Raw genomic sequence first — 72,089 nt, 5'->3', positions numbered from 1 at the left:
AATCACTGTGGAAAACAGTGAGGAGTTGCCTCAAAAAATTTAAAGTAGAATTACCTTATGACCCAGCAATTAAATTCCACTTCTGAGCCTACATATGAAGAAATCCAAAACACTAACTTCACTAACTTGAAAATATATATACACCCCTATGTTCATTGCAGCATTTTTACAATAGCCAAGTCATGGAAGCAGCCCAAGTGCCAACAGTAGACAATTGGATAAAGAAGATGTGGTACATATAATAATGGAATATTACTCAGCTATAAAAAATGAATGAAATCTTACTACTGGAGACAGCATGGATGGGCCTAGAGGGCATTATGCTAAGTGAAATAAGCCAGACAGAGAAGACGAATACCATATGGTTCACTTATATTTGGAATCTAAAGAACAAAATAAATGAACAAACAAAAGAAAAAGAGACTCATAGATACAGCAAACTTAACTGAGGCTTGCCAAATGGGGGTGGGTGGGAGGATGGGTGAAAAAGATGGAGGGAATAAGAAGTTAAAAATAGTCTTGGGATGTAAAGTACAACATAGGAAAGAGAGTCAGTGAAATTGTAATAACTATGTATGGTGCCAGGTGGGTACTAGAGTTATCAGGGGGATCCCTTCATAAATTATGTAACCATCTGACCACTATTCTGTACATCTGAAACAAATATAAAATTAAAAAAGAAAAGACTCTATACTTAGTGCAGAAAACTTCCTGATATGGAGAATAGTATCAGCAGAATCCAAACCAACCTCCTTAATATTTACTTGGTGGGGCCCTGGTCAGGGTTGGGGGTAGGAGAAAGAGTTGAAAGTTGAGAATTGAGCTGAGTGTTAGGTTATGCTCTATCACTGAGTCATTGTGTTAGTCTGGATTTACTTCCTAAACTGGGCAAATAGAGTTCCTCCTACCACCCCTAGGGTTTCATCAGACAGAGGCTCTCCCTTTAAATAAAATAAGAGCAAACAAACCAATGTTTTGAATGCTCTCTTGCCTTCTTATCCATATATTCAGCATTTCGTGTCTGTCCATGATTGCTGTACAGCCCAATTGTTGCAAACATTCCTTCCCAATCTCCTGTTGCTATGTTAGCTTATTAGTTCTCAGTGTGCAGACCACGTCCCTAAATACCTAAAATCATTTAGCCAACGTTTTCCCTGCTGAACCTAGAAAGATTATTAAACACAAACAAAACCAAGCAAAACGACATTGCTTTCATGTTGCACAACTTAACTTTGTATTCATGAGGATAGAGTGATCATTTTTATAGCATTCATGTTTATGGAGTCCATGCTATGTATCAGACCATATCCTAATCACTCTATGTGTGCATTTATCCTTAGAATGGACATGTGAGGAAGGCATTCTTTTATCCTTGTTTTATAGATGAACACTATGCTTAGAGAGATTAATAACTTTCCACAATCAAACAGCCCAACAGCTGTGAGCTACCTTTCAAACCAAGAGATCTTTGACGCATGGCATTCTTACTATTTTTTTTTTTTACCTTTTGGTAATATCTTTTTTTTAAATTTATTTATTCATTTTACAGAGGAGAGGGAGAGAGAAAGAGAGAGAGAGAGAGAGAGAGAGAGAGGAGAGACAGAGAGAGAGAAGGGGGAGGAGCTGGAAGCATCAACTCCCATATGTGCCTTGACCAGGCAAGCAGGGTTTCGAACCGGCGACCTCAGCATTTCCAGGTCGACGCTTTATCCACTGCGCCACCACAGGTCAGGCGGCATTCTTACTTTTAACCACTTGCTTTCTGGAAATGCTGGAAATTAAAAAGGCCCATAAAACAACCACCCCCTATCCCCTAAGAATAAAAATAAGATGCAGCCCTGGCCGGTTGGCTCAGCGGTAGAGCGTCGGCCTAGCGTGCAGAGGACCCGGGTTCGATTCCCGGCCAGGGCACATAGGAGAAGTGCCCATTTGCTTCACCACCCCTCCGCAGCGCTTTCCTCTCTGTCTCTCTCTTCCCCTCCCGCAGCCAAGGCTCCATTGGAGCAAAGATGGCCCGGGCGCTGGGAATGGCTCTGTGGCCTCTGCCTCAGACGCTAGAGTGGCTCTGGTCGCAACATGGCGACACCCAGGATGGGCAGAGCATCGCCCCCTGGTGGGCAGAGTGTCACCCCTGGTGGGCGTGCCGGGTGGATCCCGGTCGGGCGCATGCGGGAGTCTGTCTGTCTCTCCCCGTTTCCAGCTTCAGAAAAATATAAAAAAAATACAAAAAAAAAAAAAAAGATGCAGAAGGAGATATATATGATAAGAGCTTACTGATGACTGCAGCGATGGTTTTGGCTGAACATACATAATTACTTTCTTCTCAAATCAATTTAACATCTAAATAATGTAGCACCAGCTAATGGGCTCTCAGCTGGCCAAACATGAAGAGATATATTGCCCCATATACTCATCATAAAGAATAAAGATGAACAACTGGCCTGGTTACATAACATTGTCATACAACATAAATAAAAGATTCTCTCGTTTGGGCAATTGTTCCATCGCATTTTAAGTTTTGCTAAATCAGACTTCCTTCTAACCTAACAGATGCCAGCAGTTTAAAGCAGTTCAGGAATCCTTATTTATATCTGGTGTTCAGCTTGAATTAAATGGGCCAGCGAATGCAAAGGGAGGAGGGGGGGGGGAAGCAGAACTTAAAAATGAAATTTATTTCCAGCCTTCTAAACACAGATTTTCAATAAACATCCACTTAGAGAACCATTTCATTAAGCTAACTGTCGGCAAAAACACGTTCCCCAATGTTTCTTTGAGCATTCTATTTTCTAAAATGAATCATTACTTTCTATGTTTTGGCTTGACGGTCCTTTCCCCCCAATTGTGTAATTTTGCATTTGTCACTCAAATTGTTCGTATTTCCAGAGAATTGTTCCGAGACATGTATGCTTTGGACTGGGACTCCTAATATGGTGGCCTGAGTTTGGAGAAGCCCCCGAGCCACCAAGGCGCATCGCTTTGTTCTTTAGAAAACGGGAGAGGGTCTTGACTGGCTCATTTCAGTTAAAGTTTAGCAGCCCCTGAAGGCTGAGTCCAGGGGTGGCGGAAATAAACTTGTAATAAATAAGATAACTGAGGCTCCCCTGAGATTTGGGGGGAAATCAAAACTCTGGCTATTGACACTGTCTTCCGTCTATGGCCAGGTAAATAACCCAGATATTTGCAAGCCCATTCTTTTATTTTTATTTTTTATAGTAACCAGATTTTTAAAAATATTTTATTTATTCATTTTAGAGAATAGGGGAGAGGGGAGGGGGAGAGAGGGGGGGGGAGAGAGGGGGGAGAGAGAAGGGGGGAGGAGCAGGAAGCATTAACTCCCATATGTGCCTTGACTGGGCAAGCCCAGGGTTTCGCACCGGCGACCTCAGCGTTCCAGGTCGACGCGTTATCCACTGCGCCACCACAGGTCAGGCTGCAAACCCATTCTTAACCATTCCGCTCACAAGTGCTGAGCCTTTTACTCATGGAGAACTAATGAGATATGAAGAAAAATGAAGCAAGGAGTTGGAGGGAATATTTTCAATACACAAACACCACTTATGCAAATGACACATCAAAAATAAACCCTCTCAAAAAGTCAGCTCATCCCAGCAGAATTTGGCTTTGGTGTCTTTGGTTAAACAGTCAAACTGAGAAAAGAGTCTATTCAGTTGACTAAAAGGTGGTTATGTTTCATTCCTGGTAAAAAGCATAGAAATGCACAGTTAAGAAGGGTATTCATGTTTTATCTTATGAAGGAACTCTTAGTGTGGTAGCTACATAGTCATCCTACCATTCAAAAGATCAGAAAAAATAGTAATTATTCAAAGCATTAGAGCCATTTATCTAACATTTATTATATGTCCATAGAGTGCAAAGGTAATAAAAGTAAATTTGATCACTTTGAGTTCATGGCAGCCATAAAAATGAGTATTATTAATAACAGCAATAGCTAACGTTTGTAGACTGCCTTCCACATACAAGAAAATATACTAAATATATTACAAGGTTATATTACTTGATTTTCCCCAGTAGGTACTGTAATTATCCCCAAGTTACAGGTGAGAGAACTGGCAGGTGGAGTCATTTGCTCAAATCTTAAGGCAAGCTGAAATCCGAATTCAGGCATCATCAGCAAACATTTATGCTTTTGACTACTGTGGTTCGTCTCTCCTTCCTCTGTTACTGTTTGTAGATAGAATGACAGGCTTACAGAGGTTGTGTCTCTTAACAAGGACCCATGGTTGTTCAATGACTGAAGTCTTGGGACACAAACACGGGTTCCTGTGGTCTGTAATCCAGGGTCCTAATTAAGGAGGCATGGGATTAGTGAAAGCCCACAATAAAAACAATAGGTTGCAGAAGACAAATGGTTGCCTGACTTCCTGAGGAAGTGCATAAGAACTCTAAACGCTAAAGCACTATGGGAATGTGGGCAGTGGCCCCTTCACTCCATCTCCGTGAGTTCTGCAATGATGCCCAACATTATGGGATTTTACCATTTAAATGGATACTAATGTCTTTTAAATTCTTTCCGTGAGTGAGTGTGGGTCTTTCTTCCTGGTGTGTGTCTTTTCTAAAACCCCAATGTTGTGCTACATTTGCTTAGAGAGAAGTCAGAACAAGTCTATTTTGGGTTTGTTTCAATTCCTTGAACTTTTTTCCTTGCATATCCTTCTTTTTCCCAGAGTTGGTTTTCCAAAATATCAGTTATTTTCTTGGTAGCTGTTTATAGCAATATTAAAAGGCTTTCCTCACTAGCAAGGATAACAGCTACAATTTATTTGGTGCCTATATAACTCTTGCACTTAATTTCTGCTATGCCTACTACTCATTACAAATCTGTAGGTACATATCATTATCTCTATTTTAGAGATGAGAAAACTTAGATTTAGAGATCTGAACAACTTGTCTAACATGATACAGCCAATGAATTTTAAAAACAGCTATTATTTACTAGGCACCTGAGATAGAATTTTAACTCAAGTCTGTAGTTCTAGGTTGAATGCTCATTCTACTATAGCGATGCTTCCTTTACTCCTGGCAGTTAAGAAACTATAATTATTAGGTTACTGGTTTGTCACTGAACGAACACATAAATAAGTCTTTAATCACAACAGCAGGATTGCAGTATCTGCTCATTCTATGTGAGAACATTGTGAAACACGCATGGGTCCCCACAATCGTTTCCTTTGAAGGTCTTGTCATTACTGTCTTATTTCAAGGCAGATACAGTAAAATAGGCTGCCAGGGTTGGCCCAGGCAGGGAATGTGCCTTATCTTCATGCTACAGGGTCAATTATTAAAGCAGTAGGAGTTCCAGCATGCTCTACAGGTGACTAGAGTTTAAATTGGCTCTGGACAGAAGCAAGCATAATAATCATGGAAGGGTAGGGAACATCTCTTTCTCAACATCTCTTTCTCCCTGCCCACTGTACCTCAAAGGAAACTCTCTCTTTCTGTAAGAGATACACCAGATTATAGACCGCATGGGTTTTGGTAGTGGAGGCTGACTTCACTTTCAGGTCCAGGAGGTAAACAGTTGACTCAGTTGTAATGAATAAGATTACCCCATTTCCATGGTTGGTGATTTTTTTTCTAGCTTGTACATTTGGGCCTAGCTGGAGCCCATTAATCTTTGAATTATTGAGAAATGGGAATGCTTTTCCAGCTAAACATGTCAGGCTATTAGGACATAATTCTGACTTGCTGGTCACTGCTTTTGTCACTTCTTGGTGAGAACCTGAGAACAGAGCCAACAAAGAAGAATGCCAAACAGAGAAACAAGGTGAGAATTCTGATTTCATCATCTGAGCCCGTGCATCATGCTGTTCCTAAGAGTGACTACCCCATAGATTTTCCCCATTGTGCTAGCTAATGCATTTCCTCCCCCTCCCACCCCACTCCACCTAAGCCAGTTTTAGTTGGGTTGCTGTCATTTGCGATAAAATTATTCTGTGTGATTCAGCAGATTAGCAAAACAATATAGGACAATATGCCAATCTATTTTTTTTCTCATGAATTAAGCTGCATCTCATTCTTAAGAGGATCTATAAGCAAGCCAAGGTCTAGAAATCCCATCTCTATTCTTTCTTTTTCTATCTAGACAGAAATAACATATTAAAATACAGACACTTCCTGGCTGCCAATACCCACACACACACATGCACATATGTAAATAAACAGTCACATGTTGCTGCATGATCCTTCAGTGAATCCGTGCCATACGTCACCACTATGTTTAAACCTACAATCAGGGGTATATTTCTTTTTAACAACACGAGCAAAGAAATTATTTCCAGTTGCATTTTTACAAGTTACTCTCACTGTGACATTTATTTTCCATCTCAATCAAGTGTAATTTGCCAGAAAGACTGCAGACTGTTTCTGTATTTAAAATGTGTGAGGTTTTCGTCACACCCTCATTCTGCTCTCCCCTGTCAAGTTTCCCTACTAGCTAGGGATGGGACTGACATGGTTCAAGCAAGCCCATCAAGTTATATAATGGCTCCCTGAGCCCCATCTTCAGCAAAAATAAGGCAACTAATCGCTAAAAGCATCACTGGTTCAGCTCACAGTAAATCAATCAAAATAGCTTGAGAGTTTGAGTCCTGGTCTGATTTCCGGTATCTAAATGAAAACTGTGTGTTGATGTAAGACGAGCCAATCATTCATGTAGTGACTGAGAGACTGAGATACAAGAAGGCAGTAACATGAGGTCTATTTCTATGATCTGATGGGACATTGGGCTACTGACCCAGCAGTTGCCAAACCCTGGGCTATGGGCCAATGGAAATCCAGGAAGAAATTTTCACCGTGCTGTGACAGTATTAGAAAAATCAATACTGGAAAGGGAGGTGATATTTTGGTTTGTGTTTTCAAAGCTAAATTCATTCCACTTAAAAAGACTGTCCTTTAATTCAAGATTATGTCTTTCCAATTCTTTGGTTAGAAATGTTTTTTTTATTTGATAAAAAAATGGTGATATTAAGTGATGATTTTGAAAATAAATTTAATTGGAAAAATTAAAAATTGGCAGCTCCATGTTTCTTGAAATGTAATGGGTCTGGCAAGTAATCACTGTTTTTGGCAATAATAGTAATGTTAATGTTAACTGCTGGTATCTGTGAAATGCTCTCATATTTCAAGCACTGTGCTAAATGGTTTGTGTACCGAATCCCAAACTCAGCACCCTGCCTAGGTGCTAGTATTGTCTCGCTTTACAGGGGAGAAAACGGAAACCCATGGAGTTTAAGGAACTCGCCCAAGATCACACAGCACAGTCATAAAGTTGAAGAAGCCAGCTTTTTCTGACCGAAAGATCATGTTCTTTAGAACCTCATCATACCTGTCATTCAGAATCTGCTAGGTCGGGGGGATGATGACATTGATATCTCTTTGAGCCAACTTGGCAAGGGACACCTAAGATACTAAAATGAGAATGGGGAGTGGGTTTCTTATTCTGGAATGCTTCCGGATATGACAGACAGTGCATGTAGACTGAGAATAGTAAGATCTGCAGAAAGCAAAAATTGCTTTTTTATATTATGGCTAATAAAATGTTATCTGAATGACATTCTGAATGTCATTCTGAATGTTAGTATTCTGAATAATTTGAACAGCAGGCTTCCATTGCTATGCATTTTCTTTCCTTTTTTCCTCCCTCCCTCCCTCCCTCCCTCCCTCCCTCCCTCCCTCCCTCCCTCCCTCCCTTCCTCCCCTCCCTCCCTCCCTGCTTTCCTTCCTTCTTTTCTTTTTCTTTCTTTCAAAATTTTATTTATTGATTTTAGAGAAAGGAGAGAGAAAAGGAAGTGGGAAGGAGTGGGAAGCATCAACTCGTACTAGTTGCTTCTTGTATGTGCCCTGACAGGGCAAGCCCAGGGTTTCAAGCCAGTGACCTCAGCATTCCAGGTCAACACTTTATCCACTGTGCCACCAGAGGCCATAGTTCTGTGTGTATTCTGCGACAACGTACCGTTGCATTAGTTTTGTTCAGGATAACAGAGAACAGAGTTGTCTCTGCTCACATTTTCTCTTAGTGCTCAGAAAAGTTATCCCTTAGATAAATTTCAACTCCAGGAGATTTCTCACTCTCTTATTTGCCTTCAAACGCTAGGCCAAATATTCCAGAAAGATAAAAGCCTAACTCATCACAGAGCATCGATTTCTACTATTGAGAGGGTAAGTTATTCTAGCTAGGGAAAAAGAAATAAAATACAGCTTACGGGAAGTAGACAGATTCTAAGTTGGTGGACATGACTTCCCTCCCCGCTGGTCACACTCTTGTGTGAACCCCTCTCCTTGAATGAGGATGGCACCTGTGACTTGCTTCTGAATGTGGCAGGGGTGATGACGGGGGGCCACTGCATAGCACTGTACCACTGGTCTTGCTAGAACTCTGACGGGGCTCCAGCCTGGCCAACACCTGACTGCAGCGTTGCTGAGGATCCAGCTGTGCCACAAAACAGGCACTTTGCGTTTGATGCCTTATCATTTGACCTCCAAAATGTTACAGGATTGCTCACCTTCCACCAAACTCATTGAAGTCTTCAGCCTGGAGCTGCACCGGGCTCTTTCCACTCTGTTCATGCAAATGAGAAGAGGCCTGGTGTGGTTTCTGAGTCAGGGAGGCCCAGGCTCCCTTTCCCTTTTATTTCCTGCTGTACAGCCTCAAATGGCTTTTCTTTACTCCACCAATCTCAGCTCCTGCATGTGTAAAATAGAGAAATACCCATACCCTGCAGAGTTGCTCTAAGGGCTATTTCTGATTCACTAATTCAACAAAAATGTATTGAGTGCTCAAAATATGCCAACCTTGCATTAACTTTTTTCCTGAAAGTTATATTATCACATATTCAAAGCATGAAGTATACCCCTTGTGGGATATTTAGTCCTGTCCAAAACCTCCATGGAGACATTTGGTCCAACCAAGACCATCTCCCTAACCCTATGTGCCGTTACCAGGTAGACTACTGAGGCAAAAGGGGTTATTATAGACAATACAGCCACAATACAATTATTATACCAATAGAACATGATAGTATTTTTATGAATTAATCCTATAAGTCAAAAATATGAATAAACATTCTGGGCTATTTGAACTCAGGGACATTTACTTAAGCATGGTCACTTTTGGTAGGTACAAATTTCAAGGACCTTTTGGCATGGACTGTTTTTGTTGACATTTCGGACAGGACCAAATGTCCAATAATCAGCATACCACACTGCCAAATATGAACAATAATAAACTATTGCAGAAAGAATTTCACGACAAAATCACAATCATTCCCAGGCCAACTTAGATGAGTCAAGCAATCCTTTGTAAACAAGTAAGAATAAGAAATCAAGCTGACATTTTTCAGGAGTTAGAAATTTGATAACACCATTGTCTGTTACAGAAGGTGGGAAAATTCACACCAGGGATAGCATTTTACACAGAGAATCCTGCCGGCCCAGGTGTTTTTAGATTACCAATATGTGAATGATTCTCTGATGGCCTCTTGCTTCATTCATGGACAATTCTTTGCCATCATAGTCTTTCTCAAATCAACTGTGTACACTTAGACCACGTGGGATATCTCCACAGAATACAGACTAGACTGAAAAGAGAAATTTTAACATGTTATGAGGAAAGAGGGGCAATGTTGATGAAACATGATAACAAAAAGATGTGGATGAAAGGTATTTAATCTCTGAGATCACAGCAGCATTTTAACAAATGCACATTTGTTATCTGTGTGCTTCCATCTACTTCTTCAAAGGTCTTTTAAAGAAAAATTGTTTCATAAACAATAATGTTATTTGACAGTGAAAGAGAATCTACTTAATAAATGCTTGCTGAATTGACCATTAAGAGAGAGTTCGAGATAGACCTAGAGGGTATTACGCTAAGTGAAATAAGTTAGAAAGAAAAAGACAAAAACCGTATGATTTCACTTATATGTGGAATCTAAAGAACAATATAAATAAACAAACAAAACAGAAACAGACTCACAGACACAGAGAACAGACTGATGGTTGCCAGCAAGGAGGGATGGGAAAGGATTAGGTGAAAAAGGTGGAGGGGTTGAGAATACAGATTGGTCACAAAATAGTCATGGATATGTAAAGTACAGCATAGGGAATATAGTCAATAATATTGTAATAACTATGTATGGTGTCAGGTGGGTAGTTGAAATATGAGGGGGACCACTTTGTGAAGTGTATGATCATCGAATCACTATGCTATACACCTGAACCTATTGCAGAATAATATTGAATGTCAATTGCAATGGAAAGAACAATTTAAAAATGAAAAAGAAAAGAGTTAGGCTTTTTACCTTTATCCTACTTTCAAGTGACATCTTCCTGTGCCATGTAGATTTTTCTCTCCTGTCCTTCCTCCTAATGAAAAGAATTGACAGTTACTGAATGTTACCACATGCCAGGCACTGCTAGAAGTGCTTTATGTGCATCTGCTCATTTAGCTCTACCTATGCGCTGTGTGCCATGATTAGTCCCAATGCATAGTTGAGGAAACTTATGCACAGAGAGGTTAAGGTACTCACCCAAAGTCACATTGTTGGGAAGTGGCAAAGCCAAGATTGAACCCACATAGTCTGGCCCAGAGCTCTAGTTCTTAACCATTGCACTAAGTAGCCTCTCAAAATTATTAGACAATTGTTCCCTCATTGACCTCTTAATGCACCAATAAAGAGTATTCACACTAGCATGGGCCACTCTGCACACCCTTCCCCTCACCACAGCAATTCTATTTCATTTTCCCAAACAGTGTGATGCACACTGATGGCTCCAGACCCACCTTACACCACTCTCCATTTCCTCCCCTAGTCCTGACTTCACTCCACCCCCAACATACAGGTATCTCTTCTGCCTGTTCTAGGAAGTGTGCTGTTTTATCATTCTTGGGTCCACTGTGTCCCCTTCTTCCTCTGGTTCATGCCTATACCATATTCTGGACTTGGTTTACAGCTTCCTTCTTCCAGACATCTTCCCGCACCCTCCCCCATTTCACATTCTTCTTTGTCGCATTTTGCACTGGTATGATTCACTACTCAATTTTTATTTGTATGTAATCCCATATCCAGTGCCCATCATCCCCATTTGCCTCCAATATTCATGAGGACAGTCCTATGTCTTCCTGTAGCCCCAGTGCCTTGCATAGCATCCTGCACAGAGCAAGTGCTCAGTTGATAATTTTGGCAATCTTATGGACTGAATTGTGTCCCTCTGCCAAATTTGTATTTTGAAGTCCCAAGCCCCAGTACCTCAGAATGTGACTGTATTTTGAAATAGGACATTTAAAAAGGTAAAGTAATATAAAGCCATATGTGTGTAGCCTAATCCAATAGGTTTATTGTCTCTGTAAGAAGAGGAGATTAAGACACAGAAAAACACAGACCAAGGGACAACCATGTGAGCACACAGTGAAAAGGTGGCCATCTGCAAGCCAAAGAGGCAGGCCTCAGAAGAAATGAAGTCTGCTGATATTTTGATCTTGGACTTCCAGCCTCCCAAACTTTGAGAAATTAAATTTCTGTTGTTTAAGCCACCCGGCATGTGGTATTTTGTTATAGTAGTTTAAGACAACTAATACATTGGGTAACTGACTGACACTCTATGTTAGGCATGGCATGTCTTCAACTGAGTTCTACTGTTCTCCATGTAGTTTCCAGCTAAGACTTCTCCTCCATTGCATTCTATTCACTGAGCTCTGTCTTCTGTCTCTCTCTCTCTCCCTTCCTCCTCTTCCTCCTCCTCCTCCTCCTCCTCCTCTTCCTCCTCCTCTTCCTCCTCCTCCTCCTTCTTCTTCTTCCTCTTCTTCTTTTCCAAGTCAAAGGAGTGAAGACAGAGAGACACACTCCTGCATGTACCCCAACCGGATCCACCCAGAAACCCCTGTCTAAAACCAATGCTCTGCCCATCTGGGGCCATGCTTACAATGAGCTATTTTAAGCACCTGAGGTGGAGGCTCCATGAAGCCATCCTCAGTGCCCAGGGCTGATGCACTCAAACCAATCAAACCATGGCTGTAGGAAGAGAGAGAGAGAGAGAGAGAGAGAGAGAAGGGGAAGGGGTAGAGAAGTGGATGGTGGCTTCTCCTGTGTGCCCTAACTGGGAATTAAAACCCAGGACATCCACATGCTGGGCCGATGCTCTACCACTGAGCTAACCTGCCAGGGCCTTTTTCTCTCTTCTTGACTCAAAGTAATTGATAGGCTAGAATTTATATGCAAATGTTTGTATTGTCTTTATTGGTGTTATTTATTACCTCCAGCAGGCTGATTACAGTGATGTAAGCTTCCTTGCTAGGGACCCCCTTTTAACCTCTAGCCTCTGACTATTGCAAACATGTTTCAATCCTTGGCATGGAAGCTCTTGATGAGCAATGGAGAGAACGCCTCCCAGCTGCTGTGGGGTCCATAAATTCAAGTGAGCTCATTATTTTCTTTTCTGATGCATAATGTCGCTCTAGAAAATTATCATTTAATCAGCAGTAATGACTCTCATATTTCTGCTGCACTGCTTATTAATCTTCCTATACAAGATAAAGAGAAAGTCTTTAGCAATGCAAATAAAATTTTAGCACAGAAACCAGGTTAGGGGGAAGGATGGGATCCTGCCCCATTCTTCTGTTGTCATACCTATAGCCTTTGAAACAAGACCATAATTGCACTCTATTGAGTGGTCTAAGATTTTTCACGGATGGTGGTCAAAAATAGAAATTCAATAATATTACAGACTAGCCAAATGCTTGCATCCCTTGGCCTATGTCATATGGTAAACATTTATCAAACCCTGGGATTTTACATCTGGCAAACCCTGACCTCTGCTTCCTTGTTGTGCATCACTGTTCCTCTAGTTCACTGTGCTCTAGTCACTCCAGTATTCTTTTAACCCCTTGAATATCAAGCCCCTTCCAACCTCAGAGCCTTTGTACATGCTTCTGCTCCTTCCTGGGAGCCTTCTTCCATGTTCTTTTCACAATAATGTCAAGTTTTAGGGCTCATTTTGCTGCCACATTTTGGAGGAAGCCTCCCCTGAATTGCCCTAGAAAAAGTATGTCCAATAAAAAGTCCCAAAATAGAGAGAAAGGAAGATGGCAGTAGAGTAAGCAGATGCACAGATGCCCAGCTCTCACCACCAAACTGGAATATAAATCAATTTAGGAAAAATCAGCATGAAAAACCAACTCTGGACTATAAGAACAGCTCTCAAAAACCAAGAAGCGCCCTGGCCGGTTGGCTCAGCAGTAGAGCATCGGCCTGGCGTGCAGGGGACCTGGGTTCGATTCCCGGCCAGGGCACATAGGAGAAGCGCCCATTTGCTTCTCCTCCCCCTCCTTCCTCTCTGTCTCTCTCTTCCCCTCCCGCAGCCAAGGCTCCATTGGAGCAAAGATAGCCCGGGTGCTGGGGATGGCTTCTTGGCCTCTGCCTCAGGCACTAGAGTGGCTCTGGTCATGGCAGAGCGACGCCCCGGAGGGGCAGAGCATCATCCCCTGGTGGGCGTGCCGGGTGGATCCCGGTCGGGCGCATGCGGGAGTCTGTCTGACTGTCTCTCCCCATTTCCAGCTTCAGAAAAAAACCCAAACAAACCAAGAAGCAAAGAAGAAGCCACAACAAACCTGGTAGGGAGTGCCTGAATCTCCCCCGCTTACAGAAATGGAGGGGGGGTGAGGCTGAGAGCCCAGAGGGGATCTCATTCCAGGGAAAAGAGCAGAAAATACTGCTCACAGCCACTTGTCTGGCGACCAGGGAGCGAGGTGTGTTGAAAAGACTGGCTTATCTCCCAAGTGTAAAGGAGAGAGAGAGGGACAGACTGTGAGGGGGAAAGGAATGCAGGAGACGACCTAAAAAGCTGACTCATCCATGCCGGAGGTGGCCATAGCTGGGAGAGGGACTGAACCTTCCACAAAACAGAAGACTGAATTGCTTCCAGATCACAGATCTCCAGACATCTCTCTAGCTCCAATCAGCACAACAAGACACAGCTGAAAACAAGAAGTGGGGAGGAGGGGCAGTAACTCAGGTCTCCATGGAGATCTGAGATACACCTCTCTCAACTAAAGCTGAGAAAACACCCTGCCCCCAAAGAGATTAGGTGGTGGAAGAGGCCTTCAGAGTCTCAGGTTACACCCATCCTATTCCTGGATACAGTTTCAAGGAAGCCCCCTGATGAGATAAGTAAACAAGACTATCACCTGTTAAGAAAACAAACAAATCAAGACTTCAAAGTGGCTCAAATCTGAAAGTAGATTACAAATAATAGCTGATACCAACCCAAGAAGACCTAGAAATAACACAATTGAAAACTGGAGGCAGACAACGCCAAGCCTAGACTCAACCAACTCTACAAACAAAACACCCAATCACAGATAATGAGAAGACAAAGAAGTGCAATCCAAATGAAACCACAAGAGAAACCTTCAGGAGATAACTAAGTGATATGGAAATAATCAAACGTCCAGATGCAGAGTTCAAAATAATGATTGTAAGGATGCTTAGGAATCTTAGAACAACAATGGATGGTCATTATGAACACCTAAATAAAGAAATAGCAAGTATAAAAAAGGATATTGAAATATTAAAAAAGAATCAGTTGGAGATGACAAACACAATATCAGAAATGAAGACCACAATGGAAGGAATTAAAAACAGGATGGATAGAGCTGAGGATTGAATCAGCGAGTTGGAGGACAACTTCAATGAAGGCAAGAAAGCAGAGAAGAAAAAAGAAAAGAGACTCAAAAATCTGAGGAAACTCTTAGACAGCACTGTGACAACATGAAGAGAAAAAACATCCGCATCACAGGGGTTCCTGAAGAAAAGAGAAAGAACAAGGGATAGAGACTTTGTTCAATCATATCATAGCTGAAAACTTCCCTAAATTAATACAGGAGAAACTCTCACAAGATCAAGAAGCACAGAGAACTCCATTAAAGAGAAACCCAAAGAAACCTACACTAAGACACATCATAATTAAAATACCAAAGCTAAATGATAAAGAGAAAATATTAAAAGCTGCTAGAGAAAAGTTATCACCTACAAAGGAGCCCCCATAAGGATGACATCCGACTTCTCAACAGAAACACTTGAGGCCAGAAGGGAATGGCAAGAAATATTCAAAGTAATGCAGAACAAGAACCTGCAACCAAGACTACTTTATCCAGCAAGGCTATCATTTAAAGTCAAAGGAGAAATAAAAGTTTCCCAGACAAAAAACAACTCAAGGAATTCATCACAACCAAACCAATGCTGCAGGAAATGTTAAGGGGCCTGGTGTAAACAGATCAAAGTGGGAAAAGAATATAGCAAAAAAAGAATACAGCTTTAAAGAATAAAATGGCAATAAACAACTACATACCAATAATAACCTTAAATGTAAATGGATTAAATGATCCAATCAAAAGACATAGGGTAGCTGTATGGTTAAGAAAACAGGACCCGTACATATGCTGTCTACAAGAGATACACCTTAGAACAAAAGATACACATAGATCGAAGGTAAAAGGATGGATAAAGACATTTCATGCAAATGGAAATGAGAAAAAAGCTGGGGTAGCAATACTTATAGCAGACAATGTGGACGTTAAAACAAAGGATATAGTAAGAGAAAAAGAAGGCCACTACATAATGATAAAGGAGTAATCCAACAGGAAGATATAACTATTATAAATATCTATGCACCTAATATAGGAGCACCTAAATATATAAAGCAGACTTGATGGATTTAAAAGCCAAAGTCAACAGCAATACTATAATAGTAGGGGATTTCAATACCTCACTAACATCACTAGATAGATCCTCAAGAAAAAAAATTAACAAAGAAACAGCAGACTTAAAGGACGCAGTAGATCAACTGGATTTAATAGATATCTTCAGAACCGTTCACCCTAAAGCAGCAGAATATACATTCTTTTCAAGTGCTCATGGTACATTCTCTAGGATAGACCACATGTTAGGGCACAAAAGTGGTCTCAACAAATTTAAAAAGATTGAAATCATATCAAGCACTTTCTCTGATCACAATAGCATGAAACTAGAAATGAATCACAACAGAAAAGCTCAAAAATTCTCAAACACATGGAAACTACATAGCAGGTTGTTAAATAACAAATGGATTAAGAATGAGATCAAAGAAGAAATAAAAAAATTTCTAGAAACGAATGACAATGAGCATACATCAACTCAAAATTTATGGAACATAGAAAAGCAGTACTGAGAGGGAAGTTCATAGCACTACAGGCACACCTTAAGAAACTAGAAAGAGATCAAATAAACAACTTAACCCTGCATCTAAAAGAACTAGAAAAACAACAGCAAGTAAAGCCCAGAGCTAGTAGAAGGAAGGAAATAATAAAGATCATAGCAGAAATAAATGACATAGAGGCTAAAGAAACAATACAGAGGATCAACAAAACTAGGAGCTGGTTCTTTGAAAAGGTAAACAAGATCAATGAACCTTTAACTAGACTCACCAAGAAAAGGAGAGAGAGGACTCAAATAAATAAAATTAGAAATGAGAGAGGAGAAATAACAACTGACACAACAGAAATACAAAATATTGTAAGAAAATACTATGAAGAACTGTATGCCAAAAAACTAGACAACCTAGATGAAATGGACAAATTCCTTGAAACATACAGTCTTCCAAAAATCAATCTGGAAAAATCAGAAAACCTAAACAGACCGATTATACCAAATGAGATCGAAACAGTTATCAAAAAACTCCCAACAAAGAAAAGTCCGGGGCCAGATGGCTTCACAAGTGAATTCTACCAAATATTCAAAGAAGAACTAACTCCTATTCTTCTCAAGCTATTTCAAGAAATTCAAGAGGAAGGAAGACTTCCAAACTCCTTTTATGAGGTGAGCATAATTCTGATTCCAAAACCAGACAAAGACAACACAAAGAAAGAAAATTATAGGCCAATATCTCTGATGAATATAGATGCTAAAATCCTCAACAAAATATTAGCAAACCGGATCCAACAATATATGGAAAAAATCATACACCATGATCAAGTGGGATTTATTCTGGGGAGGCAAGGCTGGTACAATATTCATAAATCAACCAATGTAATTCATCACATAAACAAAAACAAGGAGAAAAACCACATGATAATTTCAATAGATGCAGAAAAAGCATTTGATAAAATCCAGCACCCATTCATGATCAAAACTCTCAGCAAAGTGGGAATGTAGGGAACATACCTCAACATGATAAAGGCCATCTATGACAAACTCTCAGCCAACATCATACTCAATGGGCAAAAATTAAAAGCAATCCCCCTAAGATCAGGAACAAGGCAGGGGTGCCCCCTTTCACCACTCTTATTTAACATAGTCCTGGAAGTCCTAGCCACAGCAATCAGACAAGAAGAAGAAATAAAAGGCATTCAAGTTGGAAAAGAAGAAGTAAATCTATCATTATTTGCAGAGGATATGATATTGTATATAGAAATCCCTAAAGTCTCAGTCAAAAAACTACTGGACCTGATAAATGAATTCAGCAAAGTGGCAGGATATAAAATTAATACTCAGAAATCAGAGGCATTTTTATATGCCAACAATGAACAGTCAAAAAGAGAAATTAAGGAAACAATCCCCTTCACTATTACAACCAAAAAAATAAAGTACCCAGGAGTAAATTTAACCAAGGAGACTAAAGACTTGTACTCAAAAAATTATAAAGCATTGATAAAAGAAATCAAGGAAGATACAAACAAGTGGAAGCATATTCTGTGCTCATGGTTAGGAAGAATAAACATCATTAAAATGTCTATATTACCCAAAGCAATCTATAAATTCAATGCAATACCAATTAAAATACCAATGACATACTTCAAAGATATAGATCACATATTCCAAAAATTTATATGGAACCAAAAAAGAACACGAATAGCCTCAGCAATCTTAAAAAAGAAGAATAAAGTGGAAGGTATCACACTTCCTGATATCAAGCTATACTACAAGACCATTGTACTCAAAACAGCCTGGTACTGGCATAAGAACAGGCATATAGATCAATGGAACAGAACTGAGAACCCAGAAATAAACCCACAGCTCTATGGACAACTGATATTTGACAAAGGAGGTAAGGAAATACAATGGAGTAAAGACAGCCTCTTTAACAAATGGTTTTGGGAAAATTGTACAGCTACCTGCAAAAAAATGAAACTAGACCACCAGCTTACACCATTCACAAAAAGAAACTCAAAATGGATAAATGACTTAAATGTAAGCCGTGAAACCATAAGCATCTTAGAAGAAAACATAGGCCATAAGCTCTCCGACATCTCTCAGAGCAATATATTTGCTGATTTATCTCCACGGGGAAGTGAAATAAAAGACAGTATAAACAAATGGGACTATATCAAACTAAAAAGCTTTTGCACAGCTAAAGACAATAAGAACGAATAAAAAGACAAACTACACAATGGGAGAACATATTTGACAATACATCTGATAAGGGTTTAATAATCAAAATTTATAAAGAACTTGTAAAACTCAACACCAGAAAGACAAAGAATCCAATCAAAAAATAGGGAAAAGAAATGAATAGACACTTCTCCAAAGAGGACATACAGATGGCCAATAGGCATATGAAAAAATGCTCAACATCACTAATCATTAGAGAAATGCAAATTAAAATCACAATGAGATATCACCTTACACCAGTCAGAATGGCGCTTATCAACAAAACAACACAGAATAAGTGCTGGCGAGGATGTGGAGAAAAGGGAACCCTCCTGCACTGCTGGTGGGAATGCAGACTGGTGCAGCCACTGTGGAAAACAGTATGGAGATTCCTCAAAAAATTGAAAATCGAACTGCCTTTTGACCCAGCTATTCCACTTTTAGGAATATACCCCAAGAACACCATAGAACTGCTCCAAAAGATGAAATGCACCCCCATGTTTGTGGCAGCATTGTTCACAGTAGTGAAGATCTGGAAACAGCCCAAGTGTCCGTCAGAGGACGAGTGGATTAAAAGCTTTGGTACATATATACTATGGAATACTACTCAGCCATAAAAAATGATGACATCGGATCATTTACAATAACATGGATGGACCTTGATAACATTATATGGAGTGAAATAAGTAAATCAGAAAAAACTAAGAACTATATGAATCCATACACAGATGGGACATAAAAATGAGACTCAGAGACATGAACAAGAATGTGATGGTAATTTGGTTGGGGTTGAGGGAAGGGGGGGTGAGGAAGGAGAGAAGGGGTAGGGGAGGGGAGGGGCACAAAGAAAACTAGATAGAAGGTGACGGAAGACAATTTGAGTTTGGGTGAGGGGTATACAGCATAATCAAATGTCAAAATAATCTGGAGATGTTTTCTCTCAACATATGTACCCTGATTTATCAATGTCACTGCATTAAATTTAATAATAATAATAAAAAAGAAACCAACACACATCAGTAAAAAAAAACAAAAAAAAAAACCGGGACTGTAGATTAAAAAATATGCTGCATGGCCCCATGTTTATTGCAGCATTGTTCACAGTGGCCAGGACATGGAAACAACCAAAAAGCCCGTCAATAGATGACTGGATAAAGAAGATGTGGCACATATACACTATGGAATACTACTCAGTCATAAGAAATGATGACATCGGAACATTTACAGCAAAATGGTGGGATCTTGATAACATGATATGAAGCGAAATAAGTAAATCAGAAAAAACCAGGAACTGCATTATTCCATACGTAGGTGGGACATAAAAGTGAAACTAAGAGACATTGATAAGAGTGTGGTGGTTACGGGGGGAGGGGGGAGGGGGAGAGGGAAAGGGGGAGGGGGAGGGGCACAAAGAAAACAAGATAGAAGGTGACAGAGGACAATCTGACTTTGGGTGATGGGTATGCAACATAATTGAATGACAAGATAACGTGGACTTGTTATCTTTGAATATATGTATCCTGATTTATTGATGTCACCCCATTAAAAAAATAAAATTATTATAAAAAAAATATGCTGCATGAATCTGGAAGGTGAAAAAAAAAGTCTCAAAATATGCATGGTAGTTTTTTTTTTCAGAGAACTTAGTCACAATGATATTAAAAATTTATGTTCATAAAAAATAACCTGTTAACTGTGTGCCTAATACTTGGAAGGACAAAAACAGAGGCCATTGCTTTTAGACTATCAATCATCTAGAGAATGTTGCCAAACATCTCTGTCCTATTTCTACCTGCATCAGGCTATATTGCAGTAATTAATTATTTGTTTTTTGTGACCTCGACTTGACCAAATGCCCCAAGACTAAAAATTATTCCTGATTGCATTTTTGTCATGTTAGCACAATCCTGACCACGCAGTAATAGGTTCTGAGATTGTCTTGGGTACAGCTTGTACAAATCTTGGTACTGGCTTCTTTGCCTGATCAAGTTCTTTGACTTCTGTCTTCTCTTTCCAGCTAGGATTGAAATGTGAGTCTTCTCAGTATAATCAAATTTAATCATTGCAGTTATATTTCTGTGCCCAGAGGTGAAAATTTTGCGTTTTCAATAAGTCAAAGTAACAAAGAACATAGTACTGTTAAAAGGTAGGGCATTTGATGCTTATAGAAATAGAAAATGCCCCCATCCTGCTTTCCCAGATTCCAGGATTTTCACACCAAATGGCTTGGAAATTCACAGTGGAAAAGTCCACCAGAGAAACTCAATGTGATCACAGAAATAATCTACGGAGAGTTACTTAGATATGGAATAAACCCTACTACTTGCATATTAAGAGACTCTCAAATTAGCTAATAAGATACTTCAAATAGTCTCAAAATTGGTAAAACTTAATAGCTTAATGAGGTATTTAAGAAGTTGTGTCCATAAGTGTTGGGGATGGATTGGATGTTGGAGAATGAGAGAAATGGCCAGTGTTCTGGCCTTGAATGATTGGAAGGAAGGGCCAATAATCAAGAAAGGATTGGAGGAGGAGAATATCACATATTTCCCCAAACTGGGAGGGAAGGAAAAACAATATAAGAAAAAAGTAATGGTTCTCCTGCTTTTAATACATATTTTTTCATCTGGAAATGACAGAAATACAACTGGAACCAATTTAAACATAAAATAGGACAGTGATGGCTTTAGTAACCACATCTTAATAAGGATAGGTGTTGATTTGGCCTTAGGGACAATTGAAGTGGAAACTCACATACAATTTTAGATGTACTTTGAATATAGTGACATGCCAGGATATCAGTTGTACAGTTCTGATAACACACATGCCCATTAAGAAATTGAACATTACAATAAACCTAGAAAGTTCCTTAGTATCCCTCTTTATGACATATGCTGCTAAAAATCATTTAACAGTATTCACAGCAGCTTTAATAATAATAGCTAAAAACTACTATTCTGATCTCTAAAACTATCCATTTGTTTTGCTGACTCAAGAACTTCATATAAATCAGATTATATAATATGTACTCTGTTGTGTCTGGCCTCTTGCACTGAGCATTTTTTTTTTTTTTTTTTTTTTTTTTTTTTTTTTTTTTTTTTTTTTTTTTTTTTTTTTTTTTTTTTTTTGTGACAGAGACAGAGAGAGGGACAGACAGGAAGAGAGAGTGATGAGAAGCATCAATTCTTCATTGGGGTACCTTAATTGTTTATTGATTGCTTTCTCATATGTGCCTTGACTGGGGGGCGATAACAGACTGAGTGACCCCTTGCTTAAGCAAGTGATCTTGGGCTCAAGCTGGTGAGCCTTGCTCAAACCAGATGAGCCTGTGCTCAAGCTGGTAACTTCAAGGTTTCGAACCTGGGTCCTCTGCATCCCAGTCCAACGTTCTATTCACTGCACCACTGCCTGGTCAGGCATGAGCACATTTTTGAGGTGCATACACATCGTTGTGCTTATAAAATGAGATTTTAAAAAAATTCTCAAGAATTATTTTATTGTATGAATATGGTACAATTTACTTACCCATTCTCATACTGATAGACACTTAGATTCCAGCTTTTAGTATTATGATTAAAGCTGCCATTGATATTTTATAAAATGATTTTGAGGCTTATGTTGTCAATCCTCTTGGATTATTATAAATCCCATTGCTCTTCACAATATATGTTATGTTTACTTTTTACAAGAAACTGGTGAAGAATTTTTTTTTTCTGTATTTTTCTGAAACGGGAAACGGGGAGAGACAGTCAGACAGACTCCCGCATGCGCCCGACCGGGATCCACCCGGCACGCCCACCAGGGGGCGACGCTCTGCCCACCAGAGGGCGATGCTCTGCCCCTCCGGTGTGTCGCTCTGTTGCAACCAGAGCCACTCTAGCGCCTGGGGCAGAGGCCGAGGAGCCATCCCTAGCACCCGGGCCATCTTTGCTCCAGTGGAGCCTCGGCAGCGGGAGGGGAAGAGAGAGACAGAGAGGAAGGAGAGGGGGAGGGGTAGAGAAGCAGATGGGTGCTTCTCCTGTGTGCCCTGGCCGGGAATCGAACCTGGGACTTCTGCACGCCAGGCCGATGCTCTACCACTGAGCCAACCGGCCAGGGCCTGGTGAAGAATTTTTAAAGAGGTCATGTCATTTTACCAACTCTTACCAATATGTATGAGAGATTTCCTTGCTTGTCAACACTTAATGGTATCAGTCTTTTAATTTTAGTCATTCTGGTCCGTGTGTAGTTGTATTTCATTGTGGGTTTTTCTTTTTCTTTTAAAATGCTTTTTATTTTTAAATTAAAGTTGATGTACATTAAGATGTACCACTCTGTGATTACACATTCCTATAACTCAGGAAGAGATTACCCTGATAAGTCGAGTACTCATCTGACATCATACATTGTTAATACAATAGTATTGATTGTATTCCCTGTGCTGTACTTTACATCCCCATGATTATTCTGCAACTACCAGTATGCACTTCCTAATCCCTCCCTTTACCTTTTTCACCCATCCCCCCAAGTCCCTCTCCAATTTACAATCACCAAAATGTTTCTGTATCTATGAGTCTGTTTCTATTCTGCTTGTTTATTTACTTTAATTTTTAGATTCCACATAGAAGTGAAATCATCTAGCATTTGCCTTTATCTGACTGACTTATTTCACTCAGCATAATAGGTCCACCCATGTTGTTGCTGATGCCTGATTTTATTTTAATTTTTCGTGGCTGAGTCATAGTTCATTGCATATATACACCACTTCCTTTTTCATTCATCTGTTGATGGACATTTGGGTTGCTTCCATATCTTGGCTATCACAAATAATGTTGCAATGAACATATGGATGACTTTAAGATTTAGTATTTTGGGTTTCTTTGGATAAATACCCAGAAGTGGAATTGCTGGGTCCATCTTTGTCTCTTGTTATAGGTTCTGTTTTAAAGCCCATTTTATCTGGTATAAGTATGGCTACCCTAGTTTTTTTCTTTGCTTGTTTCCACTTTCATGAAATATCTTTTTCCATTCCTTTACTTTCAGTCTTTGTGTGTCTTTTGATCTGAAGTGAGTCTCTTGTAGACAGCGTATGTAAGGGTCTTATTTTATTATCCATTCAGCCATCGTATGTCTTTTGATTGGAGCATTTAATTCATTTGCATTTAAAATGATTGTTGACAGATATGTATTTATTGCCATTTTTCATAATTTGGGGTTTGGTTTTTTTTCTTAAAGAAGACAGTTTAACATTTCTTATAATACTGGTTTGGTGGTGTTAAACTCATTAGCTTTTTCTTGCCTAGGAAACTCTTTAGATCAGTGGTCCCTACCTTTTTTGAGCCACGGACTGGTTTAATGTCAGAAAATATTTTCACGGACTGGCCTTTAGGGTGGGATGGATAAATGTATCACGTGACTGAGACAAGCATCAAAAGTGAGTCTTAGACAGATGTAACAGAGGGAATTTGGTCATTTTTTAAAAATAAAACATCGTTCAGACTTAAATATAAATAAAACAGAAATAATGTAAGTTATTTATTCTTTCTCTGCAGACCAGTACCAAATGGCCCACGGACCAGTACCGGTCCGTGGCCCAGGGATTAGGGACCACTGCTTTAGATGTTCTCTGATTCTAATGATAATCTTGCTGGGTAGAGTGATCTTTATTGTAGGTCACTGCTTTTCATCATGTTGAATATTTTGTGCCAATTCCTTCTGGCCAGCAAAGATTCTGTTGAGAAATCATCTGACAGTCTTATGGGAGCTCTCTTGTAAATAACTAATTGCTTTTCTCTTGCTGCTTGTAGGAGTATTCCTATCTTTATTTTTTTATTAAAAAAATTTTTTTAAAGACTTTTATTTTTTTTCAGAGAGGAGGGGGAGAAGAGGGAGAGAGAGAGAGAAAGAGAGAGAGAGAGAGAGAGAGAAGAGAAAGGATCAGGAAGCATCAACTCCCATATGTGCCTTGACCAGGCAAGCCCAGGGTTTTGAACCAGCGGCCTCAGTGTTCCAGGTCGATGCTTTATCCCTCTGTGCCACCACAGGTCAGGCGGAGTATTTCTGTCTTTAACCTTTGGCATTTTAATTATGATGTGGGCTTTTTGGGGTTTATCTTGTTTTGGACTCTCTGCACTTCCTGAACTTGTATGTCTATTTCCTTCACCGGGTTAGTAAAGTTTTTCATCATAATTTTTAAAAATAAGTTTGCAATTTCTTGTTCTCTCTCTTCTCCTGATGGAACTTCCATGGTGAATGTTGGTATGCTTGCTGTTGTCCCAGAGGCTCCTTAAACTATCCTCATTTGGATTTTTTTTCTTTTTGCTCACCTGATTGGGTGTTTTCTGCTTTCTTATCTGCCAAATTGCTGATCTGATCCTCTACTTTATCTATTCGACTGTTGATTCTCATAATGTATTCTTCATTTCTGACTGGTTCTTTTTTATGTTCTGTTGTTTCCATTTTTATGTTTTCTATCTCTTTGTTGAACTTTCTCTTATTAAGTTTCTCTACTCTTTCCCTAAGTTCATTAAGCATCCTTATAACCAGTGTTTTAAACTCTGCCTTTGATAAATTGCTTGTTTCTATTTTGTTTAGTTCTTTTTCTGAAGTTTTTTTCCATTCTTTTATTTGGGACATGTTTCTTTGTCTCCTAATTTGGCTGCCTCCCTGTGTTTGTTTCTATGTAGTAGGTCAAGCTGCTTTGCCTTCTTGTCTTGGTAGATTGGCCTTGCATAGTAGATGTCTTGTGGGACCCAGTGGTGCAGCCTCCCTGATCACCCAAGCTGGGCACTTCAGGTGCTCCTCCCTGTGTGGGCTGTGTACACCCTCCTGTTGTAGTTGAGTCTTGATTGCTGTTGGCATGTAAATGGGAAGGATTTACCTGCACAGGCTGATTGGCTTCGAGGTCTGGCTGTAACTACTATGGGAAATCTGCTGTGTAGTGATAAACCCTTGGAGTAGGACTTGCTTCAGTGGGGCTCTGTGGCCTGCTGACACTGACCCTTGAGTGTGTAGCCTGTGGAGGTAGTTGGGTGGTGCTTCAGTGTGGTCTGAAGCTGTCCACAGGGTGTGCCATCTCTAGGGACTACTAGGAACTGCAGGCCAAGGTCAGCCACCAAATGGTCGGGGGCCATCTGGCATGAGCTACAAAGCAATCTGCAGATGGCTGCTACTTGTGCTAGGCTTAGAGGTGCCTGGGAGAGGCCAAGCTTGTGAACAAAGGCTGGCTGCTGCTAGTGCTGGGCTTGGGGCCACTTAACAAGAGGTATGGGACATGCTGAGGCCAATGCTATTGGTTTGAGGTTTGTGGACCTTTGAGGGATTTTAGGAAAGTTGACAGCATGAACCAAGACAGGGTGTTTGTATGGAAATATCAATGGGAGCAACTTGGGTGGGCCTGAAATTTGGATGGGGCAGGGTCTCAGGGAATCACCATGGTGGGGCTAACAATGCCAGCCAGGTTGATGGAGACTCAGATATGGCACCAGCCTGCCTGCTCTCACCTCGATGCCAAATAATTCAGCCCCTCCTCATTTGTCCCTGGCACTTTTTGATCTGCTGCCTCAGTGCTGGAACTCGAAGTGAGCGAGTCTAAGTTCCTGCAGGACCTTTAAGAGGGGGGCCTGGAACCCCAGCAGCCCTCTGTCTCGCTTAGGCACAATCCTCCCTGGTTTTCACAGGTAGACGTCATGGAGACTTTTCTTCCCGGCACTGGGAACCTGGTCTGGAGAGCCTGGGGTGGGGGTGGGATCCCTTGCTTCACAAAAGTGACCTGTGCAGCCAAGATCTCTCTGCCACCTTTTAACTACCACACAGAGGTGTGTGAGCAGCCTGCTCTGTGTCTCTGCCCCTCCTACCAGTCTGGATGTCATTCCTTCTGTCTATCCTTAGTAATAGGACTTCTGTTCAGCTAGTCTTCTGGAAGTTCTCAATGATGTCGTTCTGTAGTTTAGGTGTAATTTTGATGTAGTTATGGGAGGATAGGAGTGTTTCACTTACCTACTGTGTCATCTTGACTAGAAGCACTCATGTGGTTTTAGTTTGCATTTTTAATGATGTTGAACATATTTTATGTGTTTATTTGGCCTCATATTTTTTCCATTAAATATCTGCTCAACTGTTGTATATATGAATTTATAATTCTATATTATATAGAAATATATGTTATATGTAAGATTGGGCATTCTAGTCTTGTTTCTAATGTTAGGGAAAAAGCATAAAATATTTACCGTAAAGTATGATTTAAAGTATGATTTTAGCTATAGATTTTCTACAGGTGTTCTAACCTGAGTTGAGAAAGTCTCCTGATTGCTAATTATTGACTATTTTCATAATAAATACATATTACATTTTATTAGTGTTTTCAGCTCCTGCATTTATAGAAAGTATAGTATCCTTCTTTTCTTTTTTAAAAAATCAGTTAATGCAGTGAGTTAAATCAATCGTTTTTTGAGTCATGATGCCACTTGGTCATTATGTAATACATTTTATATATAATTGTATTTGTTGTGGTGAAGTTTTGTTAAAGATGTTTGAGTCCTATGTTCATAGAGATATTGGCCTGTGCTTTATTTCCTTGTAATACTCTGATATCAGGGTTATGTTGGCTAATAAAATCCACTGGGATGTGTTTTTTCCTTTACTTTCTGAATTTCTTTTTTTAAGTTTTGGTACTTCTTCATTATATGTCTGAGAGAAGTCTCCAGTGAAGCCATCTTGTTCTGGAGTTTTCTTTGCAGAAACTTTGAAAATTGAAAGTGCACGTTCTTTAATAGTTATGAGGCTTCTCAGATTCTTCTATTTCTTATTTTGTGAGTGTTATTGACTGAATTGTGTTACCTCCTGGAAGTTATATGTTGAGGTCTTAACCCTCAAGGTGACTATATTTGGGGATAGGGCCTTCATAGAGGAATTAAGGTTAAATGAGGTCATAAGGGTGGGGCCCTAATCCAGTAAGACTGGTGTCCTTATAAAAGAGAAAGAGATACCAAGGATGCACATACACAGAGAAAAGGCTTCGTGTGGACACAGGAAGAAGGCGGCCATCTGAAAGCAGAGGAGACAGGGCTGGGGAGGAATCAACCCTCCTGATCTTGGCCTTCCATCTTCCAGACTGTGAGAAAATAAATCTCTGTTGATTAAGCCGTCCCATCTGTAGTATTTTATTATGGCAGCACTAATAAACTACAGTCAGTTTTAATAAATTTTGTTTTTTAAGGAACTTATTCATCTAAATTATGAAACATAATTATAACATTTTTGCAATATCCTATCGTTATTTTTTACACTTTGTTCTGTAACGTTGTTTTCTCTTTAATTGCTGATGCTGGTAATTAAGATTTCTCATTTTTCCCCTCCTTGATCTATTCTAAGTTATCAATTTTATTAATAAAAGTTAGTGATTTTATTAATTCATTTGTTCTTATAAGAACAAATCTTTGGCTTTTCATATTCTCTAATTTGTGTGCTTTTTTTTTTTTTTTTTTGTATTTTTCTGAAGCTGGAAACGGGGAGAGACAGTCAGACAGACTCCCGCATGCGCCCGACCAGGATCCACCCGGCACGCCCACCAGGGGCAACGCTCTGCCCACCAGGGGGCGATGCTCTGCCCCTCCGGGGCGTTACTCTGCCACGACCTGAGCCACTCTAGCGCCTTGGGCAGAGGCCAGGGAGCCATCCCCAGAGCCCGGGCCATCTTTGCTCCAATGGAGCCTTGGCTGCGGGAGGGGAAGAGAGAGACAGGGAGGAAGGAGGGGGGGGGTGGAGAAGCAAATGGGCGCTTCTCCTATGTGCCGTGGCCGGGAATCGAACCCGGGTCCCCCGCACGCCAGGCCGACGCTCTACCGCTGAGCCAACCGGCCAGGGCCTAATTTGTGTGCTTTTTAGTTCATTAATTTCTGCTTTCACTTTTTTTATTTGTCTACTAACTGAGTTTAATTGATATTTTTTGAGATTCTTATGGAGAACACATGGATCGCTGATTTTATAAATTTCTTCTTTTTCAGAATATTCATTTAAAACTGTTCATTTTCCTGTGAGAGCTGCTTTACAAATAACCTACAAATATCAATATGTCGTCTTTATTTTCATTCAGTTGAAAATATTTTCTAGTTTCTCTTATGATATATTCTTTGATTCATGGTAAGATACAATTGATTATTTAATTTTTAAATATTTGGAGATTTTAACTATTTGGAGAGATCTCATTGTTACTGATTTCTAACTTAATTCTAATTATGCTTTACATAATTAAAATCCTTTGAAATGTATTTAGACTTTTTATGACTAAAAGTGGTCTGTCTTCAAGAATGTTTCATACGTACTTGGGAATGTCTATTTTACTGTCATTGATGTAATGTTCTTTCTTCCTTTCTTTTATTGATTTTTAGTGAGAGAGAAAGGGAGGGAGAGAGACACAGAGAGACAGGAACATCGATCTGTTCCTGTATATGCCATGATCAGGGATCAAACTGGCAACCTCTGAGCTTTAGAACAATACTCTAACCAACCGAGCTATCTGGTCAGGGCAATGATGTAGTGTTCTTTCAATATCAATTATATCGGTTGGTTGATAATATTGTTCAAGTCTGCTACTATATTTACTTCTTTTTTTGTCTGTTTTATATATTGTTGTGGGAGGGTCATCAGAGTCCCCAGCTTTATGCGTTTGCCCTTATTTTTTTAGTTGTCTCAATTTCTGCTTCATATGTTTGGGAGCCTTTGTTTTAGGTGAATACGAATTTAAGATGGTTTTGTCTTTTTGTCTAATTGATTCCTTTACATTATGAAATGCCTTTGTCTCCGATAATACTCTTAATTTTGAAGTATACGTCTAATGTTAACATGATCAAATCAATTTTCTTATGTTTAAAATTTGCACAGTATACGAGTTATTTTTTTTATACTTTCAAATATTCTGTATTCTTACACATTGTTCAAGTGTATTATTTTAACAACAACATTGTGTTTGTATCCTGACATGCTATGCCTTTCAATTTGATTTTTTATTCCACTTCCAGAATTATTTGTTTGTATGTTTATATCTGTCATCTTATTAAGTTCTGCAAGTCCATTTGTTTTTTGTTTCTTCTTTTATGCACCCTTTTTGGTATGAATTGAGTTGTTTTTTTAGTATTTCTCCTATTTCCTCTTTTGACTTATTTTTCTTTCTTTTTTTTTGGCTGCAGAAAGCTTTATTGTTTCCATTTGGTCCAAGGCATGGGAGAGGGCTCCAGGGTGGTTAAAAGGATGCCTCGTGGTTTCAGGGAGAGGCTCAGGCAGAAGCCAGACTTCAGGGGGATGCAGCGGCGCCACCTCAAGGCCTTTTCAGCTCCAAAGTCTCCTGGTTTTGCTTACAGGTGAGCCTGTGAAGAGATACTCACCAGCCCAACCAGGGAGCCGGCCAGCCTGCGGAGGTCAGCCAGGTGTAGCCCATCTTCTTGATGATTTCTCATCTGTTCATACAGGAAGTGGTTCTCCAGGAAGTCACAGATATAAGGGTCTGTGCGAGCAGAACCCAGGGCCTGCTGATCCAAAAGGGTCTGGTTCAGGTTCTTCTCCACAGCCATGGCAGCTTCCACGGCGTCCTGAGTTTCACCCCACTCATTATGGGAAGGTTTCTGCACGCGCTGGAAGAGGGCCTCGCCACCGCGCTGGGTTTGCACATTCAAGACATACTCCATGGCTGACTCGCGGAAGAAGTGGTCCACGCCCTCTGCAGCTACACCTCGCAGTGGAACTAGAAGCCCCGGGAGAGAGAGGTAGGTGTGGGAGGCCTGCAGATGCATGGTGACCGGGTGGTTGGTGGCAGCCTCCACCTTGGCGGAATAATTTGGGAGCCAATTTGGGAACTCCTGGCAATAAGGAGTTAAGCTCAAACAATGGTGTTGGCTAGTCTCAGAGGCCGAGGATGACTGAGGGGGTTCTGAACTGGAGACACCTCTCCTCGGGTGGGTGGCCTGCAGCTGGGCTGAGACCCTGGGAACGGGCCTGGCTGGCTCCGACCCAAGTCTGACCGCCTCTCCCAGAGGGTCACCTGGGGTGTCAATTTATGGACTTTTAAATTATACTTCCTTTGGCTATTTTAAGTGGTAACTTTATGGCTTACAGTATACATATTTAAATGTTACCATCTACTTTCACAAAATATTCTCCTACTTTTTCAGTTATAAGAATGTTACAGATGTGTGGTCCATTTACTACATGATGACCCATGTAATCTTTTTGTCATAGATTTTTTACTTTTAGAGGTACTGTACCACATATTGCTGTTAAATTACTGTTTTTTAATTGAATTCATTGGGCTGAATCTAGTTAACATCACTGTACAGGTTTCAGAAGCACGGTTCTATCACATATCTCTGTGCTCTGTGTTGTGTGTTCAACCCCGCTCCCCGCCCCCAGTCACCTCTTCATCCACCAGCATTTATCCCCCACACCCTCCACCCCACCCGCAGCAAGACCACACTATTCGTGTCCACGAGTTCTTTTCCTTTTTGCTCAATCCCTATACTGTTAATCATTTTTAAATTAAAGAGTTAATAGTTTTTTTTAATTGACATTATTGGGGTGACATTGGTTAATAAAATGATAAGGTGTACAAGTCTGTAACAAGTATTGTGTGTTCACTGCCCGGAGTCGAGCCTCCTATCACCCTTTGTTCCTCTTTACCCTCCTCTCCCTCCCCCACCCCTCCCCTCGGGCAATCCCCTGACCATTGTCTGTCTATGAGGGGGTTTGGCTTCAGGCTTAATTCCTTTAGTTTATTCACCTGAGTCAATAGCCTTTTAAACAGGTTTAAGAAATTACATATACAGTATATGAAGGATTATTTTTACAAGGTTCTCTTATGTATTCATATACAGTATTTACTCTTTATGCTGGTGTTCATTCCCACATGACCTGACCAGATTTCTATCTGGTATTATTTTCCTTCATCCTCAGAAACTTTATTTTTAATATTTCTTGTGATGCGCGTCTGTTGAACATGATGTCTTCTAGTTGTTTTCTCCGGGAAAAAAAAAAATCTTTATTTCACTTTTAATTTTGAATGGATATAGAGTTCTAGTTTGACTGTTTTTCTTTCAGCACTTCAGAGGTACCTTTTCATTGTCTTCTAGCCTCCACTACTTTTGTTATTAAAAGCCTGCTGCTTTTCTTCCTGGCTGTTTCCACAGGTGTAATGTATCCCCTCGCACCCCCACCCTTTGGCTGCTTTTAAGACTTAAGTCTTGGCATTTCAGTAGCTTGATGCCTAGATATGATTTTCTTTGAATTTGTCCTGCTGGGAGTTTTCTGAGATTTATGGATGTATGAATTGACGTGTGTGGTAAGCAGAATAAGGCTCCCCCAAGATGACTCTATTCTAACCTCTGGAGCCTGGACGCATGTAAGATTATGTGGTGAAAGGTAACTAAGTCTGCAGATGGAATTAAGGTTGTCAATCAGCTGATTTTACACTAGGGTCCACCTGAAGGGAGAGACCAGATTGTCAAGACAAACTCTGGCTATGAACAAAACTAGGGTTGAAAAGCAGAAAAGAGGCCCAACTATCCTGGCAAGGGTGTCCAGGGTTCAAATATTGTACAAAAGACCACGAGGAGTATTAAGCCCAAGTAGAGATGTTGACAGTGGCCTGAGGGAGTGAGTCAAAGCTGCTTGGCCACCCATTCACAGTGGAGGTGCACAGCCCCCTCTCCTGGACGGGATGAAGAAGACCACTGGCCTTGTGTTCTCTTCTAGTATGGTGGTAGCTCCTGTAAATGATTTTAGTGGGGAATCACTCAATAGGCAGAGACCCAGACCCCTGAGAGGTTCTCACCTCAGGGAACAGCTTCAGAAGGTCAAGGTCCAGAGGAATACACCAGCAGCTGCTTGGGAGCTTCAGCCATTTGAAAAAGGTGGTTTGGCCAGTGGAATTAGCCAGTTATCCATGATGCTACTGTGTGTTCTATAAATGCAAAATAAGGGACTTACTGGTTTACAGTGACAATTACGAACATAATTCCCTATCCCTAGCAACATTATTGTCTATATAATCCCCACCTACGGTGTGCCTTCCACTTCTGCTGCTGTGTTAATGGAGACTTGCCTGTACAGTGCTCAAGATCAGAAACTGTTGGGTGGACCAAGAAAATCTCCTTCATTAATTCTTCATAACCCCTTCTCTATCCAGATGTCAGTCTCATTGGGGGAAGAATTATCTATCAGCTATAGAAAGCTGAGCCATCTCTCCCAATAATCCCATTTCAGAAACAGATATGTTTCTAAACACTTACCCCTCCCTCCATTTTTGTTTTCTGATTGCCAAGGCACTAGGTGTTTATCATATTAACTGGATGGAAATTAAAAGTAACCAACTAACCACTTACTTCAGATACAGTGGTGAATAAATATTGTAGCACCCATACTGCTACCTCCCATACATAATCACTGGTAACATTTTTCTATTTTTGTTGCATTTAGTTTAACTTTATCAGGATCATGCTATACATACTGTTTTATAGCTTACTTTTTATTTTTAATTCAGTGAGAGGTGAGGAGGCAGAGATAGACTCCTACATATGACCCTACTGGGATCCACCAGGCAAGCCCACTAGGGGGCGATGCCCTGCCCATCTGGGGCTCTGCTGTGTTTCTCAGCAACTGAACTATTCCTAATACCTGAGGTAGAGGCCATGAAGCCATCCTCAGCACCTGGGGACATCTTGCTCCAATTGATCCCATGGTTGCAGGAGGGAAAGATAGAGAAGCCAGAGGGGGATGGGTAGAGAAGCAGATGGACACTTCTCCTGTGAGCTCTGACTGGGAATCAAACCTGGGATAGCCACATGCCGGGCTGATGTTCTACCACTGAGCAACCAGCCAGGGCTATAGTTTACTTTTTAATTTAACAATGTTCTGTGAAAAATAGCTCTACTTTGTTACCTAATTATCTTGTGACTGCATGGGTTTGTATTCCGTCTTGGAAATCTGAGCCCCTCTCTTCTACTTAGTAACTACTGTCTCTTCATCCTTCTTATTTAGACCATCCACTGAGCCTCTCAGTCCTCTCAGATCAACCCTATAGCCCATAGCCTGTAACTTAAGTCCTTCTCCATCAGTATTCTCTTACCAGTCATTTGATTGCAATTAGGTCAGTCTAGCAGCTTCTTTTTAAGACTATCTCTGATTTTCTCTGAAGCAGAAGGCTTGGTTCAGACATCTGCATTTTGAAGCCTAACTTCACCACCACCACTGGCGCAGAATAAGCTCCCTATAAATATGATTAAGGTAGTTCAGGCTATAAAATACTATTCAAGTCAGATATGTTATTTGAACAAATAATTGTACCTTACAAAACTGATTCTTGCTCCCACATAGTTCATGCGGATGAAGTTTGTGATTATTTGATCATATATTTCAGCTTTGATTACTGTAATCCAACTGTGCAGTTCTTATGGAAAGAATACAAAATCTGATGCAACCTTGCTATTCCAAATTGCATTCTACAAAAGCTACACATTGAAAAGTGCTTGAACTGTTAAAAAAATTAAGGTGTGGATTTTCAATTAAATATTTGTTATTGGCCATGCACTGGAGAGAAAAAGACAGAGAGAGAGAGAGAAAGAGAGAGAGAGAGAGAGAGAGAGAGAGAGAGAGAGAATGAGAAAGAGAGAACAGAAGAGAAGCACCTGTAGCATCATTGACAAAAGATGGTACCCTTACTTGAATCATAGGGCTATTCATTAGGACCAATGCCCCAGGATTTTATTTATTTAACTTGAGGGCAAGAGCCTTGTCTCCTGCCCACAGCCTTCCTCTGGCAAATGAAAAATGCTTGACTGTCCCCAGACCATGAGTTGAATGAATCCCTGTTCACTTCACAGGGCGGCAGGGAAGGAGGATTGTACAACGGTGGCAGCAGAAAGGTTCTAAAGGCATGTGAGGGGTCAGGCTGGAAGCAGCCTGATGAGCTGAGCTAACAGAAGGCCAGGAAACCAACCTGGGGAAATAATGCTCATCCTTCAATCAAAATCAATAAACATATTCCAGCACCTTCTGTGTATAAAGAAAGGCCTCCTGCAGAGTATTAGAGCTGGGAGGGGCCTTAGGGGCCATCTCCACTCCACAGTAAAGACAGAGTCCCTCTGTTAATGGGACCAAGAGCAGTGATGGGAAATCCACGCTTGCCACACAGACATCTTTTTTCCAGGCATTTTTCAGGTCTTTTCATCCAATTGCGAGGTTGAATTTTTTTCATTTTAAATTTTGGGTGAGGAAGCTGAGGCTGGAGTTTCAGGAACTTGTCTAGAATCCCCAGATAACAGTAGTCCCACCAGGGAGGGCTTGCAGGAAGCCAGTTGGTCTCTGCCTCTTAAAGATACAGTCCACACAACAACAAGACAATTGAAGGAGGTGCTATTGAAGGGTGTGGGGCTCTGCCCCTAACTTGACCATCTATTTACAATACTCTAGGACTCTTTTTTTAAAAAAAAAAAATTATTGAAGATATTGGGGTGGCATTGGTTAATAAAAGTATATAGGTTTTCAGGTGTACAAATTATACTTTAGGATTTTAAATTATACTTTCTTTCTGGAAAGAATCATAAGGTTCCTTTAGGCATTCCAAAACAGAACTGAACTTAACAGTGGAAAGTACACCAAAGAAACTGCCTTTCCTGGTGGTTAAATATAGTATTTTTCCTTTAAAATAATGTTGAAGGAAGGTGAACCTTTAAACCTACAGATTTGCAGCTTAACACTGTAATTTATTTCCCCTGGCAACAGTCACAGTGTTCCTAGATTTATGTAGGGAAGAAAAAAATATATAATTCCTCTATCTAAAATGAACAAAACTCTAGAAAGGGGGGGGGGATGAGGATTTTGACCTTTCCTGTTAAAAGAGGGAATATAGACTTTGGGAATGCAACATTCATTGTTGAATCCTCTGAGAATTTTGGAAAGTAATTATTGAAGAGCATTTACACTCAAATTTAAGCATAAGGCTTAGACAGCTCCAGTACTACTGAATTAAAAGAATCTTTTCAACTAATAGTAATGGATGGGTGAAAAGGTTTAGAATTTGAGGAAGCGTGGAAGGGATGGCAGGAAAGTGCTTGTTGACTAGCAAGAACTTGTCAGTTGGGCAGGGGGCGTGTTACTATTAATCAGCTTCATGGCTTTGAGGCTTGCTGCAAAAGCCAGAGCTGGAGACTTTTAAATTTCTCTATTCTTCAACAATAGTGTATCTGTGGCTTGTAATGTGTTTTAAAATGAGGCTCGTGTAACATTTCATATGAGCTGTGGTGATGCTTACTAATATGCAGGAAATATGCTGACAGTCATAGAGGGGAAAAGGGTCCTGAATCTGAACAGACATCAGCATAATAGTCACTGAGCTTATACGCCTAGAGTACATTGTGGCCTGCAGTTATGGGTTGGCGCTGAAGGTTTTCATTGTGGTCTCCAAGAGACATTTCCTTGTTAAATGTAGTTGTTGGCATCTGATTGTTGGCTCTGATGGTTTCAGTCCCCTGGGGTTTAAGATGAAGAGAGAATGCCAGAGAGCAGATCAACTTGTGGGATTTCACAGGGACCAGACAAAGACCAACGGAGAGCAGGGATGCTCCTGACTCCTGGACTCTCTTCCCTTGGCTTCTTAGTCTAGGCCAGTGGTCGGCAAACTCATTAGTCAACAGAGACAAATATCAACAGTACAACGATTGACAGTTCTTCTGAGAGCCAGATTTTTTAAACTTAAACTATATGGGTAGGTACATTGTTATTAACTTAATGAGGGTACTCCTAAGCTGGTGTTTGCTAAACACGTCCTCAACCTTATTGAGCCGCAGGTGGCTTGCGAGCCACGGTTTGCTGATCACTGGTCTATGCAAATATATTAAGCATTTTTAAAGTTTTTATTTATTAATTTATTAGAGAGAGGGGAGAGACAGAAAGGGAGTGGGGAGGAATGGGCAGCATGAACTCATAGTAGTTATTTCTCGTATATACTTTGACCAGGGAAGCCCAGGGTTTTGAACTAGTGACCTCAGTGTTCCAGGTCAATGCTTTATTCCCTGTGCCACCATAGATTAGGCAAGCATTTCTTATAGTGATGATTTTTATTTACTATTTTAATTATTAAAGAAAACATGCTTATTGTACAGAGCCTGAGAAACCATATCTAAGCAAAGAGAGCAACATAAGTGTCTTTTTGAATTATTATTAATGGCTATTTGATATTTTGTTGTCATTTATCAAACTATTTCTTTACTGTTGGAGACAGTTAAACTCTATAACGCACAACAGTCGTGATTTTCTCTGTGGACTCCTGCGACTCTCTTGCTGCTTGCCAAATGTTGATGTTACTTGAAAGTCTATCTTTGGTTCCTCTTCTAGTTTGTCTGTCTCCTTATCGATTTTCTCCATTTTCATTTTTTTTCCAAGCCCCCGCTAGTGAATCCCTATAAGCTCAGACCTCTCTCCTGAGTCGACATGTATTTTTTATTCATTATTACATGCCCGTAGCTTGATAAAAATTATTAAATAAACCAAACAATGACACTGATTCCAAAACTTTCCTTCAAATCCCAAATTTCTGAGGTCCAGGCTCTCAGAAGCTACATACTCAGTTTCACCCTCAGGGGCATGGGTATTATTGAGTAAAATCTAACTTTATTTTTCTCAGTATCTTCTCATTTTTTTTATTATGCGGCAATAGAAAAATACATTTGACATTAATTAAGATAAAACTGAATTTCATTAATCTTCTCATTTACCAGGTCTATGATTTTCTAATTTAATTTCTTCACCTCAATTTTGTATATTCCAAGTAAAATATTTCTTCTCTAGTTCAAGGCTCCCAGAACTGCAGCTGGTCTGCCCTTCTTTATCGTGTTCCAATCTGAGCAAGGGTTCTGTGACCTCACTCCTAGCCCCCACCCCATGCTCTTTCCAGTAGCTTTTTTTTTTTTTTTTTCATTTTTCTGAAGCTGGAAACAGGGAGAGACAGTCAGACAGACTCCCGCATGCGCCCGACCGGGATCCACCCGGCACGCCCACTAGGGGCGACGCTCTGCCCACCAGGGGGCGATGCTCTGCCCATCCTGGGCGTCGCCATGTTGCGACCAGAGCCACTCTAGCGCCTGGGGCAGAGGCCACAGAGCCATCCCCAGCGCCCGGGCCATCTTTTCTCCAATGGAGCCTTGGCTGCGGGAGGGGACGAGAGAGACAGAGAGGAAAGCGCGGTGGAGGGGTGGAGAAGCAAATGGGCGCTTCTCCTGTGTGCCCTGGCCGGGAATCGAACCCGGGTCCTCCGCACGCTAGGCCGACGCTCTACCGCTGAGCCAACCGGCCAGGGCTCCAGTAGCTTTTTTGAAGATGAGTGGAGGCCAAGACAATTTAAAAAAAAAAAAAAAGTGGAAGTGCATTGAGTGCCACTGTGCTGTTACAGTGATGTACCCAGTCCCATTAAAGGAGGCATCATTGGCAACATTCTACCGCTGAGAAAAATGAGGCTCAGAGAGATTAAGCGAACTGCCCGAGTTCACACAGCTAATGAGCAGCCTCATTCCAAAGCCCGAGCAGTGACCCCTTACTCTGAAGAGCTGTTGGAGTCTGCTCAAGTTCAGCTTCTTTCCAGCCAACAGCAGGTTTTCCCTGCCCTGTTCAGCCATCCTTAATCCTTCGGGGCAGCTGAGAAGTATCTTAATCAGAGCCTCAGACCCTGTCCTTCATTCCTTTTCTTCCTCTGCAGTTAGCTGCAGGCACTCTGAGGAGTGCAAATCGAGTGGCTTTGGACTTCAGAGGGTAGACCTGGCCAGAGAAACGTCCCCCAAGCCCTGACAGCAGCCTGGGATAATGCTTCCCATTTAGTTCCCTCTTTATCTTTCCTCCCTGCCTCCCTCCCTCCCTCCCTTCCTCCCCCCTCCCTCACTCCCTCCCTCCCCCTCCCTTCCTCCATCCTCCCTCCCTACCTCCCCCCTCCCTCACTCCCTCCACCCCCCTCCCTTCCTCCATCCTCCCTCCCTCCCTTCCTCCCCTCTCCCTCCCTCCCCCCTCCCCCTTCCCTCCCTCCATCCCCCCTCCCTTCCTCCATCCTCCCTCCCTCCCTCCCTTCCTCCCTCCCTCCCTCCCTTCCTCCCTTCCTCCCTCCCTTCCTCCCTTCCTTTCTTCCTTCCTTCTTTTCCTCCCTCCATCCCTCCCTCCCTCCCTCCCTCCCCCCTCCCTCCCCCTCCCTTCCTCCATCCTCCTCCCCTCTCCCTCCCTCCCCCCTCTCCCTTTCCTCCCTCCCTCCCTCCCCCTCCCTCCCCCTCCCTCCCCCCTCCCTCCCCTCCCTTCCTCCATCCTCCCTCCCTCCCTCCCCTCTCCCTCCTTTCCCCCTCCCCCTTCCCTCCCTCCCTCCCTCCCTCCCTCCCCCCTCCCTCCCTCCCCCTCCCTTCCTCCCCTCTCCCACCCTCCCTCCCTCCCTCCCTCCCTCCCTCCCTCCTTCCTTTACACCTTTTCTTTTTCTGCACCCCCTGCCTGTTTCCTTTACTTTGGGTGGATGGCTAAGATATGAGGGATATCTTCGCTTAACTTTGTTTTTTGCTGATATGCAGGTTTATTTAAAATTGACCTCTGAGGATTTACAGGAGTTTTTACACTTGGGCACTGCAACAATTTAAACTGTGGCTTCTCTGCATTGAATCTAAACCTATGGAAATAAATCATGGTAGGAAGCCGATTATTTCTCAACTACAGGACATAGGCATATGTAGCTTTCAGAATTGTCCTGTGGGTTAAAGAAACATTTTGGTTTAGATGACTGTTTCTGCTTCACCTTTCTACTGCAGTGACATCAATGAAGTATCATTATCATTACTTTAAAATCAAAATGGGGCAAAAAAGAGGAACTTACAAGAATGGAAAGACATGTTTTGAGTTCTTTGGAGATGAGCCAGAGAAGAAATTTCAATTGCTTTCTGTAACAGTCCTCTTTTGTTTGGAATAAATTCTAAAGACTCAAAAACTAGTGTTGATTTCATTCCAGATAGAGCTGTATGTGGGCATACTTGTTTTGTAGCAAAAGGGAAAGTATTGTCAAGTTAACTCTAAGTTGGACTTCAGTAAGTTGCAGGTGTCTCAAAAAGTTATTAGATATTAAATTTTATATATTTATATAACATATTCTGTGTATTATCTAAATTCATTTGAGACCTTCCCTGCTATGCAGAAACTTAGTATGCTACAAATTGGAGTTAGGGAATAATTTAAATCCAGACTCCCTTTCAAGTCCTTGAGTGTGTGTGTGAGCTGCAGGGCTGTATCAAGAACTCCATCGTTATCCCAGTAGTCCCGGGAATGTGATCTCATTACAACCTTTCTTATGTTCATTCCCCCAAGTTGCATTACTGTGTATTTTTGTCTCTTCATTTCAGGCCAACATGCCAACCTTTCATTTGCTTTGCAGATGTTTATGGAACACCTGCCAGGCCCTGTCCTAAATGGTGGAAATAGAGGACAGGACAGGACAGAAGTGCTCTTTGTTCTCACCAAGCTGTCAGTGTAGAGGGGAAAGAGTATACAGTCAGTGCATTAGAGGTGAAATAATGTTTTAAAAACATTGGGAGTAAAAGAGCATCGATAGAAACAGGGAGAATCAGCAGATAGGACCAGAGCAACTTGAGGGAAATTCACAGTCCTCTTTGAAAACCCTAGAAAAAGGAAGCAGAAATAATAACAGTGCTAAGGAGAGTGGTAACAACTAGCATGTGTGAAACATTTACTATCTGCAGGGCATCAAAGTGACACTAGAAACCTTAAATGCACATCCTGTGTGAAAGGAGCCAATCCGGAAATGCCTCTCTACTGTACGACTCCAACTATCTGTGGTTCTGAAAAGGCCGAATTACTGAGAAGGTAGGAAGGTCAGCGGTTGCCAGGGTCTGTGCGTACAGGGTGCGGGGCACAAGCACAGGGGATGTTTAGGGCAGGGAAGCCACTCTGAATGATACTGGAATGGCAGGCGCATGTCATACATTTGTTTAAACTCAGAGAATATATAGCACAAAGAGTGAGCCGGAATATACATGACGGGCTTCAGTTAATAACAGTGCATCCATACTGGCTCATCTATTGTAACAAATGTAGCACACTAATGTAAAATGTTACTAAGGGAAATTGATGGACAGTGAGGATGCATACTGTTTTGTATTTTCAGTTCCCTTTTATTTTATTTTATTTTTTTGTAAGCCTGAAACTGATGGAAAAAAGTCTATTAATTAAAAAAAGACCTCCATGAGGGTGGCAGTAAAATTAGCATGGTGTTTCAGGTGAAGAAACAAAGACTGAGGTCTGCCCAATTTCCCACACCAGTAAAGAGTGGAACTAGGACTTGAATCCACTTCTGTGTAGATAGGTCCCTATTCTTATGCCCGGTAAGACCAGGAACACCTCATTGTTTCCTCGCCCCCCATTTCTAATTGGCTTTATCCTTCCATCCCTGGCTATTAATGTTCTTGTTGTTTTTCTGGGCATTTGGAATGCAAATATACAAAATACAGCTCTCTCCTTTATCTCTCCCTTTTAGCCAATAGCGGCAATCGGCAATCAGGCGTCACATCCCAGGGGTCCTCTGTCCCCTGTGTTTCTTGACCCACCCTCCCTCTACCACTGCCACATAGTCATGCCTTCTTCTTCATTTCTATCACCTCTTAGGATTTGACCTGCTGCTGGGCTCCTGATTTCTCTCTTCTGCTTCTTCATTTTCCCCATTCTGCCTCTAGACTCCTTGTTCTAACAATTATTCAATGCCAGGCCAGGTTCTTGACAATGGATAGTGAATGCTTTGATGACGCCGATGACGATACATATTGAGGGAGATATTGTAACTGATTATATCTTTTTAAAGCTTATCTCCCAAATAATCAAAGCAAAATTTGGGTGTAGTCTAAAATTATGGTGGACTTTCTTCTTTGGGTACCTGTGCTCTCCCTTCTGATTTGGAGAGGAAAGAGTTATCCAGCATTGCCATTCCTTTTTCTCATTCTTTTAACCATGCTCACACCTCCATGAGTAGTCATTTTATTAAAGTCTCCACCTGAGTCATCTGGGGTGAGTCCTGTTTCCTGCTGGGATGCTTGCCAATAAAGAGGCTATTTGATGCCTATTTGCAGAACTGATTTAGAACTGAAAGGCATTCTTATCTTTTGTTGTTTTTGTTGTTCTATTTGTTCAATTTAGCATAGAAATTATACAACAGCAACAACAAAAAATGTTGAATGCTTTTTAGTTATTACTCTAAATTCCTACTTTGTGTTTTGTTTAGGAATGTTCTTATTACCTTTTCAGGAAAGTATAATTTTCTTTTAAATGCACAATTATTTACAACTTTGTTCTATTTATGAAAGTTTATAAAAAAAAATTTCTTAGCCATTCTTCTCGTTCGAAAGAATTATGTCTTTAATGGAATAATGAAAATAATGGGAAATAGTGTTTAAATATATAAATATTCTTTATATAGCTGTTTCTCAGGAACACATGTGGATGTTAAATCATGATGTTTAAAGAGCCACAGCACTTGTCAAATAACTTTCTTAGCTTAAAACTTTGTTTCATTTACTCCTTCGTGAAACCAGGATGCTATCAGAATGGGGCTTGGGAAAACTTTTATGCAGTATTTCAGGTATTTTCACTGGGATTATTGAAATAGGTTTAACTTGGATAAGCCCTTTAACTTCTCCAAGTGTCCCTGGTCAACCTGTGGGGCGGGGCTGTTAAGCCCTTCCTGCATATAAACACATAGCAAAACATGATGCAGACATGCGGGATAGCCATTTAATTCTCTATTTAGAAAGATATCTTTATAGTGATATTTAATATCTTACAGTCCTTGAAGAGTCAAAATTCTCTGAAAAATAAGTCTGGTAGTTTAAACTAGAAGCTCTAACCTTAGAAAGTATACCATATAGTCTGTATGTGAATATATTTTTGCTTCAATGCTCATTAAATGGCATATATATCATATATATAATATATATGATATATATGCATGCCATTTGGAGAATTATACCTACCATTAAGAGAATTATAACATATATATGGCATGCATATATATATATATGTATATGAGAGAAAGTTTATATCATTCTTTGTATCCTTTTTCCTTTCCCTTCCTTTGGTAACAAGTGACATTTTTGAAAAATGAACGCTACCCTTAATTGAGTATTTTTCTTTTATGTTTATGGTCCTCAAGAGGAAAACTTGGGGAAATATATTCCTGTTTGGTCTGATTTTGCTTTAGACATTTCAGAACCATTATCAGAAACTTTTCTATTGTTGTTTAAAAATGCACCAGCCTTTCTTTTGAGTAGCTCCTTTATTCCTGAAGAATGTTCCATCCTGGATGTTTCTCAGCGAGTCCTTTGGTATTTATGGGCTGTTTCAGTAAATGTAAGGAAACAGTGTTCAGTGGGAAAGCTAAGAGGGGATGTGAGGGATCTGTGTTTTTAAGAGTAAATCCATTTAGCTGTATTGAGATTAACCTCTGTAGCCTGGAGTCAAATAGGGAATATAAAGAAATAAGAGCTGAGGTTAAAATACATTCCAGATAGACAAATGACCTTGGACTCGTGTACTGTTGAATTGTTGATTACACTGGGAAACAATTTTTTTTTCCCTTTTCTGTTGCATGAGGTTTTAGAACTTTTTCTATATATTTCTCCATCGCTGACTCCAAATCTGAAATTTCTTTTTTGGTGCATGCTCTAGCTTTTATGCAATTTTAATTTCTTTTTGTCACAGTTAATGGCATGCATTGGTTTTCAAATTGGGAGTTAAAGGGCAACAACTCTTGGATTGAACATAACCACAAGGCAATTAATGTTTTACAAACGTCACTTTTACATAATTGTAGCTGTTTTTAAATGTAAAAAATTATTATCTGATAAAAACACCCACTTATTTTGTTTTAAGATTGAATTATGGCTTCTTCGAGTAGGTGTATATGTAAGAATAGTCCTGACACCTTCTGTTATATATGTGGCTGTTACACACTTCAACATCAAAGGCAATATTTCATCATTTGTGACATGTGCATATGTTGCCTATTTTCAAGTTCTCCTTGGCGATCAAGACAAGAATTGGGCTCCTCATATTGTGTGTCATAATTGTGAGGAAATGCTTTGTGACTGGACAAAAGGAAAATGCAAAGGAATGCCTTTTGGTATTCCCATGGTTTGGCGTGAACCTAAGGACCACAGCAGTGACTGTTATTTCTGTCTGATTCATACAAAGGGCATTGGCAAGAAAAAACAGCATATGATCGCATATCCTAATATTCCTTCAGCAATAAGACCTATCCCACACTCTGAGACACTCCTGGTTCCAGTTTTCAATGGTTTTTTTTCTTCTAAGGATGAAGAAAGTGAACATGGTGATCAAGTGTATTTTGATAAGATGCATGAGGAAATGGTTGTAGAATCTAAAAGGTCTTCTTTTGATGCCAAGCAGTCATTAACCCCTCAGCAGTTTAGCCAACCTGAATTGAATGACTTAGTAAGAGATTTGGGCCTATCAAAGAAAGCAGCTGAGTTATTAGCCTCCAGGCTTCAAGAAAAGAATGTACGTCACCGGTCAGCTAAAGTATCCCATTTCAGGAAGTGTGAACAAATTTTTGTGGACTTTTTTTCTGAAGACAAACACTTTGTTTACTGTTATAATATCAGTAGTCTTCTCAGCCAGCTAGGTGTTACCACTTACAGTCCAACAGAATGGTGGCTATTTCTTAACAGCTCTAAATGGAGTCTGAAATGTGTTCTCCTACACAACGGTAATGTTTATGCAGTGGTTCCAATTGGTTATTCAACTCATCTGTGAGAAGATTATAATGACATAAAAATTGTCCTCGACTTACTGAAGTATGAGGAGCATAACTGGATCTTTTGTGTGGATCTAAAATGGTAAATTTCCTGCTAGGACAACAGAGAGGTTTCACGAAGTATCCTTGCTTTCTGTGTTTGTGGGACAGCCGAGCTCGGGATCAACACTGGACACAGAAGGAGTGGCGAAACATGAAGCTCTGGAAGTAGGGATGCAAAATATTGTGAATGAACCTGTAGTTAATTAAGACAGGATCATTTTCCCCCCACTTCACATCAAACTTGGCTTAATGAAGCAGTTTGTTCAGGCTTTGAATAGAGAAAATGAATGCTTTCAACATATTATTTCTGCTTTTCCTGCCTTGGCTTTTGAGAAGATAAAAGCAGGTGTATTTGATGGACCTCAAATTCGAACCCTCATACGTGAGGAAGAATTTTCCAGGAAGATGAATAGGAAGGAGAAGGCAGCATGGTAGTCTTTTGTGGCAGTTACAAAGAACTTACTTCCTTGGCAACAAAAAAGCAGAAAACTATGAACTTCTGGTTCAAAGGATGCTGTTGGCTTTCTGCTACATTGGATGTAACAGGAGCGTTAAGATTCACTTCCTGAACAGTCACCTTGATAAGTTTCCCGAAAATCTTGGAGCTGTTAGTGATGAGGAGACTATTGCTGAAGCATCAAACGAGATTGTCCTCAAGTACACAAACACAAGAGCTAGAAATGCAAATTTTTGCCTGAATAGAATTTAAATAAGTTTTACGCAAAATTTATGATTAAAATAAGTCTTTTAATAGGTTCTATTTTGAAATTGTAGACAAATTCTGATGCAATCATATCTTTTAGTGTATTAGTATATTTACTGCATTATATAAATTATTATATTTTCACAGAGATGATGCCTAAGAGGACATTCTACTTCATTATGTTAAACTAATGTTGAAAATTTTACAATAAGATGAAAACCTAAAATCTTGAATTGCAAAAAAACTATAGCTTATAGAGAAAAATTAATGTCAGATTTGAGATCAGCACACTTGAATTAGGTAAGAACAAGTGTTTTTGTGGATGCTACAAAAAACTTTTTCCCCAGTGTTACCTGAAGCAAATATTTGGTTCTGCACTTCTTTACTCAATCCATTCTTTCTATTTTAAAATCAAAATTCTCTCTCTCTCTCCTTTTAGATAGTATGTGATAGGAGAATTATAACAGGCAAGTCTGTTAGTCCAGAAAGGCTGCTATAATAGGAGAAACAGAATATTTCAAATATGAGACAATATAGATTTCTTTCTCAGTGATCTAATGATAGTTCATTGTGGTTGGCGGGAGGCAGGGGGCTCTCGCTCCACACAGTCATTCATGGATCCGGGCCATTCCCTGAGGCTGCATCTGCTCTAGGTCCTTGGGGTAGACTCTGCTCAGTTGGCTGATAGGAAAATGGACGAGGATCACATCTTGAATGCATTTCTGGGTCAGGCCAGTAAATGACACCCATAAACTCATCTCATGTTCTATTCTCCTGGACATACCTACCTGCAAGAAAGGCTGAAAAATTAGTAGTATTTGAAGGGAAAAAAAGAGTGTGTAGCATTTATTGAGCATTTGCATGTTCCAAGTGCTGTTTCAAATCCATGTGATAGATCAATTCATTTAATCCTCAGAACAACCCTAAGCGATAGACATTTTAATGACACTATTTTCCAAAGTAGGGAACTGAAGCACAAATAAGTTCTTGAACTTGCATGAAGCCTAGAACTAGTGAGTGGCTGAACCAGGATACAGGATAGAGTCATCTGATTTAAGAACTCACTTCAACCATTGCCACTCTGCTTTTACATACACTAGAAAGCCCGGCGGTCATACGAAATGACCGCTGTTCTAGATATTATAAATTGTAATTAAAATGATTTGTGCAAAGGTGTCTGCTAATTCAAACTGAATTACCCAGGGCAGGTGGCGAGGACACCCCTTTGCTTAGTGCCCCATGGGGTTTCCCCCTTCTACTTGCTTAATTGCTTAAAGTAGAATGCAATGAAGGAAACCACTGGTGGTACATTTCTTAAGAGCCACCACTAGCTCAATAAATAAAGGTGATTTAAATAATAAAATGTTAATTCACATGTCAAAGATCTCTTTGTACACAACATTTCTTGTGTAGATCTTTCCATCATTTTTAAACTCGCCTTGCAGAGGACCATCAATTATTTTTAATTTTACGTCCGTTCTTTCATGAACTCTTGAACAGGCAACATAAAGTTGACCGTGTCCAAATGCAGGCTCAGGTAAAAAAATGCCAACACGCTTAAGCGTTTGGTCAGCATTACTCTGTCGTTTTTTTTGCATTTCTCTCCTGCCTTTGTTCAAGGGACTCATTTTGTTGAGACAGGCTTTTTTGTCTTGCATCTGAGGCAAGCCTTGTTTCTCTATGCTCATCAGTCTCATTTTGCCGAGAAAGACACATTTGCTCTGCTACTGAAGCAAGTCTTGTCTTTCTCTGCTCAGTGGTTTCTTTTTATCGAGAAAGCCATTTTTGTGCAGCTTTAGCTCCTTTTCTCTCCTCTTCAGTGCTGTATTTTCTAGGAGGCATTCTTAAAAGAAATTACGTTAAGACATAGTTTTTATGTAAAACAGATGATTGCCAATGCAAACAAATGTTCACCTTCCCCCTGACACGCTCAATTTGCGTTCAGCCATGGCAACTTCACCCCATTGGCTAGTACAGTTACGCAAGCAACCAATAAGCTATCGGCGACAGACACTTAAGCCGCATATAATAAAAATAGACATGGGTTACAGAATCATGCGACTGTTCAACACATGTAGATAAAGGCATACTGTATTTTTCACTCCATAAGAAGCACTTTTTCCCCCACAAAGTGGAGGGGAAACTGCCCATGTGTCTTATGGAGCAAAAAATAATGGTATTTTATTAAATATTTTAACACACCATTTGGTTCAGAATATTTTTTTTCTTATTTTTCTCCTTAAAATCCTAGGTGTGTCTTATGGTCAAGTGTGTCTTATGGAGCAAAAAATACGGTATTTACATTTTGTATTCCTTTATCATATCAGACTTATACAGTGATAACACCCAGGAGTGGACAGTGGCTATATAGAAGGTGGATCCAGAGAGAAATTTACACCTAGGCATCGGGAGCCTTTACAGTGGTCTATCTACCCTTTGGCCCAGCAACTCCACTGCTTTTCTAAAGAAACTTTCAAATGAATGCAAGATGTGATAGGTTTGAAGCCCCCTATCACTGTTGTCTAAAATAGCAAAAATTAGAAAACAACCCAGGTGTCTGATAATAAATAAATACAGGTTAAATAAATTCTGAGATGCACACAATGGATTGTTCTGTTACCCACTAAAGATAAGACTATACAGGCATGCTTCTGACATGAAATATGCTTATTTATAATTTATACATATCCACGTCACAAAATAATGTCCACATCAGGAAAACACTTTTATTTGAAAAAGTGTATATTTGTATAGGAAAATTGTGAAAAAAGACATAATAGCATGAATATCGGTCAACTCCAGGGGGTAGAATTTTTTATTTTAAATGAATGTGGCTTGTTTTTATTTTCTACCCTGTCTATAAAAGATGTTTTACTTATATGATGAAAAAAGAGAAAACAACAGAGGAAAAGTTTGAGTCAAGAAGCGAGTACCTTTGCGCAGCATGATAGCCAATGGAGAGATAGATACACAAGTTTGTAACCCCCCCCCCCCCACAACTCCAGGCACTTCTGGGACAGCCAGTTCTGTCCCCTATCATCCATTCGATGACCATAAACTCATTCTTCCTACTGCATGTACGTTGCCTAGTCTGTATCTTTCCCTTTGGCAGGACCCAGTGTGTGGAAATAAGACAGTGTGAGGCTGTGCTCTGGAACTTATTCAGCAGGGGAGGAAAGAGGCTGAGGCTGCCCTTCATTCTGAGAAAATACCATTTATAGATACGTTTTGCTGGCGGGGTCACGGTTTTATGTGATATAGCTTTGTTCCAATTGTGGATGCTATCCGTCACATTCAGTTGTCATTGTCAACTTTAAATCATTCAATAGCAAAAAAAATAGATACCAGGTTGGCCAGGTGCTTAGATTCCTGGACTGCAAATGCCTGGGGAAATTCTAAATAAGTTTCCAGAAGGACCTTTTTAGCAGATCAAAGAGCCATTTGGGTAGGACAGAATCTTAGAAAGTTTCTTAAGAAATTTTATGGGTTAAAAATCTTCTGAAATATCTCCATGGTACCATATTAGGAAACCTGGAATTAAAATTAAAAAAGGCATTTCCAATTTTCATGGTTCATGTTTGACCTTCTGCAGAGCAAGGCAGCAATTTGATTTAATGCAATTCAATGCATATTTATTGTAATTGCATTATAATATTTCTTATAATTGCATTATAGCATTTCGCATCACTTTGGGAGGAAGCACAGTAATTAAAAACCTCAACAGTCAGTCATTTTGGCCTACCCTCAAAGTGTAGGATACCCTGGGCCTCTGCCACCAGAATACTGCACTGGAATTGCCTGTTTATCCCATGAGACCAGATCCTTGAGGTCTGAGACTCCGTGGCCCCAGCACCCAGTGTGGTGCCTGCAATATGGTGGTAGGCAGTCAGTAATGACCTTCTGGGAAAATTGACTCCTTGTCCTTTTGCTCCTGTGTACCATTTAATTGCTTATTAGGGTTTCTTTCAAAGGACTAGATAGAGAAGAGGAGGCATCCTTAATCCGTCATAAACATGAAATAAGACAACTGACGACACTGCAGTGAGAATTAGAGGATGAAAAACTAATTTAAAAAGTAGTACTTGCCCTCATGGTACTCATGCTCTTACTGAAATGATGCACAGAGTCCTCAAAATATACTTGAGAGGGTTAACTGCATGTCTCTGAAAAGTGAACATTAATGTATAGAGAGATAACCACACCTTAGTTAGTACAAATCAGTGTCAGGGAATCAAACTCAACCAAGCAGATGAATGAGAAAGTAGTTATTTAGATTACATGACTTCTTTATTGTAGAAAAGTGGTTTTGCATAGGGTTTCATTTACACCGTGACAATCTGGATTATTTTTAGTTCTGATCGCTTTACCCTTAGAAATGCATGTATTGTGTAGCATGACATTTACTTGGAGGGTTGGGGGGGTAGTGGTAGGGAGACCTTTCACTGGATGAGAATGTAGAGTGAAGAGTGGTCAGAGGTGGGCACAGCTACTCTGGGCATGTAATTTTGAAGAGTTTGAAAAGAGATGAGGGAAAGCATCCCATTCTTTTAGTCATTTACTCATTCAACAAATATTTATCTGGTACATATTTGGTAAAGAGGGAAAAGATTGGAAAAATTGAGATAGGGAAAGTCTAAGTAAATGCGTTTGGATTCCGTACGAATTTTGTTCACTGAATTTGACATATTCTATTGAGGAGTAGCAAAATGTCCTGAAATCAAAGAGGACTGAATCAAATCAAGAGCTGGAAGTGTTGAAGGGTGGAAAGAACGTAAGTGTTGACATCAGCAAGACCTGAGTTTAAATCCTCTGCCTTTTTGTTGAACAAATAATGCACAGTCTGAGCCCAGTTTTCTCATCTGTAAAATGGTGACAAGAAGAACTATAGTATATGGTTAAGTGAAAGGAAGCATTTAATCTCCTATAGACACACCCTGGTATATAGAGATGCACCCTAAAAATTGCTTCTCTCCTTTTTTTCCTCATTTACTTTTTTTCCCCCTCTGTCACCTTTTATTTGGATTTCTTTATGCCCCTCCGCTCCCCCCACCCCCTCCCTCTCCTCCCTTCCCCTCTGCCTGCACTCTTATCTATGTCCATGAGTCTCAATTTTGTGTCCCACCTATGTATGGAATCATACAGTTCTTATTTTTTTATGACTTACTTATTTCACTCAGTATAATGTTATCAAGGCCCATCCATGTTGTCATAAATGATACTATGTCACCATTTCTTATGGCTGAGTAGTCTGACTCTACAGTAAGCTACTTGAAAAGCTTGGGAAAGTTTTTGATAGTGATTTCTAGATGGCGCTCTAACAATGTGCGTATTTTGTAGGACAGTGGCTCTTGGTGAGAAGGAATATGGTATGTGCTCAGTGCAAATGCCTGATTACTACATGAAGTAGGTCTCTGGTCCACAGTTATATGTCCCAGCCTCACCCTGAGTGAGCTAGTAGAATTGGCAGGAATGCTGCTTAGTGAAGATACATTTTGGTTCATCTCTATAAGGAGGTATGTGTGTGTTTGTGTAAGACTGGTTACGGAGTTAGTAAAATTGACCACTTCTTTCATAATAATGGGAAGAAGTGATCAGAGAGGGGAAAGCACACAGGCAGGTCATCCAAAGGAAAATGAGTATTTATGCTGACTCATTATTCTGTTATTGGTGGTGGAAAAAATAGCCTCCTTCACTACCTCTCTCCCAGGTACTTCACCCAGAGTTGCAAAATCTCAGCAAGAGGGAAGGCATATTTAAAAGGATCCAGAGAAGGGCAAAAGACAGTGGGAAAAACACCAACTGTCTCTTTCAAAGGCTGGACGCTTGCTCAGAGAAGTTGCGACTCTAGACCAGCAAACATATCGTCTGTGCCACCAGCATGCTCATGGCAGACATTACTAATCAATTATGCCAGTTTCCCCTTTGAGGTTGGAGAGGATTTTAGACATGTTCTTGTCATAACGCGTCAGGCAGCCATTACAAAATCATAGGGGTTGACATGTGAGATGAAAACTGAGCTCCAGACATATATAGCCATCCCAGTCAAAGTTGTTTGGTTAGCTTTGATTGTTTTTTTTCCCCCTGTATGGCAAGTAATGAAATCTTATCACACCACAAGGCTAAGCCTGGTATCCATGAGGAGATGTGGGTACTGTAGGAGCTATGGCAGTGGTTGAGGATGCATCATCATTTCAGAGAAGCAGAGATAGGGGGTTCCATCCTTGTGACCTTATTGGAGCAGCACCCAGCATTTTAGGGGCCATTGTTGGGGACTCAGTGCCTTTCAGGTTTTTCCTCAATTACAGTGAAAGAGAGAACGTATGGAAAGCGAAGGTCAAGCATCTTCTAGCAACTTCATTCCATTCTCACCTTAGTGAGATGATAGCCTCTTCTCTTTGAGAAAGTCCTACTACACTCTTAATATCCAGATTTGATTAGACTAGCTAACTTAACCCATACTCCTTAATGTGATTTATGCCTTGGCCCTTGTTCAACACCCCAGCCTTGTATTCAACACTCCTCACTAAGACCCTTATGAACCAAATTTTTAAAAAAATACTGAAAGTCAGGAATATACCATTTTTTAAATTTGCATGTGCTCTCCTGCCTGGAATGCATTTCTTCCTAAAGAAGACTTAAAAGGCTTGTCATATTAACATATGTACACATGTACGGGTGGTATCTGTCCTTTAACAACATCTAGGATGATAAAGCCACCCCATTACCTTGAGCCCTAATAAAGTCAGTTCTGTGGAACCAAAGAAATGATCATGCCTGTCAATCCAAAATTGAAATGAATAAGCATTTCAGCAAAGAGCTCAGAAGCACTTTTCCCTTTAATCCTAATCTCCCATTCTCACCGATGTTAGATTGCATGTTAACTGATGTTGCAAGGAAGCCAAGTCTAGATTTTTCTTGATGCCTTCAGGCCCAGGCAGTAGCTGATTTCAACACCCACTCTGGGCTTCCATGCAACTGGAGGCACACATAGACCCGATGCTTGGGTTTACCAATAAGCAACATTGTAAACCCAAATTTCTGTATGGCTCTACCATATAGAAACTGTACATTGTACCCAAGGAAAACAACATGCTATAGTCACAGGAGTGAAGGACTGTCACCTTACCATAAGAGCACCAGCCTATGAATCCCCTTTCTTGACTACATTCTGAAGGCTTTGACCCTCAGTTACATCTGTATTTACATACATTTATATATACAGACAGTAGTCCCCCCTTGTACGTTTTGGATATATTCCAAGAACCCCGGTGGATGCCTGAAACCACAGAGAGTATTGATTTTTATATAGTATGTTTTTCTTATATGTACATACACTTTATAGCTTCTCTTTGGCATATCACTGCTTGTGCTTTTGGGGACATTATGAAGTAGAATAAGGGCTACTTGACCACAATTACTGTAATACCACGACAACTGATCTGATAACTGAGATGGCTACTAATTGACTACTGGGCAGGGAGCAGCTATAGCGTGGATTCGCTGGGGCTGGGCGAGGGAGGGAGAGAAAGAAATATTATTCACTGCACCAGCATCCTGAAGAGTCCAAGCAGAGTCTGCAGTAAAGACAGAGGACAGGCAGGGGGTCCATTGGGGGTGGGTCACGCGTCTCCCCATCACCCCCTGCAGAGAGAATTTTTAGCAGAATTTGACCTCAACTATTCTGACCATGGGAACAAGAAGTCACCTTCTCATTCTAGTTTTCCCTCCAGGGAATAGCTTAGCTGTCTCTTGTTCCACTTCTCCCACCAAGATGTCAATACATTGATTTCAGCTTAGCAGAGAGGAGCAGGCTCTAAAATTGAACATGCTCAAATAAAGTGTGTGGATTAGAAGAATGGCAGTTCATTGCTATTGTATCCTTTGAAACTCTTCAGGCACAAATCTCGTAGGTGGCCTAACTGTCCCTGGGAGGTAGAACTGTTTAAGCCTACTTCTTTTTATAAACTGTCCTGAAATGGCCAGTGTCAATTTCAAACCATTATTTAAAGCCTCGAAAGTAACTACAAGGCCTTGCATTGTCATCTATATCCTCCAGTATAAACCAGTGATAAGGCCATGCCTGGGACCAGCACTGTATTCAGTTTAAGGAATGGGTCACCTTTTGGAGCTGGTTGCCCTGGCACGACATACAGACATTGCTGTCCTGAAAAAGACCCTGTGCTGGTTTTAACAGAAAATGTCAACAAAATATTTCCTACTCTTCCCTTCAAAAGGTCAATTCTAATTCCCTGCCTCTTAAGCATGGGTTGTACTTAATGACCTGCTTCTAAAGAAGAGAATGTGGAGGAAGTGAAGATGTATGATGTTTGACATCAGGGTATATACGTTATTGTGGCTTCCTCCTTACCCTCTCTCTGGGGAAGCCAGGTACCATGTCACAAAGACATTCAGCTGACCCCCGGAGAAGGCCATGTAGTCAGGAACTGAGACTTCTGTCCAATAGCCATGTGCGTGCGCCATCTTGGAAATGGAGCCATGGGCTCCACTCGACCTTTCAGATGACTGCACCTCTGGTTGATGTCTTGGGTGCAGCTTCAGGAAAAATCTTGAGCCAAAGTCAAGCACTGAAGCTCCTCCTGAATTCCTGACCCACAGATACAATGAGATAATACATGCTTATTGTATTAATCCACCAAGTTTGGGGATTTGCATTACATAGCAACAGCTAACTAATCCTGACCCATTTTGGTAAAATGTCTAAAATGACTCTCTTTCAATTTTTTTTTTTGTATTTTTTCTGAAGCTGGAAACGGGGAGAGACAGTCAGACAGACTCCCGCATGCGCCCGACCGGGATCCACCCGGCACGCCCACCAGGGGCGATGCTCTGCCCACCAGGGGGCGATGCTCTGCCCCTCCGCGGCATCGCTCTGCCGCGACCAGAGCCACTCTAGCGCCTGGGACAGAGGCCAAGGAGCCATCCCCAGCGCCCGGGCCATCTTTGCTCCAATGGAGCCTTGGCTGCGGGAGGGGAAGAGAGAGACAGAGAGGAAGGGGGGGTGGAGAAGCAAATGGGCACTTCTCCTATGTGCCCTGGCCGGGAATCGAACCCGGGTCCCCCACACGCCAGGCCGACGCTCTACCGCTGAGCCAACTGGCCAGGGCCTCTGTTTCAATTTTTTAAAGAAAGGATAAAATAGACTCACACAAAGAAATTGGTGTGAGTTGCTAAAGTCAAGGCTGTATGTTTCCTCACTAGCACCTCCAGCTTCTAATTGGATTTTCCGGTGCTGCCTATGAAGTCCAGTTCTGGGTGTGGGATCGCACTGTGGCAAACAGAGAAAGGACTACTTGGCAGGCCCAGCTGGTCTTAGGAACATCATGCAAGGCCTTCATTACCTTTAGCTGATGGGCGTAGTACTCTAACAAGAACAACATGTATCTTTTACGGCTGATGTGTCTGTTACATAGAATTATTATTTTTCTTTCAATAAATCCATAAAAATCAACCTTCATGGTCACAGGAAGAAGGAATAAGTCAAATAGTGAGCTTGGGACCTAATGCTTGACACTCAGGAAAGATTTAGAAGAGACTGTTTCTGAGTAGAGACTTTTCTATGGGCCTTGGTGGGATAGAATTCTCTACGGGAATCTGTGAGTTGGAACTGGCTGGGTAGAGATAATTAGTTCTTAGTCATATGCACTAGCTGTGGCTTTTGGGTTTCAGAAACATCCCTTCATTCTCATTTTGCTGAGTGATATTGTGAACAAAAACTTGGTCTTCAATTAGCTTGGTTTTTATAGCCCTACCTCCAAAAAGATACACATTTAAAAATTATAAATTTTTTTGCAAATAATTTTTCTCTGCTTTTTTAGTGCGTGGAGGAATAAACTTGTAATTGGAAGACACATTTTCCAGGAAACTACAAAAAAAACCAGATTCTTATCATGACAATGATTTAAATGAATTTTTTTAATCTCAAGAATGATGCTTTTGTTCTAAAAAGTGATGCTACAATCAAATTAATTCTTTGCAGTGAGACCAAGGGATAAAAAGGTCTGAAAAGTGCAAATTGTTGTCATTAATTTACAAGAGAGAGTGCTTGTTGTTTTGGGAATCAGTTCCAGGGCTCACTGTTTTCACATAATCTTATGTTGTGGGTAATTATACACAGACATTAACTTGATCAAGATAATTACAAGAATTTATCATTGCTGGAGTTTTGATTTATTTGATTTTGAACTATGAGGGACTTTAGATCAGATGATTAACTCATACTGGGTATTTATTTGTAGGTGAGTGCCTGAAATCAATCTTTACTAAAATTAATACAGAGCATGTTTTTACCTTTTCACAATGAATTTTGTTTGATTAACAGAACGGTATTTATTCAGTTGAGGATTTTAAATACCAGATGCAAATTTCAAAAAAAAAAATCACTTGAACCATCGACTTCAAATATTTAACAGATTAGTGCAGAAAAGATTAAGTGGGATATTTACTTTAAAGGACGTGTGTGTGTGTGTGTGTGTGTGTGTGTGTGTGTGTGTGTGTGTGTGTGTGAGAGAGAGAGAGAGAGAGAGAGAGAGAGAGAGAGAGAGAGAGAGGTAGAATGAGACACGCACGCGTAGATTTTAACCGTTTCAGACCTCATGGTATTGCGGACACATAGAGCCCACGAGGGTGATGTTTTGAGTTTTGGGGAATTTTCTATTCCTTACAAGTTTTATGTAATTGTTGCTAGTGTGTCAGGAAATGGCTCCCAACCCGAGCCGTGTGTGAGCATCACCAATCGCGTTCCGAATACAGCTTCCGGGCCCCTCGGGATTCGGAATGGTAGCTCTGGTCTGGGGCCTGCACACCTTTGTTTTTAACAAGCTCCCCAGGTAATTCTGATGCACAGCCTGCTTTTGGAAGTACTATTCAGGCATTCCTGGGGAGGTCTGCTTCTAGCTAGAAACATGATACCATTATTAGTTTGCTCCTAAAAGCATAAATAGGAAAATGTAAGAAAAGATACACCCCTCTCTCTTCCACCACTTGCCAGACCTAGATCCCACTCTGCATATTTTCCCTTCTTATGGCCGGGGACATCTATTACCTGCAAGCTGTGTCCTTCCCCAGTTTTCTACCTGAGGAAAGAGACGTTCATCCATTTCTAGTCATGTCTTCTTGGAGTGTGATTCAGATAGCTACTAAAGCTAGCCCTGCTGGTCCCGAGGCATTTGCCTGGCTACCTGGCTTCTACTCCCACATTTTGCTTCAGTTTATATTAATTGATCTGTGGATTCTTCCTTAAGTCTTTTGTTTTTCTTTTTTCTTTTTTTAAAGCGACAGAGACAGGAAGGGAGAGAGATGAGAAGCACAAACTATTAGTTGCAGCACTTTTTAGTTGTTCATTGATTGCCCCTTACATGTGCCATGACCAGGGGTCTGCAGCCGAGCCAATGGCTCCTTACTCAAGCCAGCCACCTTGGGCTTTAAGCCAGAGACCACTGGGCTCAAGCCAGTGACCATAGGATCATGTCTATAATCTAATGCTCAAGCTGGCCACCCTATGCTCAAACTGGTGAGCCTACACTCAAACCAGTGACCTCATGGTTTCAAACCTGGGTCCTCAGTATCCCAGGTTGATGCTCTATGCATTGCACCAACCACCAGCCCGGCTCTTTCTTAAGTCTTAGTCCTAAGATCTTACCCAGTAACTAAGTCCTTCCAGAGTTGGAGTTCTGTCTTGATTCCCTTCTAATCTCCTCCCCAAATGGTAAGCTCCAGAGCAAGCTTCCAACCCTCAACCCAGAGCCAGGGCAGTCAGCAGCTGGTAGATTTCCCCATGCAGACTGGCATGCTTTACTCCTCATTCCTGCTCTGATACCATATTTCAGATACTCTGTGTTGGACATTCCTTATGACCCCTGACCCAAGGACTGTCCTGCCTGAGATAATAGCTCCAATTCAAAGTGCATCTTCTCTGACCAGGCAGTGGTGCAGTGGATAGAGCATCGGATTGGGATGCAGAGGACCCAGGTTCAAGACCCTGAGCTCACCAGCTTGAGTGCAGGCTCATCTGGTTTGAGCAAAGCTCACCAGCTTGGACCCAAGGTCTCTGGCTCGAGCAAGGGGTTCCTCAGTCTGCTGAAGGCCCATGGTCAAGGCACATATGAGAAAGCAATCAATGAACAACTAAGGTGTTGCAATGAAAAACTGATGATTGATGCTTCTCATCTCTCTCCGTTCCTGTCTGTACCTGTCTATCCCTCTCTCTGACTCTCTCTCTCTCTCTCTCTCTGTCTCTGTAAAAAAAAGAAAAAAAAATCAAAGTGCATGTTCTGTGCTCTGGTTAGCTGGATCAGGAGGGGAGATGTAACCCAGCAACTGGAACATCTGTGACTCCCTCCAGCTTGTGTAACATGTGTTTTCTATTCTGGTTTCTTTTTCCTCCAGGTTTCTCACTCTCCTGATCATAGGACATGATTTACAGCTCTTTACTTCTCCTCTGATCTGTAAACTAAGTTTGTGTGCCCTTGATCTCAACACAATAACGACAGTGAATCCCTTAGAAGACAGGGTTCAAAGGGGCCTGTGAAAGCTGTCTTCAAATGTTCGAGAGATTGTCACACAAATGAGGATTTAAACTTAATCTAGGCAGTCCTTGGTGGCTGACTTATGGCTCAGAACGAGCAGAATGTTCTCCCAGGCTAAGGAAAGTGGCGGGAGCAGCCTCTGAAGAAAGAGGGCTTCCAATAAGAGCTGAATGACTGTGACAGGAATCCTGTGGAGGGGACCCAGGAGCAGAATGGGTCCCGTCCGGCTTTGAGAGTCATGAGTTGTGAGTCTTTGACAGGCCAATAGCCATGCCTTTAGGGAGCACCAGTTATGGCTCTGTGGAGTGGCTTCTGGATCCCAACCCAAGAGATGATCCTGGCTGGCTCAGAAGAGAGTGACGAGCCATCTCAGTACAAAATAACATAATGAGTGTCCCAAGCCTATGTCACCTGGTACAATGTACTCTTTTGTAATAAGCACTAGGGATACTTGCTCTGCAAAGCTGATAACAAATCCATTCTGAAGAGATGGCATATCTTATGGTAGGCCCATGAAGTTAAGGCTGATACTTGCTGGTGCAGGACACAGGGTGTTGGAATGACGTCTCAATAACCCTTGGACATTTAAGGATTAAGCTTTACTAAGCCTCTGTTATGTGCTAGACACAGGATGAGAGTTGGTTCACTAAGTCTTGCTAGTCCATTCTACTATGTGTCTTAACTAGTGTACAGTTCTACCCGCCAGATAATGAGCTTTGATGAGCCCGCCCGCCCTAGGCATACCACTCTGGGAGCTGTCGGGTTCAGTGTGACCTCTGGAGTAAGGTGGAAACTTTGGGTCCCAATACAGAGTGGTCATCCCCAGAGTGGCCTTTGTTTCTGAGAAAGGGTCATTGTCTAAGAGGGGAGCTGAGAAAAAGTTTCAAGGCCCACACTTGCTGTCACCTACATGGTCTCCATGGCCGCTCCCGGGGCTGGCCCGCAGGAGTGCCCCCGGCGGTCCTGGCTTCCCCTACATGGCCTCCATGGCCGCTCCCAGGGCTGGCCCGCAGGAGTGCCCCTGGCGGTCCTGGCTCCAGCTACATGGCCCACATGGCCGCTCCTGGGGCTGGCCCGCAGGAGTGCCCCTGGCGGTCCTGGCTCCACCTACATGGCCTCCATGGCCACTCCCTGGCTGGCCCGCAGGAGTGCCCCTGGTGGTCCTGGCTTCCCCTACATGGCCTCTGTGGCCGCTCCCTGGCTGGCCCGCAGGAGTGCCCCTGGCGGTCCTGGCTCCTCAGAGCTGCGACATGGTGATGGAAGTTTGTCGGAGCGACTATGAGTTGAGGGTCCCCTGGAGCGGAATACTCTTTTGCATTCACATCTTGTCAGCCTCCCATCAGGCCTGGGCGGGTCACGGAAGGTGAGTCCCATCTGCCCCTTTTCTGATGCATCTGGAACTGCCAGCTGTGCTCCCCTCGCCCATGGCCGGCCCTGCATCTGTTTTTAGATTAAGTCTCGGCTCCAGGGCCTTGTTTGTTTAACAAAGTATTGCTCTGAGCCTCTGTGTTTGTTTTACTCACTTACCATAGATAGGAAAAGAAGAAAAAAAAGCTGAAATAAAACCCTTAAAGCCTGACCAGGCAGTCGTGCAGTGGATAGAGCATCCGACTGGGATGTGGAAGGACCCAGGTTCAAGACCCCGGGGTTGCCAGCTTGAGCGGGGGATCATCTGGCTTGAGCAAAAAGCTCACTAGCATGGACCCAAGGTCACTGGCTCGAGCGGGGGGTTACTCAGTCTGCTGAAGGCCCGCGGTCATGGCACATATGAGAAAGCAAACATTGAACAACTACGGTGTCATAACGAAAAACTGATGATTGATGCTTCTCATCTCTCTCTTTCTTTGTTCCTGTCTGTCTGTCCCTATCTATCCCTCTATCTGACTCTCTGTCTGTTCCTGTAAAAAAAAACAAAAACAAAAAAAACCCTTAAAAACAATCCTGTAAAAAAATCCACAGCATCAGTTCTAGTGAACACTTACAGCCTAACTGCAGGTCAAGTGCGTCCTGCCCCACCCACCCTGGCCTCCACCTGTCCTTTCGGTTTGTGAGTGGCTGTCATAGGAAGATCATCATAAACTGCTCAGAAAACTCGGGGCTTAAACGGGGCTTAGTTCTGGCCTCAGAAGCTGAGTCTGTGAATGAAGTCTTCAGGCTAAAGAGAAACGCTTCAAAACACTCTCCTAGGTTAATTAGAGCCATTGAAGGTCAGAGAACTTGGGTTTCCTGTGTCGACATCGATCTTAACAAAAGCCTTGAAAACCATACTCCTATTTTCATCAGTTTTTATCAACTGTTCTCTTTGGATTCGTGGGGCTCGGTGGTAAAGTGTGGGGAAGACACCCCCTCTTGGCTGACCACAAACAAAGGTCAGCAGTCTCATTTCTTCTCCAAGGGGGGGTGTCAGGAACAGAGGTCTCAGAAGTGTGTTGCCACTGGAGCAGAATGAAAGGAGAGGCCCTCGGTTCACAGGGCCCATTTTTCTTGGAGAGAATTATGTAAAGAAGTAGAACTTAAACATATTTCAGTTGCTGTGACTTGAACATGCAAACTTCCTTGGGGTGGGTTTTGTTTAATGCTTGAAAAAAGGAGTCTGCGGCTCGTGCATTTGCAGCATTCAGCAACATAAAGGCTCATTTCTGGACTGTGATTGTGTATTGTTTCATGGCTCATGCTGACACATGCTCACTTCCCGTCATAGCCGGGATGGTGCGCTGCGTGCTGATTACATTTTGACAAAACTCTCTATGGAGATTCTAGGCCCGGCTGATGTATAACAACGAGGCATATTCTCTCTGTGTGTGTGTGCATGTGTGTGTGTTCGCTAGGTGTAGAATGCCATCAGATTTTTGACTGAAAATTCCGTTTTCTAAATGTTTAAAGCCATATTTGTCAGTTTAGACTCAAATTCACTAATAAAAAAGTGACAACTTCCCATGCAAACGGGTGTGCACTTTGCTCTTTTGACTGAAAATGGACATGCCTAGTTAGCACCAATTTTGTTGCAAGTGGTGATAGAATAAAGAAAAAAAACCTCAAAAAATTGAGGCGGAGGAGAGTGTGATTGGCAGTTTAATTAGGATTGAAATCCACATTGGAATTGGAGGTACTACTTTGGACAGTAAAGTCAAAGAAACAAAATCAAAACAAAGATTAGGTACCGTGCAGATGATAGGTAAGTAGGCAGGAACGCAGGTAGATGATAGGCAGGTAGGTAGATAGGTAGGTAGATAGATGATTGATAGATCAGTAGGTAGGTAGGTAGGTAGGTAGATGATAACCACAAGGAATTCCCACTTTTCCTAGTCTATTAAGGCTATTGGGTGTGGGAGCATATTTCAGATAGCAGGGGCCCAAAGAGAGCTATGGTACACCCTCGGCAGAGGAATTACCTGAAATGTCTGAAATCCTTTATTCTTTCCCTCTCCGTTGTCTTTAGGACCAAAGCCAAAGTCCTGCAAGTGGCTATGATTTCTGAGATGCTCTATGTCCTACCTACCTCTTTGGCCTCATTTGTGCCTTTCCTTAAGAAATTATTCTGCTTCTGTCAAACTGACCTCCTTTTAGTTTCTTGACATGCCGTGGCCCGACGCGGAGTCTGAATGGTCACATGGTTTGGTATTTCTGACTCGATTACCCCTTTCTTTCCCACCCCAACCCTTTCACATGGCAAAATGCTACTTGTCTTGCAGGTCTGCGGTCCCGGGTTCCTTTCTCAAGGAGGGCTGCCCTGATTTCCCCATTTCCCTGCCGAGCCACGGCCTCCCCAGGGTGGAATCCTATCACATGCTCTTTCACAGCGTTCATCCTGCTGGATCCACCTGTGTCGAGTTTGTCTTTTCTATTATTCTGTGAGCTCCATGCTCTCATCGCTATGTCCAAGAACCTCACCTTGTACCTTTCGCTTGGTTCATGACCAAATTTTCTGATTATAGAGGCTCCAGGAAAAGTGACCGCTTGTCTGTAAAATGTGAGGAACAGTAAATACTTGTGGGTGGTTGCTGAAATAAAAGTCATATGTAAAGCATCTCCTGAAGTTTCTGGTACCCAAGACTGACCCATCTGTACCTTGTAGGTAGTAGCTCGGAATTAAGCAGCACATAAATAATAAATGTGTTTATGTTCTGACTTGGGTGTATCAAAAGTGCTTAAATTCAGAAGGTTAAAAAGGAAATTTAAGATCTCTTCCCCAAAGTCTGTAATTAATATGCTACTCCCCACCGCAGGGGGCAGAAGCACCGTCCCCAGCCCGATGACCCGCTCAGCACCTCTGTCTTCCTCCCCAGGGACCCATCCTCATTAAGTCCTGGCGATCCAGTAGTTTTCTAACCCACCCACTTCTCTACATCTCAGTTCTTCCATCCTAGTCTGCCCTACCGTCACCCACTCCTGGGTAGTACGGTAGGTTCATGGGTGGTCTTCCTGTTCTGTGCACGCCTTCTCTCCAAGCCAAATGTGTCACACACGTGCAGCTTGGTACCTGCCAGTGTCCAGCAGAGTAACATGGACAAGTGTCATGTTGTGTGGCTCTCTCCAGCTCTCCTTCTCTATGTGTCAGACACTGCTCTGAGTGCTTCATGCACATCAACTCATTTAACCCCCACAAGAAACTGGGCTGCTGTAGGGATTCAGTCCAGTGCAAAGAAGCAGATGCAGAGGCATTGAACGAACAGTGGGAAGCAGACCACACACACATCGCTCTTCAGTGTTTGTAATTTGGAGCGGGGCATGGAGTAGTGATGATGAGTGGAGGCTCTGAAGGCAGACCACCTGACTTTGAAAGCCAGCTCTACCACTCACCAGATGACACCTAACCTCTCTGGACTTCATTCCCTCCTCAGTTCAATGGGGATGATAATATCACCTCCTTTACAAGGTTGTTGTATCAAATGAGTACATACAGGTAGAGTGTACCTAGCACTTGGAAAAAGAATTCAATAAAAGTTATCACCTTAGGATCTGTCTGTCTGCCTATAGACCTGCCTATGTACCATCTATCTGTTTACTTGTTCTAAAGCAATTTCAATAATATCGATTCTAGTGAAACAACTGTAGAAGATGGCTGAGCACAAACAGAAGAAAGGGGTTTTCACCTGCAGCCGGCAGTTAGAAAGGGAGTCAAGTTCCATATGAATCTTTTCCTTTCCTGGATGCAACTGGTCTGATAGACATTTACTACTCTGGTCCCAGGTGGTCAGAGCAGTAACAGCTTTCCATGTTGCCAACCTGTTGGTTACACAGGTGTGAACAGATGAAATTATGCATCTAAGCACAGATGAGATGGAAAAAAAACAAAAACCCATTAGAATCTGAGCTAAAAATGGCCATATCTACTCGGCATAAGCAAACATAATACAGTGTGTCCGTAAAGTCATGGTGCACTTTTGACCGGTCACAGGAAAGCAACAAAAGATGATAGAAATGTGAAATCTGCACCAAATAAAAGGAAAACCCTCCCAGTTTCTGTAGGATGATGTGGCAGCATGTGCGCATGCGCAGATGATGACGTAACATCGTGTATACAGCAGAGCAGCCCCCCGCCATGCCAGTTGAGATGTGGACGGTACAGAGGAAAATTCAGTGTGTTCTGTGGCTTGCTAAATTCGAATCTGTGACCGACCAAAGTGCAACATGAATATCGGCGCATTCCTTTTTTTTAAAAATTTTTTTATTTATTTACTTTTTTAGATTTTATTTATTCATTTTTATTAGAGAGGGGAGAGAGAGAGAGGGAGAGATAGAGAGAGAACAGGGGGAGGAGCAGGAAGCATCAACTCCCATATGTGCCTTGACCAGGCAAGCCCAGGGTTTTGAACTGGCGACCTCAGCATTCCAGGTCGACACTTTATCCACTGTGCCACCACAAGTCAGGCCGATTTCTAATGAAGTGCCACCACATAAGAATAACATTACTGGGTGGGATAAGCAGTTGAAGGAAACTGGCAGTTTGGTGGAGAAACCCCGTTCTGGTAGGCCATCAGTCAGTGACGAGTCTGTAGAGGCTATATGGGATAGCTACCTAAGGAGCCCTAAAAAATCTGTGCGTGAGCCCACATCAAACTGCACTGAATAGGTATGAAACTGGGAGGGTTTTCCTTTTATTTGGTGGAGATTTCACATTTCTATCGTCTTTTGTTGCTTTCCTGTGACTGGTCAAAAGTGCACCATGACTTTACGGACACACTGTACCTTGGGAAGTGCCACAGAAAATTAAGTTCAACCATGTCCCTCCAGTTTAGGACTCATGTCTGCACTATCTGAAGCAGAATGGTGGTTATTCTTTGGTAGAATGGTAGTGAAATCCTGGTCCTGCATAGAATATAGATGAAGGATTAGAATGAGAGAGGATTGGTTGAAGATATCTTCAGATGTGGATGTAAATATAAGCCCTTGCATTTCCTGAGGCAGCTCATGTCCTTTGTATTGGCCTTGATATTGAGTTGATTATTATGATTGGACGTAGCTCTCCATTAATGTGTCTTATCTGTTGCCATTTAAGATTAAGAAGTTTCACCTGTTTTGTCACAAAAAGCAATGCATTAAATATGTTCCCCTGGAAGAAGGAGTTGTAGTAGAATTAAAACACAATAAGTTATAAAGGCTGACACCGACAACATTAGAAATATATGGGAGGAGGAGATGGAAAGAAACAAAAGATCATACAGCATTAGTGATCACTTAAGACTGGTTATTTATTAATCAGTCCTTTAATATTGGGAAAATTCCATGTATTTGTTTGAGTGAACCATGGTACAATCATTTATAGTTACAGGAATTATATGGATCTCCTCCAAATATTTGTGCCAAGAATTACAAATCAGATAAAACTTATTGCACCCTTTGTGGGGTTTGGACAACTACTATGAAACTAGTTACCCACACCTAACCTCACATCAAAATGCATTTCTTCTAGGGCTGCACTGGCACACCACACCACTCCCTTTTAGTGAGGCCACTTTTAACCCATGCTCACAGCAGAATCTCCTTTGTGAGAACTGCCTGCAGGGGGGATTCATACGCTTCCAGTGTTCATGTTGTGGGTCCCCTGCTGCGCCTGCCCAGTGAACGTCTCTGTTCCCCCTAAGTGAGAGATGTAAGTCTTTCTTAGGCCATCACATGCTACTTATTCACATGTTCTTTGTACAGTCCTACCATCTGTCTTTTTTTTTTTTTAATTTTGAGTATAGTTAGCCCTTTTATTTTTAAAATACCCATTCTAGCACTACAAGTCATGAAATTTAGTTAGTCCTGTGTCTCTGCTATAAATCTTCCCACCCAAAACATCATCCAATTGTTTGGTACATCTTTTATAATTTTTTTTCTCTTATTCTGGTGTCTCATTTCCTTTAGAATAAATCTGAATTTCTCCCTGTGATCTACAAGGCCCGAAGGGATCTGGCCTCTAAGTATTGTAGCTCTCCTCATACTTTTGTTTCTCTCCTCCTTTCCCACTAAACTTCAGTAATGCTGGCCTTCTTTTCTCAAACATATTTTGTATTCTGCCCCAGGGCCTTTGCACTTACTCCTGCTGCTTGGAACATCATTACCTCAACCTTCACAAGTTAGGCTACCAGATAAAACTGAATATTCCCAGGAATGTACCTCCTGATCATCCTGCCAATAGTAGATCCACTCTTATACCACTTAGTATGATAACCTATAATTAATTGACTTGCTTATTCATTTTTTGGTCTGAATCCCCTAATCAATGGTGTAAGTTCCATAAAGGCAGGGCCTGTATATGCTTGACCATCAGGCTTAAGATTCCAGTGTCTAGAGTGTCTCACACTAATAGATGTTCACTAAGTACTTTTGAGAACCTGGGAATGTTATGAATAACCTCTTAGCCAAGATAAAGTATTCTTCATGCTAAGAAAATTACTTTAAGCAAAAATAAAATAATAAGAAGTGGATAAAGGGCATGATGAAATCAACATCTTCATCTAAGAAAGGAGTTGACACACATGTGTACTGAGCCCCCCCTGTAAACTCAAAAATTACATTTTAATTGAATTCAGCCTCAAAAAGAAGTGGCACAGAGGAGGGCAACTTATCCTACAAATTGGGGACACAGTGGCTCCTAACATGACCCTTAGCATGGGATAGAAGTCCTTCAAGTGAGGCATGAACTTAAAGCTTGGAAAGTGCTGGCCTGATCTGTGGTGGTGCAGTGGGTAAAAGTGTCGACCTGGAACACTGAGGTCGCCGGTTCGAAATCCCAGGCTTGCCTGGTCAAGGCACATATGGGAGTTGATGCTTCCTGCTCCTCCCTCTGTTCTTTCTATCTCTTTCCCCTCTCTCTCTCTGTCTCTTTCTCTCTCTGTGTCTCCTCTCTCTAAAAAAATGAATAAATAAAATGTAAAAAATAAATAAATTGTAAAGCTTGGAACGTGCTCTAAAGCAGTGGTCCCCAACCTTTTTTGGGCCACGGATCGGTTTAATGTCAGAAAATATTTTTACTGACCGGCCTTTAGGGTGGGATGGATAAATGTATCGTGACCGAGACAAGCGTCAAGAGTGAGTCTTAGACGGATGTAACAGAGGGATTCTGGTCATTTTTAAAAAATAAAACATAGTTCAGACTTAAATATAAATAAAATGGAAATAATGTAAGTTAATTATTCTTTCTCTGTGGACCGGTACCGGTCCGTGGCCCAGGGGTTGGGGACCACTGGTCTGAAGTGTGATGTAGTGATCATGTCTGACTGCTGGATCCTCAGCCCCTGACACAAGGCGGGCACCTTGCAGGCTTCCAGATGTCTGTTGAATGAATAAATGAGTCCATGCAAAATTTCACAACCTGCTAATCTTTATTTATACTTAAGCTATTTTTATTCCTCAAGTTAGTCACTTTTTTTCTTGCTAAAACAACATATTGCTGATTTTCTATCAAACGTCTGTAGGGAAACACGATTCACTTTATAGGCAATTTTGCTAAAATGGATTGGCTCTGCAAAGCAGGAGACATTTGCACTTTGAAATATGCATTGTCATTTACTCTTCAAAAACAAAGTAGTTTTCCTTAGCTGTTTCTTGTCTTAATCAGTCCCCAAAGCTGAATAAATGAAAGGAATGGAAAATGTGTGAGCATTAAACAACAGTCAAGCAAGGTGACTTTGACTTTGCTCATAGTAATGTAATTATTAAGGAACCACTGTTTTGTCTGGATGATTTTTTTCCTTATAAATTATTATTATTGCATTATGAAACATAGTGATTCCAGGGAAACTAAAAATGTTCCCAGTTTATAGTCTAATTCCAAATGACTAAGTTACAAAAAAAATGCTCTTATGACATTATTTTTACCTGTTAAATTTCTAAAATTAAAACCAACACAAAAATAATGGTCAGGGTGATGTAGATACAGTATTCTTAAATTTTGCTAGAGGGAGTAGAAAATTGTATAATTTTGAATGCAATTTACTTATATGTACTAAAATGTACATACATGTATCTTAATACTGTCACTGTTTGGAACCACTAATAGCACTTCTAGGAATTAATAATACAGATAGAGTTGTGCTCCTAGGTGTGTGTGTATGTATGTATGTATATGTATGCATATGTGCACACGCACACACACACACACACACACACATACATTGGCATGCACATGCCAGCATTAGTAAGAGTAAGATAAAGGAAACAATATAATGCCCAAATATTAGGTATTCAGCAGTATAAATAAGGACACATGTCTACAATTAAATTTTGAATTGTCATTAAAGTTAATGTTTACCCTGACTATTTAAATGCTCGATTGGTAAAGTCAAGTGAAAAAACTAGGGAATGCCAGTAAATATAGAAGAGTGATGGTCTCTGGTGGAGTCTAGCCTGTAGATTTGTTTCGTTTGGCTTACATGGTCCTACTGTTTTTTTAATTAGTTGCCATATGTAACGATCAGGCTATTTCACTTAAATAACTGTATTTTAGGTTCTCCCTAAAATCTTGGAGATTTGGCAACACCTCGGGTACACCTACTTGGAAGCAGGAGTCACCTGGCAGTGGGGAGGCCCAGGCCCTTCTGACCCGGTAGGTGCTCTGGTTGGGCACCACGCCCAGCTCTCCTGACTGGTACCCCTGACCTGCCTTCCCGCATGTGGATTCTTGGCTCCCATGAGGCGCGATCTGGTTTTGCAAAATTTACACACACATGCATGAAACGTTATGGAAACTTTTCTCAGGGTGATTTTCATTTTTTTTCCACAGTTTTTCTGTTTTTCCAAATTATGTAATGAAAACATGGATTGCATTTCTGGCTAGAGAAAAGTAACTGCTATTTTTTAAAATATAAATCACTAAACACCATAGAGCCCCATGGTAAAAAATGACAAATGGCAGATGTTAGCATTAATCTTGGAGAAAAATTACATTTCTGAGTTCCCTAACCAAAATAGTGGACCAGGTTACTGATGCTTTTTTCATCAGTGTTTTTTCCATTATTTAATAAAAACACATTATTGAAATCTAAATTAGATGGCCCAGTGTACCAGACTAAATTGCTTTTCTTTTCTTTACAAAGTATTGTAACTTCACCTCAATTTCAAATGAATAATGGCCTCACCTTTAAGAAAACCATTTTGTTCACTGTTCAAATAATAAACACTTCTGACAATATGAGGCAAAGGAATGAAATAGTTATCATTCATATCTTTGATTTTGTGAAAAATATATTAAACTTAAATCTTTATTAAAATATCAATAAAAGCAGATTAGATCAACTAACTTAAGTAAAAGGAATATTCAGTATCCCTGAATTAGTGACATTTTTCTTCTAGTTTTATTGAGACATAATTGACATATAACATTATAGTAGCTTCAGGTGTAAAACATAATTATATATTAATGATTACACAGTAAGTTCAGTTAACATTCATTGCCATACATAGTTATAATTTTTTCTTGTGATGATAACTTTTAAGATCTATTCTGTCAGTAACTTTCAAATATACAATACAGTATTTTAACTGTAATCATCCTGCTGTACATTATATCCCAGAAGTTATCTTATAATGGAAGTTTGTACCATTTGACCCTCTTCATCCAATATCTCCACCCCTTACTGTCTGCCTGTAGCATCCATGAATCTGTTCTCTGCTTATATGAGTTTTGTTGTGTGTGTTTTTTTTGTCAGATTCCATGTATAGGTGATATTATACAGTATTTATCTTTCTTGGTCTGACTTCTCTCACTTAACATAATGCTCTCAAGTTTCATCCATCTTTTCTCAGATGGTTTAATTACATGTTATTATGGGTGTGTAATATATATGTATTGCATATATATATATATATGTTCTAAAATGTCAAGGCCAAGGAGCACAGAGAAGATTGAGAAACTCTTCTAGATCAAGAAGAATGACGATTAAATGCAGTGTGTGATGCTAATTTTGATCCTGGACCAGCAGAAAAATAGCTACAAGGTTATTGTTGGACCAGTTAAAAGGACTTGGAATATAGCCAATGGACTCAATAATGGTATTGTATTAATATAAAATTTCCTGATTTTTATAACTGTAATCTGGTTATAAGATGTCTTTATTCTTAGTAAATATAATAAGAATAAAGGAGTAAATAAACATTTTTTTTTCCCTCTGGCTTACCCTTAAGTGGTTCAGAATAAATAATTTATATATATATATATATATATGCATATAAATCTAAGCATACACATTTATAACTATTTATTTTTATATGTTTTTATATGTATCTAGGAAGGTAGAGGGATTAAAAGATAAAAATAATGGGTGGAAATATGACAATTGATGGTTCTGGCAAAGTGTATATGGAAGTAGTTTATACCCTTATTCCATATTTTCTATAATTTTCAATTACATAAAAATGAAAATTCCAAAAATATTCCTGTTATAACCTACCCTACCTTGGCTCCTCACCTGACACCCCCAACACTGAGCCCCGGCTGCATCAGACAACTTACCTACATGACCATGAGCTTGTCTGGCTCTATACTTTTCAGTCTGGCTCTGTACTCTTCCTCTGTTTTCTTACCCTGCCTTCTCTGCCTGTTGAAAACTACATAGCCTGCAAGACCTTGGCCAATACTCTTCACTCCTGGAAGATGTCAAGCATTCTTTTAGCAGGACTTCCAGCCTTACTAAGATTTAATTGGCCCTTCTCTATTGGTTCACATTATCTGGTCCTTGCTGCTACTACAGTCTATCAGAGTAGGCTAAGTTGTACTGTGGTAACAAGGTCAAAATCACAGTGGGTTCAAACAACTGAGTGTCTTTCCTTCCTATGGTAGCTAGTGTCTTGAGGATTGGCAGGCAGGGCTTGGCTTACTGTGGTCACGTAGGGACAGGCTGATGGAAACTATCGCAATGTGTGCTTCCATGATGGCACAGCAGGGGGAAAGGAACATGGGAGATCATGAGCTGGCTCTTACTGCTCCTCATCAGAAATGACTGAGTCACTTCTGTTCATTTTTTTCTTGGATCAAGAAGTTATATGGGCATGTCTAATTTCACAGGGGGGGCGGGAAGTTCAGTATCTCCTGGAAGAAGATGATGAACAGCTCTAAGGATGTCCACTCACAGGGCTTATTACATCACACAAACATCATCACTCATGTCGGCTTGGCTTGCTCCAGTGAATCTTATAGCAGCTTCTATGTCCTGTGGTTCTTCTGCAACACTTCAAGCTCAATGTTTAGTACAAAGAAGATGCTTAATGCTAACTGTCCCACTGAATGGACATCAGGAAACTTTCCCAAGGTCATAGAGCCTCTAATATTTGGATTCATGTCTCTAAATTTCTGGTCCTGTGCACCTTCCACTACACCATGCACTGAAAGTCCACAGACTTCCCTGACATGATCCCACCCTTATTAAGTTACGATCTGCCAATAAGAACTACTCTGACTTTGCTCTACTAGTTACTATTTTATAGCCTCAATCTATATGCAACAACCCATTTTAGAATTTGCCTGCAGCCAAAGAGATGCATTGATTGAAAATCCCATAGATGAGAACACATTTCATTTTTGTGAACCTGCCATGATTTCTCACTTTTGCTTTTGAGAGTCTTTCTCCCATCATTTTTCTTTCGTGACTTTTTTTCACTGCAAACTTGACTACGGGGTTTTTTAGAATTGTATGCTTTTGATTACAAAGGCCCAGAAAAGTCTAGAGTCTTCAAAAGGTACAGGAAATATCAAAGTCTGAAGCAAGTCTTCTAAAATAAATGTCACCAGGATGGCATATGTTCTTGCTTAACTCATGAAGTTAAAAATACCTGATTGTAAAATCAGATTCTTATCTATCTATCATCATCATCATTATCATCACTCATTTCTCGGGTCTCAGTGGAACACTAAACTAATAATAGTTCTATTCCTATGTCTTTGGGAAGGAGAAGAGTGGAATTGACTTTGGCAATAGTGTCAAGGAGTAAGATGCTCTAAGAAAGGGTTTGCCTGTTAAATATATTGAATCATTAGCACTTCAGTGAAAGGCAACAAAACAGGCAATCTTGTGCAGATCAGCATGGTTTTCAGTACAAATCAGAATTTCAATGTGTGGCAGAAAATGAATAGAGATGATAAATTCAGAAGGCAGCATGCAGGAGTAACTTGAATGCAAAGCATGTGCTGCTGCCTGGACCCCGGGAAGCTGAGCGAGGCGGAGGCTTCTTATTCTGCTGTAACACGTGCCATGTTGAGAAGCCAGGTCAGCGATTAGATAAGTGGCGTGGCTGCTTCTACCACCAACCACTGAAATATGACAAAAGTGGAATTGCCTTTCTTATTCAGATTTCCAAATGGAAAATGGAAACAATCTGTGTATCTTTGATTTAGGATAAAGTTCCAGTAGCTCCATGTGTGGATGAGCAATCTCTAAGTGACAGGTCATATTATGAGGCATCTAACCAAGGCAAGCAAACCTGTTTTGATAACATAAAATTGGCAGGAACTTGAGCTTGGAATTTGAATGGAGCCCACACTGAATAGCTGCACGAGTCTGAAGAGGCACAGATGAATTTATGCAAATTGTTTGTTGATGGGATGCCTCCCCTGGGCACACCTGCTGGCTCCTGAGGGCTGAAGTGGAGGAGGAGAGAGGAATGCTTAAGCTAACATGACTGTTGTCTTTTTTGTCTGTCTGTTTTTTTCCCAGGAATTAGTAATCAAATTTAAAAATTAATACTATTGAACATTAATGGGACACATTTATTAAGACAGGACCTAGGCTAAGTGTTTTGAGATTACTTAGAGGTATTACTGTACTATTATCCTCATTTTACTGATAAGGAAAGTGAGATTCAGAGCTTATCCAATGCCCCCAGCAGTATATGGCAGACTGGGTTTTGAACCCAAGCACTCTGATTTCAGAATCCAGTTGTCTACCTTAAATTGTACTATTTGGATGTTCTTAGGTAACAGAGTAACTCTAGGGCAGTGGTCCCCAACCTTTTTTGGGCCACGGACTGGTTTAATGTCAGAAAATATTTTCACAGACCAGCCTTTAGGGTGGGACAAATAAATGTATCACGTGACTGAGACAAGCGTCAAGAGTGAGTCTTAGACGGATGTAACAGAGGGAATCTGG

At 41.0% G+C, this 72,089-nt stretch overlaps 1 pseudogene; it reads right to left on the bottom strand.

Moving 5' to 3' along the window:
- Positions 1–29,746: 29,746 nt before the first annotated feature.
- On the bottom strand, positions 29,747–58,342 carry LOC136377224 (ferritin light chain pseudogene; annotated as a pseudogene).
- Between the last annotated feature and the right edge of the window lie 13,747 nt (positions 58,343–72,089).

This window comes from Saccopteryx leptura, chromosome 6, assembly GCF_036850995.1.
Source record: "Saccopteryx leptura isolate mSacLep1 chromosome 6, mSacLep1_pri_phased_curated, whole genome shotgun sequence".
Lineage (NCBI taxonomy): Eukaryota > Metazoa > Chordata > Mammalia > Chiroptera > Emballonuridae > Saccopteryx > Saccopteryx leptura.
This window is presented reverse-complemented; position numbering and strand designations above follow the sequence as displayed.